This window comes from Diadema antillarum, unplaced genomic scaffold (assembly GCF_040938485.1).
Source record: "Diadema antillarum isolate AM-2024a unplaced genomic scaffold, OU_Dant_1.0 seq00001533_RagTag, whole genome shotgun sequence".
In the NCBI taxonomy this organism is placed as follows: domain Eukaryota; kingdom Metazoa; phylum Echinodermata; class Echinoidea; order Diadematoida; family Diadematidae; genus Diadema; species Diadema antillarum.
The window spans coordinates 114914-187002 of NW_027272265.1; the positions used below are offsets into that span (position 1 = coordinate 114914).

Genomic DNA, 72089 nt, shown 5'->3' on the forward strand with positions numbered 1-72089 from the left:
TTCCTGAGCACTTCAAAAGGTCTCACATATTGCCCCTTTTGAAGAAACCAAGTTTAGACCATAATGATTTGAACAATTTCCGCCCCATTGCTAATTTGTCTTTTATTGGTAAAGTTCTTGAGAAAGTGGTGGCTCGCCAACTCAGAGATCACCTCGATGAACACCAGTTGTTTCCTGCTAGTCAGTCTGCCTATAGGCACTTTCATTCCACAGAAACCGCCTTATTGAAGGTACTCAATGACCTCCTCTTAGCAGTAGACAAAGGCCACGAAGCTGCTCTCCTGCTTTTAGATTATTCTGCTGCGTTTGACACTATCAATCATGTGATTCTTCTGAACAGATTAGAGTCCAACTTTGGTCTTACGGGAACAGTCTTGAGATGGATTTCATCTTACTTACATGACCGCCACCAGATGGTAAACGTTAACGGCGCACTTTCTCAGTCATTCCCTCACAGACATGGTGTCCCCCAGGGGTCTGTGGTTGGTCCTTTACTATTTATTCTATACACAGCCCCTCTGTCTTCTGTAATCAACTCTCATGAAGATATTCTACATGTTATGTATGCCGACGATACTCAAATTTATATAATCATACAACCAAATACTCAAGTCGAAGCACTCTGCAAACTCAGTAGATGTGTTGAGGATATTAAGCAATGGTCATGTGATAATTATTTGAAATTGAATTGTGTTAAATCAGAATTTTTATATGTTCATTCTCAGTTTAGGCGAGGTGGTTCTCTCACAGAATTTTCCCTCGAAGACAGTACTATACCCACCTCTCAGTCCGTCAGAGATCTCGGAGTTATTGTAGATAAGCACCTGAATTTTCAACAACACATTAAGAACTCATGTCGTTCTGCTGCTTGGGGTATCTGTAAAATTGGTAAAATCCGTAAGTTATTGGATCAGTCTTCCACTGAACGTCTCATCCACGCATTTGTTTCTTCCCACCTTGACTACTGCAATTCCCTGCTTGTTGGTCTCCCTGCTTCTAGTATTGCACCACTTCAAAGAATTCAAAACACAGCTGCTAGGCTTGTAACCCTTACAAAAAGATCTGACCACATTACTCCTGTTCTCCAATCCCTCCACTGGCTCCCCATACATCAACGTATCACCTTCAAAATCCTCCTTATCGTTTACAAGATATGTAATAATCTTGCTCCATCTTACCTCAAAGACTTAATTTCTTTCCGCTCCTCCACTTCAACCCGTTCTCTTCGTTCTTCCTCCACTCTCCAACTATCACATGGTCCCCGTACCTGCACCCGCTATGGTGATAGGGCTTTTTCTGTTATTTCCCCGTCTCTCTGGAATAAACTTCCTCTCCATATTCGTAATGCTGATAACGTTGATAAGTTCAAGTCATCGTTGAAAACTTATCTGTTTACTCAACTTTAATTATGTTGTTTTGCTGTTGCATGCTATATCATAATTTGTATATTTACATAATGCTGTATTTTATTTTAATGTCATACTTCTTTTTTTTTTTTTTCCGGATGAATGCGCTTAGAAACATCAGTATTAAGCGCTATATAAATGTTATTCATTATCATTATCATTATCATTCATATTGACCGCTCAAGAAGTGTTTTGTAAAAATTAGGGAAACCTCACAATGTTCATATCTTTTCTAATCTTTACACAATTTTGATCAAATATTCACTGTTGTGGCAATAAAATTTTTACTCTTTCTCACCAGACTTAATTTTAACTTGTCCAGAATTCCACTTTAATGGAGCAAGAAGAAAGAAAGAGAAAGGAAAGGAAAGAGAGAGAGAGAGAGAGATGAAGAGTGGTGTGAAGCAACTTGCTTTATATTTCAGGCTCTGAATAACAGTGTGACTCCTTATTTGCATAGAAATATAGACAGAAATATAGAAATAACCCAAAACATGCAACATGTGCACACTAGGGGCCACTTATCGCGTGGGTATACATTTGTGGCACTGATCACGAGGAAGCTGGCGACTAGATTAAACAATATACTGTGAAGGGCACACTTGTATTTAACAGAAATGATCTAGAATATGATCTTACAAGAGTCTTCATATCTATTCAATAGATTAAATGGTATATGATGACTAAAAGGTCTACACTTCTTACCCGTAAACAACCTCTTTCTAAATTCCATCTCGAGCATACACGCTGGTTGCTTCAAGCAAGCCTCAAAACTTCCCAACAGTACTTGATGAATATAAAGCTGCTTTAATGATTAATGAATATCATGATTTTGTACATGCTGATGCTTCTGATTGCCGATAATAGGTGTACCAACTGAGAACCGCAAGGGCGCTCAACACGCTGTTCAAAGTTACAGAGTTAACGTCTTTCTGCCTCTCACATCTAAGATGCCATATGTAAAATGGGATGATCTGCTCCACAGAAAACTTGGCGAGAGCAGAACAAAAATCACACATTGGTGGAACAGGATACAGTGACATCACAAAGTTTATTCAACACACACTTCAACGTTCTTCAATTGTTTCGACAAGCTGAAGAGAAGAGTTTTTAGGGGCACTTGCCACAAATATTCTAATTAGACGCATAATGCATCAACTGTGTCCGTTATGCGATGTTGACATACCTGTATAGAGAGTACCTGCTACTCAATATTTTCTGCCTAAAAAGTTACTGCATCATTTGAATTTAAGCTCCACTGACACCCAAAATTACATTCACACTTTCTGCCCTGTTCCGAAACAGGAATACCTACTACATACTATCTGCTCTGTATACATCAACTTCTCAAAATACAGAAAATCATTCACACTCATGTAATTATCAAACATTCACTATTATTCTTTTGTTTGTTTGTTTTTGTTTTTTGTCTTTAGAGAGCAGCTAAATTTAACAAACAGCTGGCTGTTCCAGATACAAAATGCCAGGCACATCTTTGAGACAGTCTCATCTACGATGAGAAGAGATCTGCGGAGAAAAAAACACTTTTGGCGGGAAAGACACCAGTAAAGCAGTACAATGCTCCACGCTCTGCAAATTGGCAGCTCCACGCTCTGCAAATTGGCAGCTCACACAGCATCGAGGCTTTTTTTTCCCCCTTGCAGCTCAAATTTGGCTGATTTGGGCTCTACAACACAGTACTTCACTGCTACCAAGCATATACTTTGTTTGTTAACTCTCCCCTTTGATTTTTTCTTTTCCACTTACAATACTCAAGATCTGCTTGTGATTAAAATACTTATACAGCAATAACAGTATTACATATAAAGTAATGAATAAATATTTTTTTTTCTTTTGTTCTTATCTAACATTCTCACAATTATTCTTGATCTAAGAGAGCCAGGAGTTTAAGTTTTATGTTAAATAGCACATAGTGATTTTCACAGGTACCTGACTAGAATGGCTGGAAAATGTCACTTCAATTCAGACAAGCAAAAAAAAAAATGTGTCCTTATAAAATTACAGTAAATGACACCAGTCCTCTCTCAGGAAGTTGTACAGACTGGCTTGCTATGGTCTACGAACAGGTTTCAACCCTCACATACTATCACATCTTATTCAGAATTTCTTGTTGGAAACTTGACCTGAGTATTAGATAAAATGTGAGGTCAACCCATACAAGGGGGTGTGCATCTACGTCAAAGTAGCCTTCATGCTCAAAGGTTGTAAATGTCATATTTGTTCATGAAAACAAGTCCATGTTGACTACTCTCTTACAAGCAATTGTGATTTAAGCCAGCATATGGAACAAGACCTTTCGTGCCATGATTTCTTGTGCAGAATGACTGTATGATCAGAGGATGAGCAACACTTCAGTCCCATATGTGCAAGCTGCTGTAGTGTCTCAAAACGTGAAATAAGTACAAGATGATAAGTATCTTCACAGCAAATGAATAAGCTCTGCGAGTGTTTCCCACACCCAAGCAATGTGTGCTTAACTTGGCAGGCTCTAAATTCTTCCCAGCTTTAAGCATTTTCCATCTATTTTCAGAAAATAAATGAACATGCAAACAAAGAGAAAGGTGGGGGGGGGGGGGGGAGAATGGACCTTCCATAACCCCTACGATAAAAAAAATCACCTTAACTCCTTGTCTACAAGGATAACAGGGAAGATTTGATCCACACAGATGCTAAACTATCATGTGAGAATGCAGGGACACCATCTTTTGTAGATGGAGTTTTGACGAGACATGGCAAATTTACCAACCCCAGAGAATGAATTTCGCTCCTGCTCGCATTCAGTCTCGGGCCACGTGTACCGCGACTTCTTCACATCTGCATTTTATCGGCAAGTCTATTCTGTGACCTATAACCCCAACAACTCTCTATCCCGTCCATGTTGAATACAGGAAAACATGGTTGGTACACACAGACTAGCTGCGGATTCAGCAGCGTTGCTACACAGCGTCATCTCCAAAGGGTTTACGGAGACACCGACACAGCATTGCAAGCATACTAGACGCCTCCGCTCATTCTGGTGAATACAAAACTGCCACTTTCTCATAGATTTAGACTTTCTGGAAACAGCACATGAAGAATTTGAGAAGTTTCTATAAATAGACAGACTGTTTTTTTTTTCTTTTTTTTTTTGTAAACAAAGCACGTAGTACAGTAGACACAGTCAGTTTTGCAAACAATTTGCACTCGCACAGATGTACCAATCATGGTCGAATGTCCAAATTTTGAGGATGTCCAGGAATAACGTCCACAACGTACAAATGACCAAACCACTGGGAATCAAAGTCAAGCAGTTTAGAAAGAAGAGTAGACTGACAAGGACAACGGCACACGCAATCCGTTTACGACTGACTCCAACGCTCACATCAGATGGTTTTCATGACGACAGAAGACACACAGTATCCTGACTGCCCACGCAATTGCTTGTATTCTTCCTTCTTTATTCAAAAAAAAAAAAATCTAATCTGCTTCTTGATATGGATGCCCTGTGATCTCACAGCTCACAGCAAAATAGTCCTGGTGATTCCTTGCACCCAAAGAACACAGAGGGCGGCCTCACGCTAGCACGATGCCTACGCTGCCTAGGACATGGCGCTCGGCGTCGTTGAGGTGGGCGGCGAACTCTCGATGACACTGATGCTTGGACAGCTCCACCAGGAAATCTGTGAGGTACGACTGGGGGAGGGGTGGGGGTGGGGACAATGAGAAATCGAGATAGCACATTTCAGTCTAGTCTTAATTCTCCCCTCTTACAAATGAAATCATTGTGACAAATCAACAACATTCTCATACAAATCTAAAATAAAAAGTACTGAAAGGAAAAGATACATTTGCGTGTACACATGAACATACAATATATTGTATCTTAACTCTTTATGTGCCACATTCCCACGCCCGACTCAGTCGACGGCGTGTCAAGTTCGCATATTCTGCTCAAACGCACAAACCCGCCCAAACAGATGGATAAATCATCACATGCCAAGGTACATTGACAGCAATTTCTTGTGATTCAAATCTTGTTACATGTAGCTTGCATTTTATGTGTGGACTAAATGTCAGGCAGTATTCCCTAGTGGATTGGCTGGTAAATTCTATGAAAGTTTCTTTCACTGTTTTGTGTGCAAAAGTCATGGCTCTACAATAATATAGTTACTGGTCATTTGAAAGAAAAACGATCACAGATTTGTCACACAATCTATATCTAAGCCAAGCTTGGCAGTTTCTCTACGACTTCACTCGTTACATGTCAAAAGTAACAAAAATCTATGAAAGTTACATAGATTTGCAAAATAGAATGTTTTCACAAAGTATGACTATGTTGCTGTCTCGGAATAATGTGGCACACAGGAGGTTTACAGCATGTACATAAAGAGTCAAGGTACAGGTGGAGGAGACCGTCATCAGTAGGTAGTTTGTTTGACTGGGATAATGGCATGGGGAAACTTTGAGAAGACAGTCCAAAAAGAAATCCTGATTATTTGTGAAGATGATAATTCCATAGACCTCTTATCAAGCCACAGTAGAAGCTTGTCTGAAAGGTCTGTAAAGTGAGACTAGATTTTACACAGAATAATATTCTGTGTAAAATCTAGTCATATTATGACTCATTAGCATCAAAGCATCTCAAGCCAAAGTTTACTTCCAGTATGAAGACATGCTGTTTGTGTAAGGTCAAATGGAACAGCATATCTCTGCCAGGTTTTGCTTTTAAGAAAAAAAAAAAGAGACAGGCTTAATAGACAACTTGTCTCAGTGGTAACACATTGAAGATCAACTTCATCTATCCCCAAGCAAATGAACCATAGGCATGCCTCACCAATGATAGTCCATGGGCCAAGACCCGAAAAATGGGTTATTGGTACCACCTGAGGTCGCAAAACCTTTTTGGTGTCATTTTGTTTGTCGGACATAGATATGCTTATCAAGCTATGATAGCATTTCCAAATGAGTAGCTTAGTCATAATAAATGATTTTTTAACCAATTTGGTCTCGTTTTTTTAATCCCTATACTTCTGAATTGAAACTAACCGCTATACAAAGAAGAGCACTGTCTTCTGTACGTCCACAGGTGTTCTGTTGTAAACGCGGTGCGCTTAGTCTTTATTCAAGGCAGCGAAGGGAATATCCAAAGGGTTATGATGTCAACAGCTGCCACGCGGTGCGCTTAGTCTTTATCTAGAACAATGTACCGTTATCATATCTAAAGTTCCTAATAAAAGGGATTATCTATACTGTTTTTATACTACCCTCTCAACAAATACATCAGTTTTAAACAAAAATCACTCTGTTCATTTACAACATTATTTATTATGATGTATTGTAGTGTACCGGTACATTGTTTTTGCATTATCTTTCATTGTTGGATGGAAATAAGCGACATTGGTGTGGTATTAGCGTTTTCACCATAGCGTTTTCACCGGAAAATGATAAATAATTGAAAAATACGGTAAAATTCATGAGGAATTGCTTTTTTTGTTGTTGTTGTTTTTAGATAAAGGGATATACACTGTATTATAAGCTTTGGATATTCCCTGCGCTGTCTTGAATATTAGACTAAGCGCTGTGGACATCATAACCTTTGGATATTCCTTTCGCTGCCTTGAATAAAGACTAAGCGCACCGCGTTTACAACAGAACACCTGTGAACATACAGAAGACAGTGCTCTTCTTTGTATAGCGGTTAGTCTCGATTCAGAAGTATAGGGATAAAACAACGAGACCAACTTGGTTTAAAATTCATTTATTATGACTAAGCTACTCATTTGGAAATGCTATCATAGCTTGATAAGCATATCTATGCCCGACAAACAAAATGACACCAAAAAGGTTTTGCCACCTCAGGTGGTACCAATATCTGGCCTGGCCCATGGACTATGAAGGTTTGAAGCTCAACATTTGTCACAGTTGTTGTTATTTCAATTTTTAAGGCTCATGTCAGTCAGTTGTGAATATTTACGCCTAATACATACTTAAAATTTGTATACTAGTATCTTGTTTTCATTTAAAAAAAAAACAAATCAAAATCAATGAGGGAGAGAAAAAAAAAAACTATGCTGCATCATTGTCGCAATTTGGGAGATTCTGAACACACTGTCATCACCTGCCATGGACTGTCTTTTACATATTTTCTGGCCAGCCTGGTTCGGTATCAGCAACGAGCCTTGGTTAGTCTCGTTCCAGCCTGACTCACCTGTAGGTCCACTTGATAGAGAGGGTCCTGAAGAGCATCGGGATCGTCTTCCTCATCGGGATCGTCGTCATCAAAGCAGTCGTAACCTGGACAAAAAAAAAAAAAAAAACAAACATTGACAGAGAGAACAATATGATTTGTCTCAGGACTTGAAACATTCCTTCATTTGAATTTTACCAGTTGGTTTTGATACAGAGAGGTGACATGGAGTTTAGTGGAACTATTTGACAAAAATGGGAGGGGAAAATGGTGACTCAGCATGGTTGTCATTGTACTAAAATAAAAACATGATGCTACACAGATAGATAGATGGATAGATAGAAAGAAAGACAGATAGAGATAAATAGATACATACATACATACATACATACATACATACATAGACTTTAATGACAATAAAGGATCGCATTTGTCTAAGCAACTCTTATTTTTCTCCATAGAAATTTAGAAAAAAAAACTAAACAAACAAACAAACATCAAGAATCAACATAGACAAAGACATCACATCACTTAACAGACGTTGCATTTTGCAGTCATCGCAACCCAATATCTCCTCACGCAGGAGAAAATGGTACCTGGATAAGCATCTGCAAAGTCTGTCAGTTGTCCTGTCAGCCCGTGTTCGTTGACCATGACGTCCTCATCGTCGTCATCGTCCTCTTCATCCTCCCAACCGTCATCCTAGAAGAGAATGCAATCAGATAAGAATCAATGGGAGCACAATCTCTGTGAAAACCGATGATGATCTGCAGGAAGTGTGCCTGCACAGAGCTGGCACTAAATTTCATGAGCCATTAGCCGTGGTCACTCTACGCAAAACTACACATAGTTTGCTTTCTGATAACTTCCAGAAGTTTGAGCACACGGTCACACTACCCACAAGACTACGCACAGTTTCAGTGATGCAAACTACCTGTAGTTTTGGCATCTCACATGCATCATGCTCCACATGGGCATAAACCGCATGTCCTCCTTGATAGTAAAAAAAAAATGCCAATGCTCAACAGCGTGCAAACGAATGGATAATGTTCATAAACAACACGATACATCAACCACTCATTTTTTCGCGAGGAGCGAGAAACTTCTCAAGTGCACGCAGGAAGTTTCGTGGGAAGTTTTGCTGGTAACTTTTCGAGAAGTTTGCGGTCATACTGCTGAAATTAGCAGTATACTTGGTAGTGTAATCACACGTAGTTCCACCTAGTTCCAAATAGTGGGAGTGCTGCTATTGCAACATGATGATTTGACGTCCAGTAAAATGGCATACACAGACAGCAGAAGAGGAAAGATCATTCATAGATCATTCATGGGTTTAACAGAAATCAAAGCCAAATATATTTGGTCACTGTTAGTGACACATACATGTAGCAGTGCCCACACACAAAAGAAATGAAGGAAAGGCATGATTTACACTAAAACGGTGTTGCCATCTGCTCCCTTGCCCAAGTATCCACACTTTGTTTTTCCCAACTGCAGATAACAGTGCAATTTATACAATGCCGTCTATTAAACCACAGTAACATGGGGAGTGTATCAAAAAAATCTTTATATGAATTCATATTTCTCCAGCAAACCCTTTACAAATGACTGATAAAGCCTTAATGTCGAGTGACAAAGAGAGTAAACCCTGAAATGAGGAACTAATTTATAAAGCGCTTGATGTCATGCCGCAGATTCTTTCTCAAAATCATACCAGAGATACCTTTTTGTATGATTAACTCCCACAGACCACACTTTTCTATCACAAAGCATGCACATGTTGGCCTGCCCCACTTGCTACAAGGCACCACGCTGGGTGCTGCATCCATGGAACCCAAGGACGGATTCTTTTTTTGCACCATACCTCCAAGTCTTCCCCTCCCGCCGATGCCTGCCGGGACGTTGTCGTCTCCATGGCGTTAGATAACTCATTGATGAGGAGCTTGTAGATCTTGATGTGGATCGGGATGGATGTCCACTGCTCCGGCACTGACAAGGAAAAATAGATTGACATCCAAGGACAAACGCGCAAAAAAATAATTACTTTAGGGTAATTTGCCCCAAATGTACACATGGAATCAGTGAATTGCAAAAATGCTATCAGAAACTATCACTGAAGTTTGGGGAAAATTGGATAATTTGTTCAACAGATATGGACTGGATTCTATGAAGACATTGGTGGATAGGAAATCTACAGGTACGACAGTGAGTGATAGTGCAGTATAAAGAAAATATAAAGAGAATTCAACATATTCCTACTTTTCTAGCCTAATGAAAGGCTGGGGAAATATTTGTATATGTTGCTAATATCATGCCACTATAGTGACATAACAAACTCTTGTATCATTCTTATCTAGCAATGATGGCATATCGATTTAACCATAACTTTGAACAAATTCACTGTACAATTTTCCTCAAACTTCCTCAGGGATATAGTCCTACTAATATTTCTCCATTGACTGGCTCAATATAAATTCCACTGTAACTATCATTTTTCATTTTTCTCTCATTTTTAGAGACAAAAAATAAGTTATGATGGTTGGCTTCAAAGACTATGGACATAAAAGAACTAAACTGACATGAATCGCCTGCAATATGGCTGCACTAATGCTAGTACAAAATGGAGATGTTTGCAAAGGAGTATGCAACAAAACTCCATTCTATTTCTTTCCTACATTTTCTTATGGTCCTGCTTTGCTTGAAGAAAAAAAAAAATCTACTTACTGAAAGAATAAACAAAATACAAGTGCAAATACACTGGGTAAACAGGTAAAAAAAAAAAAAAAAACCATGTCAAATATTACTGCTGTAGGACTGTGATGTGCATGTCTGAAATATCTCTCATACATCTTGCAGAGTATCCCTGACAGATTCAAAATGAATTTTGCAGAAAAGCAGCGACCATCTTACTTTGTGCAGCCTTTGATCTTGTCCTGATGCCCTCCCCCGGTGTGAAGACCTGGTCTCCCTTGACAACGATGCCATGTAGTCTGCTGTCGTTAGTCGTGATGGCGTACTCCAACAATTTGGCCAGTGCCATAATGCTGTTACATTAACAAATTTGTTTGTTTGATTGTTTTTTTTTTAAGATAGGATGATAAATATGGAAGGAGAGTAAAGCTACATTTAGGACTAAAAGTACCTAAAATATTGTAGTGAAGATTGAAAATTGATAGAAAACTTGATTGATTGAAAAAAAGATTGATAGAAAAATTGTAAAAATTACTTCAGGGGCCCGTTTCATAAAACTTGTCATTAAGTGACAAGTTGTCACAGATGTGACAAGCTACTGAAATCCTTGCATCTGATTGGCTGAAAGCAAATTTGTCACAGAAATGTGGCACTTGTCACTGATAACAAGTTTTATGAAACGGGCCCCAGGAGTAGAAATGTACACTGTATGCATATAATTCAACATGGAATTCCCAGTGTCTATGGTCGCTGAAAGGTAGTGAATGTCAATGGTTACATTTGGTCACATGTTCAATATACATGTGTATTTCTTCCTTCAGCACGTTGAATTTTATTCACAATCTTCATTATGTATGAACATTAGGTAAAAAAAACTTGTCACTCCTAGCAAATGTCTTGTCCTAATAGTGGTACAACACAATGTTGTGAATATTCTGTCCCATCAAAGCAGTGGTCTCCATTTAACCAAGTCACGCTGGAGTGGCGGAAGCTGTACGTGCGACAAACGCCTTTTCAACTCACCTGACTTTGCTGTCATAGGCTCCGTAGAACATGTTCTGCCTGGCGACCCAGTCTGTCATGACGTAGTGCAGGGCAGACTTACCCGTGGGCCCCGGAACATTGACGAGGAACTCGAGGACGTCCTCTAACCGTGTGTGCATTAGGTGAGCAAACACCATAATGAGAGACTGTGTGGTTTGCGAGGAACAGGGGAAAAAAAAGGGGGGAAAACAGCACAAGATAAACAAACATATTGAAGAGCTTCCAAAGCACATCTCAAAACCACAGGGGAACCTTGTTATCAAAGAGGTCATGCTCTTATAACGATGATTTTGGAGGTCCTAACTCTGTATGCTTCTTCATTTTTGTTCAATGATACAGTGAGAAACCTGATAAAGCAAGATAATTGTCACGGTTTCTATGCACTTGTTATAATAAGGTTCCCTTGCATTCTTCAAATTCATACATTGTAACATTGAATACTGACATTTAACAAATGACATAGACTAAAAAGAACACAATGAAGTGCAAATTCACAATCAGCATTTGAATGAAACATCGTTTGCAAATTTGTTTTTGAGATCAAGACTGACTTTTCGTAAATCGTAGAAATGAAAAGACATGGTTACATTGATTTTTTTTTTTAAACATGAAGGGTAAAATCCACAGGAAACAAACTGAAGATATGTATTCACAGCAATTAAGTACAGTAGGTGTGTAGAATTAGGGCTGAAGATTTATATTGATGAAAAATTTCACAACACATGGTGTCTGGTCTGAATATCAAAGCATCTGAAATAAGTTATCATCTAGTACATCAGGGCTGCACACTAACCCATTTCTTCTACTGGTCCGACCTGTCTGTCAGACCAGTAGGTACCCAGTTTTTCCATTTTTTACTAGTAAATTCCAGAACAAGTTATTGGTACGACAGTGATTTTTACTGGTCAGGGACAGTCGGACCAGTGCCAGTGTGCAGCGTTGAGTACATGTATGACATCACGCAACACTAGGATAAAAAAAGCAAGCTAATTTGAGAGTTGACGGCACATTGGGAGAATACAACACAGAACTAAACATTGTTGGCTAACAACCAGATGAGCTCTATCCCAATTTTGGGGGCTTTTGAGTTATTGGTATTATGTTGTAGAGCTCGATCTCCTCTACATTATGGCATCAATTTTGAATTATTTTCATTTTCAGTAAAATGTTAAAAAATAAAACCATGGGGGTGCTATTCTACCCTACATTTGGAACAATGCTTTATAAATCTACACACTTTTGGTTCAATAAACCTTTTATTTCATGAAAATTGATTGTTTTGTTTGTATTTACACTCAAATCTTAGAACATGATAGCAGCCCTCTGGTTAATTCAGAACTGACGACATGCTATATAGAAATGCCTCACTCATGAATGTCTGCTGAAACTTCAGCCCACCTGTGTGACGCTCAGCGTCTCCGCAATCTGCATCTTGCTGAGGACGGCGCGGAGTATGAGGTCCTGGTCGGCGCCCAGCGAGTTGCCCGCCTTGGAGATCAGCACGGCCACGAGCCGACCCACAAACGAGGCCGTGTACTCCGACGTCTGCGGGCTGAGCAGCCGCGAAATGACCTGGCAGGTGTAGTACATGCCCGTGTTGCCGGCGTCGTCCCGCCATGCCTCAACCTGGTCCAAGGCTACTGAGATGTAACCCCGTAAGCACTCACCACCGCTCTGAGAGATACAAAGGGGACCAGAGACAAGGGGAACAAATTGATTTGATTGGAATTCATTTGTTTTATCTGACTGATTAGAAAGCAATATACAGGTCTGCCAACATTCCCACATCCAAATCAGGGAGATATCTGTGTGTTACATGCATTTCAATAGGCGAAAATAATTCCCAAATGAGGGAGATTTTAATATTCTCTTATTCAGACATGAACACATTTTGACATTTTCAGGGAGGCTCCCACAGAATCAGGGAGACTTGGCAGCTTTGAATATAGGCATATAAACAAGAAAACATAAGATTGATGGCTTTCAATAGGTCCTCACCTAAGGACTACGCAATGAGGATAAACAGCCTTTTAATCTAGGGGCACAATAGAAGCGCTCAGGGAACTTGAACCAGCCAGAGAACTCATAATCAATTGTCTGTGGTCCTATCAACTGGGCTAAAGCAGTGGTTCAATTATCCTCATGGTTTTTGATTGATTGATGGATTGAATGGTTTACTGATCATCAAACTTCGCTGCCCAATGGCTGAATTTTGGCTGATTACAGGGATAAAAGTACAGTAAGATAAAATAAATTACCTACACAAAATACGAACAAAATCATTGCAACAACAAAAACAAAAATCATTCGTACTAGTGGCAACACATAAACATACTTCGTCACTGGGGTGACAAGGCCTTGTATCTGCAATTTTGGTGAAAATGACTTTTTTTGATTAATGGTCATTTAATCAGTTAAGTGATGTCCTGTCCAAATCCTACTTGTCTAACCCCCAAAATGAAGCCACCACAGCATGTCAAAGGAATGTCTATCTAATTGGATACAGTGCTTTGGCTGCCATGTTTTCTTGCTCTCCTGAACATTTGACATTTTGTAGATACGAGGTCTTGTCGCCCCGCGACGATATATAAATCATATTACAACAAAGGCAGAGATTAGTGAAAAAAATCAAACCCAGTTTACATATATGCACCTTATATCCTCCATTACTGACATGCCACACAACCCTTTCCAGCTAATAAAAAGGGGTTTGGGCTTGAAGACAAAAGAGAACTGCTGGAATAAAGTCTTGGGGTAACCCAGCTTGATGGAAGTCTCTGACTTACTCTTTGAGAGAGCTTTACATGAACAAGGGACTGTTATAATGGATACATCATGAAAGGAACCTAATCAAACTTTATTCAATCATTTGTTAGAGCAGAGTTTTGTGGGTGATGTACACAGCACATTCACTTCTATTCACTCCTCCACAGACACATGAATATATCAAAATTTCATCGACTTATCACACTTTTCACGGGATGCCGATCCAAGTGGAAACAGGCCCTACACAAATTATCTTAGATGGTTTGTCCCAATTTAAAATTTTGATTTAACACCGTACCTTCAGCACTTGGGCAACTATAGAGTATACCAGTGATGATGTTACAAACTTTTGTTATAGTTTGGGTTAGAACCAGGTGTGAGCATAAGCACTGAAGCAGGGTGAGGTTGTTCAGAACTAGTTTCCATGGCAATGAATGGTTATGACATGACACTAGGGTACTCCATTCCCGCTTAATATCTTTTGTGATGCCCTCTCAACAAACCTGCATGACTGAGCTGTCGTCTGACCTCAGCGTACAGTGCGCCACCGCTGGGAAGGCCTGCTTCATTAGGAGGTCAGTGAGGGGAAGAGGGCTGTTTCGGACTATCGTACACAGGATGTCAATGGCTGCCTGGTATGAGAGAGAGAGAGATGGGAATAGGAGGTACTTTCACACTGCAAAGTTTTTCACAGTTTGGTTTGGTTTGGTTTATTGGTGTGTTCATTTGTTTTGTTTTTTGCATATTTCAAACACAAACAATACTATACATAAAATGATACTTAAATACTATGAGATCCATTAAATCCAAAACAACATAGAAGTTACAGTAAGACATAAAATATAATTTAATGAAATTATAAATTTACATATCATTTCTTACTAATGATACTATTAAATTTTCAAGTCAACATGTCATAAATTTCTTGAAAATGATGATTGAAAGGTACAGGAGATCACCATCATGCATGTATTAAGCAGTTGCTTGAATTCCATGGCAGTCCCAAGAAAACAAACTACATGGGCTTGGGAAAAATAACAACAAAAAAATTCATAAAATATCACATGGATTTAATTGAATATGAGTCAGCACAGAGTTACTCAAATATCTGTCTAGCGTGGAACATTTCTTCATGTTTTCCCCAACTGAGAGCTTAGTTGCATAAACATATTGCAAATGATAAAACATAAGAAGAACAATGCCTCAGTGCAAACAATATAAAATTGTCATCGCGTATGCAATGTTGAGAGCTGAGTGACAGCTAACTTGGAATGAAGATGGAAAAAATGAAAAAACTGAAGAAAATGATGAATTGACAATGTTTTCATTAATGTAAATATGTTCATTTTATACAGATATCAATCATTGTAAATGCTTGTTTGTAAACACATGTTTTCGTTAATATAAATATGTTCATTTCATACACATATCAATCATTGTAAATGATTCATTTATATGCTCTTATTCACTGTTGAAAATATATTCTTGTTGAGACTCTCATACTCCTGATCGGGGGTCGATAGAGTTTAATAAAATCTTACATTTTACATGGAAATGTGATTTTAGTAAATCGGGTATGAACTGCACATCTGAGAGGTGCTAAAGCTACATTCTCTGAGAAATCAGGAGAAAATGATGGGAGATGGTGCAGAAACTTACCGACTGGATGCCCATGGGGACCTTGTCTGAGGCAGCGTTGAAGATGCTGAGGAGGGTGGGGATGAGGCGCTCCTGGAGGGGGAGGGTGCAAGCCTCGTTGGAGCACAGTTCCTTGTAGATGTCTTGCACTAACGAGATGAGCAGGGGATCTGAGGAGGGCAAGCAAGAACCCCCAGGGTCAGATAGGGATGTAGGTTCCAAGTAGAGTTAAGGGGGGGGGGGGAAGAACTATTCTCAGATATCATGATCCTACTAGCAATGTCAAAATGAGTTCAAAGAATTTAAATGATTACTGTAAATCTAGAAGTATTTGCATTGTGTAACTTTCACAAACTTTGCAAAAAGATTTGCAAAAGTAAAATGCACACGAAAGTCTTTGTCTACACAATGCAATGAATGCCAGTACAATGCCGTACAATCACTGTGGTCAGCAATTTGTGAAAGTTTTGTGCCACAGAAGTTTCTTATTTTGCACTACTACACAACAAATATTGGATTACTCCAAAATTACTCTCTGAAATCACAGGATAAATAGGAAGGGCATTCTCTGGAAGCAAGAACAAACATGTCCTTTGATCTGGGAAAAAAGTGATACAAGGCTGAATATTTTGTAACTCTCCTTAACATTGCACCATGTTACACATGCCCCTGTCATGAAGTCCTCAATAAAACCATCACTGGGGATACGTTCATGGGATTACACATTACTGCATGGTTAGTGTACAAAATTTACATAGACTGAAAACTTGATGAAAATGGTCATGAAAATGGTTTGGTGAAAACACCTTTATATGACATAGTTTTCAACAACAGCGTGTCAATTGATCATTCTATCCGGGGTCTTCATGAAAATGTCAGCTAATCAAACATATCATGAAAAAACAACAACAACAACGGAATAAACTTTATAATCAAAACAACAAGAATGGAACAAACTTTATAATCATTGTTCTTTAAAGGAAACCTCCGGATGATTTTTAGACTTTTACATTTGAACAACTATAAATTAGTTATACCGAGGACAGAGTTTCAGAATTTATAGTGGTTGGGTTAAGGAATAAGAATGTTTTCAAAATTTACAACAAATTGCCATGAACAAGGATGATGACATGGCAGCCTCAGCATAAGAATACATGAGTTGGGGCTCAAGCAAGCAGAACAAAAGAAGATGGCATGCCTACATTCTACACAGGTGAACTTGTTCAGCAAGTGGTATTGTAATGGAATTACACTGCTACATTTCTGAAATATGTGAGGCTCCTATGTCATCAACACTGTTCAGTGTAATTTGTTTGAGATTTTTCAGAGTATTGTTTCTCGGCTCAAGGACCACAATAATTTCCATAAATCTATACATGGAGCTTTATCGATTTATTTACTACATGATGTGGAAATTATGAAAATTGTCTGGAATGCCCCTTTAATGTGTGTTTTTTTTTCTCTCACCTTGACTGTACTTGAGGAAGACTGCATTAGCAAGAGGGGTAACTCTACTTTCACACTGTGCTGTAAACGACTCATCAACCTGTTACAAAGCAATACGAAGAAAGTCCATTCATTTGCAACATTCAAGGTCTATTTTTTTTTGTGTGCTCATAAAGCACTGTTACTTGCACATGCTAAAACTTGCTGTGTGCAATTAACACATGCACCCGAGCAACAGTACTCATAATCTAATTTTTCCCTTATCTAATTCCTGTAAAAATGAAATTGTGACAAGAGCAGAGTCAAATGGGGTCGAGATTACTACAAGCAAATTCTGTCTATTTTTCAGGAGGCTCTGTGCAAGCAGACATGGTTATCAGGGACCTGCTTTCCTGTCTCTAGACCTGTCCTGGTTTTGCTTCCACTCCTCCCATCCCTCCCTAGAACAAAGAAAGACAGATAGACAAACAAACAAACAAACAAACAAACACACGCAAACATACAAACATAAAAGCTACCAAAGCAAGTTCACAAACAAGCAAACACACAATGTGACTACACCATCAAACTTCTTTTTGGAATGCATGAATTGCAATGAAAAATTCACTGGGTGCATTTAGTATCCCTTCTCAATTATGGTATTTATCACAACCAGCAAAAAAAGACCATCTGCTTTTGTTCAAAACAACATCCCTTCACAAGCACTATAATACATACTCACAGTAGCACTCGGTCCACACTGCCAGATGAAGGCTACCAAATCTTGCAGCCAAAACATGATCTTCTCATTTACCCTGCCTTGCAAGACAACTGACTGACTTGACCTTCTTTCAATGCTTTCCAATCTTACGCACCATGCCTCTGAAATCAACTTCCATCAAACACCCACACTGCAACTCTCACTTGCAACTTTAAGGGTACTGCTGAAGACTTAAACACCAGTCAGATTTTCCTGCATTTCCTCTTTGCTAACTGCTGCTGAACCAATTTGTGCGAGAGCGCAGTATAAATTACCGCATTATAATAAATACACAAACACATCGAAAAGCAAACAACCAAACGCTAGAAAAGAAGCTACTGAGACCAAGCTGACCGTTAGGACTATGCTGACGGTCTCCAGGACCAGGGACAGGATGTCCGAGCCAAACTGCGAGAAGGTGGCCAGCTGCACCAGCCCCTCCATGATGGGCGAAAGGAACGGGTGGAGGATCGCCGTGCTGTTGGCGCTCTTCAGGTGCTCGCAGAAGCCGTAGATGGCGCGCACCGCCGATATCCGCACCGAGGGCGGGTGGGGCTCGTGGAGTCCCGTGACAGTGAATTGTAAGAAACTGGCGAAAGAACCAGGACGAGATCGAGAGAAAGCAAAGCATACAGCACATTATCTCTCAAAACGGTAGGATAAGATCTTAAGTGAAGGAGTGTACAATGACTGGACACTAGAAACAAGCAAAACATCAAATACAGCTATCTACACATCAAGACCCCCTTTAATACGGAAAATACACATACCTCCACATCTCTATGTAAAGTGCTGTTAAACCACTTTATTCAAGAGTGCTTTATCAATAAGTATAGAATTACTACATAATCATCATTATCAATATACAAGTGTATACATGCACACAGATATATATTCATTAATTTAATTCGAACCCCTACCTCCCCCCCCCCCCCAACATACACCAAAAAAAAGAAAAAAAGAAGATGAAGAAGAGGGGAATAATGGGTAAAAAAAGAAAAAATATGCTGCATGAGTTCATATCATTACTGTACCTTTGCACTAATTCTGGAGTCATGACTTGTGAATATCTACTGGCCATCCAGAGAGCTCTCCCTAGTAAAAATGGTGAAACTGCAGATGAAAGGAACACACAAAAAAGGAAACAAGCAAACCCAAAAAGAAAAGTGTAAAAAATAACTGCAGAGAATCCATTAACAACATTGCTTCAACAAAAACAGATATCACATAGCAACATCGCATTTTGATGTCATCTTTTACTGTTTGAATAGAGAACATTGACAATGACCTTTTCCTCTCCACTTTGGTAACATCTCTCGTTTTCCATACATTCCAGTCACAAACATAAACAAGTGATCGAGGGAGAAATGGTCAGATACTTTGAGAGCGACGCGAAGACATCCCCTCCAACAATCATCACCATCGGCCACCATTAACGAGAGAGACGACATCCCGATTTCCCAACTCACCAGTTTGCTGCAGATCTTCTAGGACTATGGTCGTGAGAAACCTGGTGAGATTGAACGACAGCTTGCCCTTGGCCACCTTGTCAATGATTAGCGACTTGATGGAGCCTAGACCTAGTAAACATGATTCGTGGACCTTCCACCTGGCAAAGGAAGGAGAGATACAAAGGCCTTAAATTTCAGTTTCGATTTATTTTCATATTTTTCGATAAAAAATACATCAAAATTTACACAAAATTAAATAATACATGATATCCAGCTAGGAAGCATAAATAGAATATTGCAAACATATGAAACGTAGTGGTCGATCTATGAAAGTTGGAATCTGAGAATGAATGCTACAGAAACATGATGGAACCTACTTAGAAGCAAGCTCATCGAGCGTAGGTCCCACTTAAAATCGAGCGCAAGGATTGAGATGAGGAGCACGGGTACAACAAATGACCCAAAAATAGAGAAAAACTAGAAATGTCGCTAAGGCAACTGGTATGCCTCCGCCATAATGCATGATTCTCCTAATAGGTCTATAGTTCAAGAAGACAATGTGTGATTACATTGTCACAAAATTGGCAAAATATTAAAATGACAAGTTTGTCACAAATATGTTGAATATTCACCTTCCTTGACCTATATTTGTAGGTTTAATTGGATGAATAGGAGAGCATGTATTTGGGGATTTAAGGACTTTAACATGACTTTGACCCATTCATAAGTCTATAATGCATTGAGTAATTTTCAAGGCATGGAGAAAAAGTGCAATTTCTGTATTGCAAATTTCATTGTTATCATTTTCATCTGGTCTTTGACCCTAAAATTCATAGGATAATCACTGTCAGGCACAACATGCATAAATATGTAGTAAGTTTCAAGATAACTTGAGCCACTTCTGAGATATGGAGGAAAAAGTTAGTTCAGCACTTTCCCTTGATCTTTGACCTTTTGACCTTTGAGGCAAACAAAAAAAAAAGAAGAAAAAAGAAAGTTTCCAGAGAATCTCTATTAGGGATTACATGCATACACCAAGTGTAAAAAAAAAAATGATAATCCTGCTGGCATTGCATAAATATGAGGGAAATACAGTGTAGTAAGATTTCGAAGTGTTGCCCTTGACCTTTGACCCCTGACCTTTGACCCATGAACCCTAAATTCTCTAGATAATCACTGCCAGTCAGTACATGTATATATACTATGTTCCATGAAGATACCTTGAACAATTTTCCAAGATACGGAGAAAAAAGTGAAGTTTTAATATTTTTACTTGACCTTTTGACCTTTGACCTCATGACCCCAAACTTTCACAAGAGAATCTTAATTGGGTAATACATGTATACACTAAGTTTCAAGAAAATATCTTCAAGCATTGCATAGTTATGGTGGAAATAGTGAAATTTTACGTATTTGACCTTGACCTTTTGACCTTTGCCCTTGAGCATGTGCACCCAAAAGTTGATAGGCACAACTTCACCCCCTAATACACATACATGCCAAGTTTCATTAGGATACCTCAAAAGGTTTTTTAGTTGCGCTGTCCACAAAATTCATTACGGACGGAAGGACGGAAAGACAGACGGACGGACGGACGGAAGGACGCTACGACGGACGGACGGACGGACGGACGGACAACCCGAAAACATAATGCCTCCGGCACCACTTCGTGGCGGAGGCATAAAAATACATAAGAAAATACAAATATTCAGGGATATAGTAAATTCTTCTCTAATGCAGGTCTGGGAGTCGGATAAGCCACATGCTGCAAGCGGATGAGTAAATAGCAGAGATTTTGTTGCTGATTTCCACGTCTAGCCTAATATGTCACAGTCTACGTCTAGCCTAATTTGTCACACCTTGCCTAATATGTCACAGTACTGCACCTTCACATCTACAGGAAAAGATTTACTTCATAAAATTTCTTTCATCTTTCACCTATTAAAATATGTTAGCTATATTTTATCTCTTTTTTTCCTTTTTAAAAATTGCATATCATACCGAATAATCAACCACACGATGAAGACACACACAATGGATCAAGCGGACCTCAAAAAAATCTATCCAAATGAGTTTGTTGAAGTTTTTTTTTTTTTTAAAGAATATATTCTTTCATACGGTCTTGGCCCTTGACAAGTTCTAAGTTCAAAGGTGACAGTCACTACACAAAAAATTACAGGAACTATATGAACCACAATGCTTACAGTGAACAAAACATTACATGTAAGAATTTAGTTTGAAAACTCTCCACTGAACACTGCAATGCAGAGCAAGAACATGAAATTATAAGAGGCAGGGTAACAGCAACACGATCACTAGATATCAATCACTAATCGGGGAAGGAAGACTCATTGGGAAGACAGAGTCTTGATTTTAAAACTGATAATTCAGAATGGGTGGGGGGGGGGCACATTTCAGCATCTTGGAGAAACTAACATGGAGCCCTGTCAGAGCTTTTAATAGTGTATTTTGGTTTAACAATAGGGCATTTTACAAGAGACAAAAATCAAACAACTGGAAAGCTCCTGAACAAGAATATAGGTAATAAATTGCTTGGATTCAGGGATTAAATCATTTCTGACTAATGACACAACAATAAACATGAGATAAGGAGGAGAAATACATTGCATGTGGGATTTGGAAAGAGCTTGAAAATGTCTCACATAATACACACGAATATGCAAAAAAGTAAAAGCACTACAAAACGTATGACATATAAAGTACAATCTGCTGCATAAATAAAACTCTTCCCAGTAGACCAGACTCACCAGTAATTGTGACCCTGACTCTTGGCCTGCTGAGCCTCTTGTAAATGCCTGTCTAGTGCCGCCATGAGACCACTGGACGTCTCCTGGGGGAATTCACTACCTAGGGACTGAGAGATAGAAAAACAGATACATCGATAGATAGATAGAAAGATAAAGAGATGAATAAATAAATAAATAAATAGATAGAAAGGCATAGATGGGTAAAGATGAATAGATAGATAGAAAGATAGATAGATAGATAGATTGATAGATTGATTGATTGATCGATTGATCGATTGATCGATAGATAGATAGATAGATGGAGAGCAGAAAGAAGGATGGATAGAGTGGGAGATAGAAAGAGAGATAGAGAGACAGGAATGGATAGAGAGATGGACAGAGATAGAATGAGATAAAGAAAGAAAGACAGAGAAAGAAAGAGAGAGAGAGAGAGAGAGAGTGAAAAATAGAGAGAAAAAACAAAGAGATAGCGAGAGAGAGAGAGAGATGCAGTGATGGAAATGACTGATGAATAGGGTGATGTCTATAAAACGTAAAATGTTGGCTATTACTGGGACTGCAAATAGGCAGTTGAGCACTACTTCAAATAATATTGTACAGTCTTACATCCCTTCTGATACCCAGCTGATGTTGAAAATAATCACATTCAGTAAATTATATCCTTCGGAGAAGATATTCAAGTAATCTAGTCCCATGGCAGTTTGTTTGTATGTGTTTTGGTCCTGGGGCAATTACCTCCCCCCCCCCCCCCCCCCTTCCCCTGCCCCTACCCTTGATCCTAATCCTGAACCTACTCCTGACCCTAACCCAAATCCAAATCCCAACCTTAACCCTTATTACCCTTTAAGTGTTTTACTCTAACCTTATCACTATTAACCAGTATTGAGTGTGTGTGTGTGTGTGGGGGGGGGGGGGGGGGGGGAGGATTGTTCTGATGCAGTAAATTTACATACTTCTTGGCCATGTTTGATAAGTCCAAACACAAAGGTAGTGTTAATGGTAGAAATCAATGCTCAGTCTCCTAAGCACAAATGATTTCTGTCAATAGAATACAATTCCTGGTGAATGAAAACTAAATTCTCCCTACCATAAAGCTCAATCAATGAAGCAATTTACTATGACGATGAAACCAAATACCGATCCATATCCATATCCAATATATCAAAGCACACCAGTGAGTAGACACTTAAATGAATTTGACGTTGTTTGAGTCACGGGTATCAACGAGCACTTACCAATAGTAAATCTTGTGCTGAAATTCGTACACTGTAGGAGAAGGTATCGTCGTCCTCATCTTCCACAAACTGATTAGGGTCTGCAGTCCATTGATACACCTGTGCACAAAGAGATACCACAATTTGGCTGTTTTGCTTTTTCTTATTGATGAATTGTTGCATATATCTAAAAATAGATGCGCTGAAGTCTTTGTCATAATATATAAATATATATATAAAATTAACCATTTATACTAAAATTGGTGTTTGCAGGGGTGTCTGAGGCAATCATCTCCATCTCTCAGTTTCAAATGTGGAGGCTACCTCCATTTTAGAAAGTTTGACCAAAAAAAAATCTGCATATAAAACACTGCATCTATTTTTTTTTCTAATATTGTTATGGACCCAAAGACAACATGGAAGCACAGTGCTTCCATGAGCATAACATAGCAGAAGTCTTACCAAAACAGGGACAGAGAATATTAAACAAGGAAGGAAACTCTAACACTACAATTTCTAGCAGTATCATACAAAATCTTCCCACAATGTTTAGAGTTCTGTCACACTAGAACTATAAGCATGACATTCTACAATTTAGTCAGTGTCTCATTAATCAATGCACAATCTGTCCAAAAAGACCATAAGTAATCTATTAATGCCAGCTAGTATGTACCTGCTAACACTTTCATGTATCATTCTCATTGCTAAGCAACTCCAAAACACTGGACTCATATACCAAGCATTGGACAATGCTTGAAGGTAATGATCAGTAGTGGCAGCAGAATGAAAAGTGGCATGAAACGGATCAAAAATCATCTTGTATTATCAAGCTTGCACAAAAAGATACATGGGTGAGATCTGCTGGTATTCTATTTGTGATTTCATGTGATTTTCAGTAAAATAATTCAAATAGCCACATATCAGCCACTACCTTTTACCCTCGCTATGGAACATCTACCCCAACACTCCCTGCACTCGGCTCTCGGGCAGACTGGCATTTATCGAAATCTCATTGGTTACATGTGCGTGAATTCGTGCGATGCTCACATACAAAACTGGATGTGTATTCCATTGATACTTAAGCCATTTTTTAACCACTTTTTCTCAAACAAACATCACCTATGTAGACTATCAATCATTCTACATCAGTATCCAAAGTGATTTTTATTCCTCCTGCCAAAGTAGTCAAATATCAAAAGCGCCATCTTGACTTTTCCACTACTGCTCTTCTGCTTAAAACATTTTGTCTCGTTCTGTACCAATGAAGGGGTTCGCTTTACGTGAGACGTATAACACACCTGTTCCTCTGTAATCTGCATATAGAGTAGAACATAGTAAAGAAGCTGATCGCACAGCTTCCGCACAGTCCCCCTGAACTTTGGCGTGTCGATCATCGCAGACACAAAGTCGAATATGCTGAACACCAAGTTCTCAAAGCCGAGAACCTCACCTGTTAGAGGGAAATTCAAATTCAATAGATGATAAAGCCATGATGTCACGTGTGATAAACAAGGGAGACTGCCATTCAACCTTCACCCGTTCTGCTAGACTTGGGGGTGATTACTGATTACACAAACAAATGCACTTGCCTTTGTGCTTGATTCTGATAGGTCACTTGAGCATAAAACTGATTGCCATGACTACGTGAGGGTAGAATAATAGTGTCTTGATGGGTTCGTTTGAGCGCTCTCCTACATAAAGAAAACCGTACTGTACCGAACCCTCGCCAGAGGAGCTCTCAAACATTTCGAAAGCGTACCATACGGAACTGAACCGAGCCAAAAGTGGACCACTTCCCAATGTGCTCCACAAGGGTACCAAAAGTTTGCATGCGAAGAACACGTAACATGCACATACCTCATCATGCAAGGAGTTCATTCTCTCTGTTCGAGGCATCTGTAAGTAGTTAAAGCACAACGGGGTGCATGATCCTCTAGCTACAAAATGCGTGACCCCCCTCTACAAATAACTCACGAGGTATGCTTTCTCCACAGGGCGCTTGACACTCCATGTCTGACACAGTTCAGCATGGTTTCCTTTGGTTTGATTTTGAGCGCTCGAACGCATGCTCATTTTTGTCATGGTTGAGTTTTATTCTTTTTTTTTTCATTTCCTCTTTCCCTTCATTTCTCGAGACAACTGACATGTGCTTCAAGAGATTAATTATCACATCCATTTTTCAAGTCCTGATCCGAATCCAGCACATAACCAAGTGTGAATAAACAACCTCTGATCTCTCTAATGCCTTCATCAGAACCATTTATTCATGATTTATACAATACAACACAAGACACAGCACTCCCTACTTACCATCAGAGTCCACAGGATCATCTGCTTCCTCCGTGTCGTTGATGACCGTCCGCACGTAGATGTCTGCGCTGTCGGTCAACGTCTTCCACGTGGCCTGAAGGACAGCTGGCATGGCCTTGGCTATTTGGCTTGGAAAGCACTTCACAATGACCGTCAAGGCCTGATACACAGCAGTGACAAGAGGAATGCGAATGCATAATAAATTGTAGCTCACTACACACTCCAGGCACTGAAGCAACTGAAAATATTCTCCTTTGATGTCTGGCAGAAGTGCAACTTCAAACCTAGAAGATAACATCATCCCTGGGGTGACAGGACCTTTAATGTTGTTCTCAAAATAACAAATTTTAAAGACAGCAATTTTTTTCTAAGTAAGCTTTGGTTGTCCTTTTTAAATGGCCAAAATTGAACAGTCAATAATAGTAGGATTCCAACTCCCATAGTTACACAAGCACAAATTCCTGCACTTTCCTTCTATCAAAAAAAAAACAAACAAAAAAGAAAACAACTTGATGTAATTTGGCAGAAAAGACACATTTGCAGGAGCATTGTATCTTTTACAGGTGAAGAGGTTACTGCATTCATGAAGGCAGCCCCAAATAAACGAAATTTCTTGTTTGAGAAACGCTTGTCATCCGATTGGGTGAACTCACTTTGATGATTTCTTTCTTCAGGCCACTGTCTGATGTTGCACCATCTGGTACTGTAAGGGCCTTGACAAACTCATCCATGAAAACACTCAGGACTGGATACAAGAGCTTCTTAGCTGCACCCTAAAACAGAAAATAAACAAAACAAAAGTGGACAGTAAGTATCAACATTCAGAAGTGATGAAAATACATATAGCTTAGCTTCATTTTTTTTTTTTTTTTTTTTTTTTGGGGGGGGCGGCAAAGACCGTTTTACATGTAACTTAATTGATTGAAAATCAGAACACTGACAAAGCACAAATAAACATGAAGTGCCTTAATACTTCTGATGGCCCAAAAGTTCCTCTTACTCATTGTGGGTCAATATGATAATAAAGTCAGTTTGGATCAACGTACGCATTAATCAATTTCTTCCTTACTTGCATTTATGCATAGTAGAAGTCCTGAAAATTGATACTATACACATTTCGTTTTCCTCCATTTGCTTTGTAAATAAAAAAACTACCATTCTACCACAACTTTCTAAATAGACCATATTACGACTGAAGCAAAAGCAAAAGACAAATACAAAACTGGGCTGACAAGCTGTGCATGTGAAGGGGTACTAAAAGACAGGAGTTCACCTTGGAAATGGAGGCGATGTTGTAGATGAGAGTCGCACATGTGTTGAAAATCTCAACGGCACGGCCGCGGGTCCTGATTGTGTACGTGTCGCTCTGGACGAAGATGCGATGCATCTCCGGGAGAATGACGGGGGCGACGTGTTCCATTTGAACGTCTGACACTTCTCTCGTAAACTCTGGAAAATAATAGATCACACGAGGTGAGAATTTCATTCTGCTTCAACTCCTTACATGTACATCTATCCATTTACCAGGTGAATATTGCAAAGGAAATGATCATCAGGTCATCATCAAATTGGCAGCTCTGAAATTCACAACATACCACAGTATCTTTAATATACCAGAGAAACATTAGATGGGACTGGTTGTAGTCATAAAATGAGCATGAATTAGAAAGAAATGAAAAAAAAAAACACACACACAAAAGTTGCCAATTTGAAAGAGAAGCAGACACTTTACCCTTCTAAAATGCATTGCCAATTTAAAAATCAATTGAAGCTTTGCAAAAGCTCTGGCAAAAGAGCTTTTGCCATGAAGCTTTGAAAGTTATGCACTTGAACAAAAAAAAAAAAAAAAAAAAAAAATATATATATATATATATATATATATAGAGAGAGAGAGAGAGAGAGAGAGAGAGAGAGAGAGAACACAGTGAGTATTCTTACATGAAAAAAAGTGCTACTTTATCTCATGAAGCACTATCAATGAATAGTAAATTCAAAGCACAAAACCACAGTTGTAGTTACTATGTATCTATGACTCTGGCAGAGGAATTAAAAGATTTGAATTGTTCTCAGCATCATAGAAGTCAAAGTAGAAAAGTTCCCTGTTTAATAGTCTTTCTCCGGCTCTCTCGCTATTTCTGTTTTCAACACCACACGAATTCTATCCCTCACTTCCCGTGACCTTTATCTTTCCATAGCAGAACATTACCAGAATCAAACTTGAAATCAGAAAGGTAATTGTCCTCTCATAGTTTGTGTAGTTGATTCTTGTATAAGCCTTGCCCACTGCAGGCCTCGAATTACCCGGGAGGCAAAAGGCAATTTGCCGCAATGCCCTATCTACTTGCCGCAATGCCTCTCTCAAAATTACCATGCTTACTGCAACTTTTCCTTGCTGCCCTTCAAAAATTTTGAGAGAGTTCGAGTGCCCCTAAAACCAAAAATTGCCTGTCCCTAAAACTGGCAAAATTCAAGGCCTGCCACTGACAACTACAAACTAGCCCGACACTTCACACAGACTACTATGTATATCCAATGCCTTGTATCATAACAAATGCCAAAGTTTAAGGATATTGGGGCAGGTTTTGGACAATAGCACCGCTACCTAGAATTATAGGAAGTGATGTCACCATGCCATTACATACAGAAGACCATTGACTTTTCTAATAGATGCGTTGTTTAATATTGTGGCGGCTCTATTTCAGAAGCTGTAACTTTGCTGACCACGTTTATGATGATGTTCAAATGCAAAGGAAAAACACTCCAGCAGACACATTAAATAAATTAGGCTTTCACTGTCAAGAGATATACAACCAAATATCACAATGCTCATAAACTGTTTACAGAATGGTTTATTCTGACACTATCGTGTACTGGAAATATAGAGAATGGTATTAAAATCGGATTACTCCCAGATATCCACTCTTACGAAAGCAGTCATCTTTTATTATCAACTCTTCATACCTATGCAATATTATAGACTCCAGTAGTACATAGGAACACACATCTCTTATTTGCAAACTGGATCATATATGTACTATATGTTCATATATAAACTTTACTCCTCCTGTACTCATTTCACATACCCGTGAGTACTCTCATGGCTCCGTGAACCTCGTTGCTGTTGCCGTTGGTGATCATCATCATGAGGAGGCCAAACAGGTCCGGCCAGGCATCCGGCCAGTCCCAGTGGGCAATGGCTGAGATGGCATAGGCCACACTGGACCTTACCTTGCTGATGGACTCGCCGAGACCAGCGGGCAGCATGCTGCGAATATGGGCCTTGGCCTGGACATTTAAAAGCAAAAGCATAATCTAACATACACGTATAAAGAGAGGAGGGATAGCACGAGGGTATGCAATCACAAAGGCCGACATGCCTACATGCTGTATTTACCATTTTTTTATAGTGACCAGTCATTCTAATCAATGTGGGGGCTAGTGTGACGGAGAGTATTGGCATGCTTACCTGATAGAAAGAACTAATCCTATGTAGTTTCCATTCCCTGGACATGATACTAATAGCATGTTTATCCAAGAATCTATGTATCAACACTGCTCTCTCTACCCAGCGGTACAAATGACTATCCAGACAGACAACATTGAAGAGTTGTGATGCAGAATGGAAAGTCAACAATAGCAAATGAGTAAAAGAAATTGAAATGATTCCACAGGGCACCACTCATAACAGCCTGCTGCCAGTACACCCAGAGAGTTAAGAGTGAGTTTCACTCGAAGAGAGCAATAAAGATGGCTGAAATCCAATGCTACACCAATGTGCTACATTTATCAAATACCAAATGCCATTTCATTTATTTTTTTTAATGAAATCGTCTTTACATCACAATGTTCACGTTAAAATGATACTGGCTGTCCAACACTTCATGTAAAAGAGACAAACACTACTGGTATAAAATATAGATACAACATCAATGAATTGGGAGTATTTTCCAATGCAGCGGTGCTCTGACAATGACCCTATGAGCATCCCCTAATAAAACAACAAAAAAGTACTTTACAAACATTCACATTGTTTTTTCATTTTACTTTTCAACACTCACTGCATCAGTTGCCACAGGCGGCCTGAATTTCTCTGAATTCTGAGACCAGTGCGCCTCCACATATTGCTTGAGGATGAGTGATGACAGCTGTACAAGAATGAATAAAAGAGCATTACTGATGACCATGACAAGAAAATGCACCACAGTATCATGAGTATGGTGAATGCATCACAATTCTCAGGTATTCATTTACCGGTATGTTCCAGAACAGAATTTAGAGCTCTCAGAGAATTCGCTTGTTCAATCTTGAGGGAATAGCAAATAGGAAACTGTTGGTTAAATATTCACCTCTTCAGAAATAGATAACACTCATGCATGTGACTGCATCCCCGAGGGTTTTGTACTACTTTGCCACAAATGGGGCATTTGATGAAATTACAATGTGTAGGAAATTCAAATGATTCCAACAACACCAAATTTGATTTACTGCTGTGTACAACTGTAGTGGTGTTGCTACTTGGGATTGGTATAATTGTTGTTTGATATAGAGGTACCAAGTCCGGATGAGCCAGGATAAGAAAGAAAGGGCAGTTGACGAGTATTCTTTCATCCTAATACTGTATGATGTAAACAGTTACCCAATGATAAGTTACAAATGCCACATCCAAGTTCTGTCTGACATCATTGAAAAGCAGCATTCCTGTCAGTTACTTGGTGTCATTTCAGGCAATTCTTAAATTATACCACAAAATAAGAATATGGGTCACCATACAGCTTAACTGCCCATGGTTTAATGAGAAAACATGCAATAACATAGAAATGTGAATTAGAAAGAATTAGGTTTTTTAATGGTCAATGTTTAATGGCATCCTTCATTCAGTCACTTCCTTATTCCAATCAGCAGGATCTCTGATGCTCTGCTTTTTTAGTAAATTTCTGATTTCCCACAAACTATACTTTCCACATGAAACACTACCTGTTAGTTCAAGATGTGACATAAATTGTTACAACTATATTGATTGGAAAGGTACAGGTTAATTTGTAAATTTGCAGTATTTTGTGTGCAGCTTAAAGCATCCTCGTAGATACTGCTTCAAAAGTACTATCGAGAATCACATGCAGCAATTTTGAATACCAAACACTCACAAACACACACACACACACACACACACACACACACACAACAACAACAACAACAACAACAACATCAACAACAACTTGCAGGAATTAGAAGAAAAATAGGAAAGAGAGGTTTCAGGAAAGATATTGGGTTATTTTTATTACCTGTCTGATAGCAAGGGCTCCATTTTTATCAAGGGTGAGTTCTGCAAGGTAAACTCCAAATTCTGCAAAACGAAATTTATGCATGAATATAGTTAAGAAAAATACTTAGTACAACCAAAATTACAGATATGTTTTGATATTTCTTTGCGAGTTTGTTCTGGATATGAAGCATGGATTCAATTACAGCTGTACAGCTGTATGTGCATTCTCAGAGATGAGCGATACATATCTGAAGAATTAAATTGTGGTGTCCGATGTCTTTGCTTCTACTTCTGTTTTTTGTTGGGAGCACACAAACATATATACACATGAACTATGCAGAAAAAAAGCAAGTTCTGTGGATAAGGCATGTGGAGATACATTATAGGCCTACATCATGTGTACTTGGCAGACAGTAAAGACAGCTCTAGAGTCTATAAAAATTACTGCAATCAAATTGATAATATCATTTCGTCCATTAAAATCTATTTACCTGGCCTTAATGACTTACGAGGTGAGGGAGACCTCAAAATGTAAGTAAAGTGAAACTAAACAACTTAAAGCAAGTCGCCCATAATTCAAACATAACACCATCCAAGACCTGACCGCCAGCTACTGTAGAAACCAAGATTCCCAATAGAATCTATTGGGTACCAAACGGTATTATGCTTTAGCGCGCAGCCGAATTTGGCATGGGAGGCCAGAGATTGAATCTTGGTGCAGGTTTTTTACATGTCTAAACATTTCTTAAAGCTATGTTCACACCGACGCCGAATGTCGCGCTTTAAATCGGCGATCAATTTTGCGTCATTTTTGTTTACTTTTCAAAAAATCTCACGATCTCCTCAGATATGTTATGCTCTGATAAGCTCTGATACGCTCTGATACGACGTTCGTTCCCACTTTGGGCAACAAGTTATTTCCCGAATCGCTACAGCTTCTCACGCTTTGATGCCGACTGATCAGGATTTGTTACGCTTTAAATCACGCTTTGATATGCTTTAATACTCTTTGATAAGCTTTGATGCGCTTATCACGCTTTAAATAATGCTCTGATACAATTATCAAGCTCTCTTGTGCATTGATAGGCTCTGTTAAGCTATGTTACGCAATGGAAAATTTCGAGATCCCGATTGCATCCCGCCTCTGATCCAGAGCATATATAAAGATGCAGCAGATACACGAAATCATTGCATCTTTGGCAGAAGAACAAGATATGGAAGTTCAAGATGTACCAGAGTATGAACCATCCTATGAAGTAGACATGACCTTTGTCTCCCTGCTCTATAACTACATCCTAGCCCTCGAGGCGGAGGAGAGAGAGGAAGAACAGCAAAGACAAGAGGAGGTTGAACTACCAGCAGGAGGGAGAAGACCATTCATCAGGAGCTGCTGGACCAGGCCATAGCTCACTGAAGCAAGAAGACAGCAAGCAGTACGGCCAGTACATAAGCCTCCTGGACACACAACTGAGATTAGAGGACCCTGTTGCCTTCAGAAACTTCACCAGAGTGACCCCTGAGGTGTTCGATGAGATCCTGGAGAAAGTGGCACCAGTCATCCAGAAGCAAGAGACTAACTACACGCACCCTTTGTCAGCTGGCCTCAAACTGGCAATCACCGTGAGACATCTGGCCACTGGGGACAACTACAGATCATTGGCATATGGTTTCAGATGTGGTATCTCAACCACATCAGAGATGATTCCAGAAGTGTGCAGGGCCATTGTAGAGGCGTATTTAAGATGAGGTCTTCAACATACACTTGTACATAATGTACCTACCACCCCTGAAGCATGGAGCACCCTTGCCCAGCAGTTTGAACAGAGATGGAATGTCCCCCATGCATTTGGTGCCTTGGATGGAAAGCACATAGCCATTAAGAAGCCAGCAAACACAGGCAGTCTCTACCACAACTACAAGGGGTTCTTCTCCATACCACTGCTGGCATTGGTAGATGCAGAGTACAAGTTCATCTAGATTGAGCTGGGAGTAAAGGACACATGTCTGACTCCCAGATATTCACAGACTCTGAGCTCTTCGAATGCCTAGAAGATGGGTCCATAGGGCTGCCCCCACCATGCCCTCTCCCTGGAGAAAATCAGCCTGATATTCCCTACTTCATCCTGGGTGACGATGCTTTTGCCCTGAAGAGCTAGTGTACATGATGCAGAAGCCATACAGTAGAAGAGGGATGACAGAATGAGATGAACAGAGGATCTGCAACTACAGGATCTCAAGGGGGAGAATGCCTTTGGCATCTTGGCCAACAGGTTCCGGTGCCTGTTGGGAACACTGGAACAGAAGGTAGATAACGTCAGAGATTTGGTGGAGACTGCTGTGGTGCTCCACAACCTGCTGAGGAAGAGGGTGGCGCTGGCAGCCAATGAGGTGGACCACGAAGATGAAGAGCAAAACTTCGTACCAGGGGCCTGGAGAGATATGGACCTCACTGGGAAGATGTTCCGCAACCACCTGCAAGGGGGAACCTTGCCACTGTGGATGCCAGATATCAGAGAGATCATCTCAGAAAATACTTCGTCTCTCCAGTGGGTGCTGTTGACTGGCAACAAAGAATGGCTGGGGTGGTACTTCCTGATTGAGTTAAGAAAGGAGTGGCTCAGATATCGTCAGAAGCAGATGATGAAGACAAAGACTTGTGTGTCTGGAAATAAGAACATTCTCCCATATGCACACTTTGTTTATCTTTAATATAAGTTTGAAATAATTTTTGTATTTTGTGTACTGGTGAAGATGTTACTATTATTATTGATATTATTGCTGTTATGTATTTCATCTGCTTGTAAATAATATAAATATAGACTTTATTGATTTTTTCACCATGAAAAATCAGATAATACTACTATTGTAAATCAGGAGTGAAAATTTAAAGAAATCAAGTTGTGGAATTTGAAATTTAGATATGTGCGATAAAAGATCTGACTTTAAAATACGCAATTTTGTGTTAAATTGATTATTACAAATTATTATTACAAATTGATTTTCTTACTAATTAAAAAAATTAGTAAGGAAATCAATTCTATATGTGAGATAAATAAACCTTATTGTAACAAAGAAAATAAAACAAAGGAAATAAAATATAAAACATTATAAAATTAAAAAATGAAATATAATAAAAAATAAATAGAAAAAAACTTTGTGAAAAACTCAGAATACTAAGTTTTCCACAGAGTTTTTCTATTTTTTTTTTATTCTATTGCCTTTTCTATTTTATTATTTTTTATACAGGGTGTCCCTGTTAAGCTTTCCTATGCTTTGGGCAAAACTGATAAGCTTTGTGATGCTTTGATAAGCTTTAACACGCTCTCCCCGCTTTACGCAATTCGTGACAGATCGCCTCAAATTTTTAAACAGTTTAAAATTTTTTGGCGCTCTTGCTGAATGTCCCGAATTGCTCAAAGCTTTCTCACGCTCTATTATGGTCTTTACGCTTTAATTAAGCTTTGTTACGCTTTGCCGCCGCTTTGCTTGCTGTTTTAATTCGCCATCAATTCGGCGTCGGTGTGAACTAGGTATAAGACAAAATTTAAAATTTTAATATTATGGCACATTTAGATGAAAAGTCAACAACAAGAGGGTTAGACACCATATCCTTGAATATTTTCATCATAAATAAACTGGTCTAGACTAGGATGTAAATTCATGTTCTCATTAACGAGATTAATTAATTAATTAGATCTGGATAGTGGATATCTGTAGCTGTAAGTATTAAAAAAATTAGTCTCAATTCTAACTTCATTGTCTAAGCCTCAGTTTAATACAGAGCTTAATTTACACCTTTCTAATTCTATTGTCACGTTGTATAGTAATCGGCATTTTCCAATTCTGTAAACTTTCAAGTTTAAATAGGACTATTTTCTAATTATCATTTTAATTGCACGGCTGGAAATTCTCAGTAACGTTAGAATTCTAATCTCATAACTGTCAGCACTGTAGCCTAGTATCAGTAGGGGTGCTGGTCCGAGAATGCGGATCGTCCGCACAAACGAGGGTATCTTCGTAAACGCGGACAAATCGCGTCCGCGAAAATCGGGATCGGTAGCTTTTTCGCGGACGATCTTTTTCCTCGGGGCTTTGCGGGCTTAGGGGTACCGAACCGCACGTTGTAGATGCGATAAACGGATTCCTCGTGTACAAATACCCCTAGTTCACCGTCTACTTTTCTGGGTTGTCCGTCTTCCCGTGGATTTATCGCGCGAAATGTGAAAGTCGCTGTGCTGTCAATGGCAATACATGTAACAGTTACACGCATCATGGAGCAACTTAACACACCTACGAAGTCACCAATGCACTTTGCAGTGGAATTACGGCAAATTTGAACGGTATGAATATTTCTTATGAATAAAATATTAATTCTAATTATTGTTAATTAATATTCCGATTTCCGATTGTCAGGTTTGGCGACTGTATGCCGGTACCTACAAATCCCGTTGTGAACACATCGTTGTGTTGAAAACTACTTACTAGTAATGTGTTGTATGTCCGACTGCACGTGCGCAGCTACCGACGCTAGTTTCCCATGTATAATGTATGCATGCACATGGGCATTTAAATGATCAAAAACAAAACGGGAAGTGTTTTAATATTCAAGGAACGGTTGAATAAAACTAACAACAAAACTCTATAAACAAAACAAAACAAAACAAATGAAAAAAAAATAATTGTGAAACAGTGGAAACGAAATTATCAAAGATACTTCTTTCGATCGCATCTAAATGATATTCCCATTTTTAAAATCCTTATGATCAAATGATTTATAAAATAAACTTGAAAATGGCTCCCGTAAGCGAGTACTGCAGCAATTTTAAAGACTGGTCGCACTACAGTTATAGAGTATGCAGTGCTGATAGTTTAACAGACTGTGTTTGATTTTATGAATCATTGTATCTATGAGGGTGAGCTCTCACCTGTAGGTCCGGCGGTAGCACGCCCGTCATCGTGGAGTGAAGTGAGGGGAGAGGCCAGTGCTATGGTAAGAAAAGTTACCAGAACTTCTCACATGATGGCCCACACGCATGCTTCATTAATTGGTCGGTGAATGATGATATCACATTTGTTTTATTGGTTATTGCATTACTATAAGCGCATCATAAGCAGAAACAAATTACATGCGTACTTCTTTAGAAGTGTTACACGTGTGCCACATCAATTCTGTTTGAATCTAGATGCAAGTATACTAACCAAACTACATCTGTTAATTTCATAAAGATGACCTCCAAGAACTGATGGATGTTCACATTCAGGAAATGAAGGAGTTGCGTAATGAAGGCCAAAACGAACAAGGTAAGCAACGTTACACATAAAAGTAACATTGATATATTGCTACCAATCTGATTCAGTATTAATATCACACTGCATATTTGTATTTCTCTCTGTGAAACTGGAACATTTCTTAACAGTTTTTGATATATTTTCTTTCCTTGTCTTATGGCACAGATCCCAACAGCACAATCGAAGTTGAGCAAGGTAAGATCGTACGATGTGTAGGATAATGGCAGCCCTGAAATAGGCTCTCCACTCTTCCCTGAATCATTATTAATGCTCAACAATGATTCCGCATGTTGCGTTGGCAAGAGGAGCTGATATGGTGCACTTGCGTTACCACGAACGACATATTGTTACAACGTCGAAGCACATGCAAAAATTAAGATCTAAAAATAAACGTCATTGAGTCGCTCAAAAGTAAAACGTTTATAGCCAAATTTTCGATTGAACGAAGTAATTTCCGGGCGACATTGAAAAAGAAAAATGAACGAAATTTATTCTATAAGGCCCTATAACGAAATGCGGGACGCTTACGATATACAGTATGACTTCAGCATAAGAAAAATTTAGCGAGCGTCTCTTTGTTGAAGAACGCATCACATTTTTGTGGGTTTAACTAGAAATCGCTCTGCGTTTCAGGGAACTTGCATTAGGCCATATTATAAGATAATCCGAAATGAAATAACGATCGTTTTTTCCGAAGGTTCGTAATTCCAAAACACACAAATTCTGTTTGCAGTGTACCTAGATCAAGATGTTCGTTGCAAATCCGAAATAAACTACTGTCCGTCATTGCGACATAGTTTGTATGGCATATGACGTTACTGCGAAGATTCATTTTTCCTTGCGTTCAGTAATCCGAAAATGAAATAAGGTTCGCTATTACGAATGTTCCTTAACCTAAAAATGTTTGGAATCTTTGTGTTTCAAGGTTCGTTAATCGGAAATGAAAATCGTTTGTTAATCCGAAAATGAAGAGGTGATTATAGGACTGCTAACAAAAACATACATCGTTTTTAGATCAACAAGTCTTCAGATAATGAACCGTTTTCATTTAAGGATGAACGATCTTTTTTATGAACAATGAACCTTATTTCCATTTTATGATAAACGAAATGAAATAACTAACATTTTCTCATTGACGGATGAACAAACCTTCGGAAAAAACGAATGATACCGGTACTTCATTTCGGATTAATGGACTTTCATCATAGCAAACCTTAAATTTCCTTTTCATATAAAAAGAACCTTTCATTGAAGATGAACGAACCTTCGGAAAAATCAAATGATACATGTACTGGGCAAGTCCAAGATAACGCGCACGTTACGTATGGGACAATCAGAGACTTTTATGACCTGAAAAATAGTGTTAATGGCCTTTGATCATATTGAACTTCATCATGGTGATTGATATCTAGAAGAAGTATAATCATGTAAAAAATTGAGAAAAATGACCTTGACAATTATATTCTAGAAGAGAAAATATGTGCCGTTACGTATGGGACCAGAAAAATTTTGTTTTTCTGAACATTTTTTTCAACCTCAAAACTCTCTGAAAGTATATCATTCTACAACTTGTAACTCACTGTGATGAAAGTCACAACACTCAAGATTATCACAGGTAAGTTTCATGTCATTAGGCAAAAAGCTCTAATTACAGGTTCTAATTAAAGACAGACATGACATGTTACGTATGGGACAGTTTCGTATGGGACAGTTTGTCCCCCATTCATTTAGTGTGTGAAGAACCATGTTTATGGGTATTTTGCATAATTATTGAAGTAGAATCAGTTGAAACTACTCAAATACTGATTCAGATTGTCAAGGAAACAATATTCCCCAAATATTCACCATCATAATCATATTCAATCATATTTTTATATTTTTATGACCAACCTGGGTATGCATGCCCTTTGTCCCCCATTCGTTTAGTGTGTGGAGAAGCATGTTTATGGGTATTTTGCAAAATAATTTTGCAAAATACCCATCCATACAAATTTTTGCATAATTATTGAGGTGGAATCGGTTGAAATTACTCAAATACTGATCCAGATTGACAAGGGAACAATATTCCCCAGATATTTACCGTCATAATCACATTCAATCATATTCTATATTTTTTATGACCAACCTGAGTATGTATGTCCTATTTTTATCAGGATAGTTACTACTGAAAAATTGAATACCTGGTAGTTTAAAGTGTTTACTTCCATTGATGAAGGGCAGTTTGCCATTTAGTTTCAATAAAACACTTGACACAAGAAATATTAAGTTTAATAAATAAGCAATACCTGCTGCGTGGAACCCCAGTGATCGAGTAGATATATGACGTCTGTCTAGCAGTCAGGTCATTGATTCGAGTCACACCTCAGTATGTATACCCATGAATTTTGTTGTGGCTACTACTGAAAACTGAATAAGGACAATTTGTGTATCACTTGCAATAAAAAAAAAATCATTTTACTTTTTTTATATATATATATCACAACCATATGGATCTCCATCACATTAACTTTGAATTCCTCTAGTCTTAGGATTTTATGCTCTTAAGTAATTCATATAATTGGTTTCCAATCATCTCTTTAAATGTTGAAAACTGAATCCCCATTTCTACAAAAAACATACCATCCCTTTAATGCTGATTTTTCATTGTGTATTTTGCCATTTTCCCCTCCCCCTTTCTGAAAATTGTTCAGTCAAGTTCATGTATTGTTTCAAGTGTCTATAACTCAAAAAGTATCTACAATGTTGGCATGCTTTCTTCAGGATGATTGACCATTTGTGTACTGAGAGACCTTCCCAGCTAGCTACATGCATTCACATGCAATATGTATGAGGATGTCCCATACGTAACGCATTTGTCCCATACGTAACATTATTTCAATGCCTAATAAAAATTATTTCTTTTACTTTTTTTTCTTTTTTCCCTGGTATTTAATTTCTCTAAACAATAAATTAGAACTTTCCAAAAGGGCATTAAAATAACCTTAGCAATTTCAGAAAAAACCTAAAAAAATGACCTCATTTTGTTACGTATGGGACATCTCATGATAGGACACGAGCTAATTTGCATAATCATTTGCATAATCCCTAAATTTTCATACCAAGTTAAACTATGTGATGAACTTCTTATGTCCACATATTAATCAAATATTATTTGCTTTCCTTTGAATTAATATGAATTTTTATAAATGTCCCATACGTAACGCTGTGTTTCACATATATGCAAATGAAGCCCTTGAAATTTGCATAAATTTACATAATATCATTTTTTCCTCCATGGAAATCAAAACTTCAACTCATAAGCTTCAAAATGATACCAAACATGTCAATATTGAGCAAAGATGAAATTTTGCCTTCTGAGGGGACCTTATCTTGGACTTGCCCTACTTCATTTCGGATTAATGGACTTTCAGAATAACAAACCATAAATTTCCTTTTCATTTAAAAAAGAACCTTTTGAACAACTGTTACGAACCTTGGGAATAGCGAGCCGTAAAACCGACGACCCGTCGAAACGGCAAACCTTTTATAGTACAACGGACATTAGGAACAACGAACCTTTAGAATAGTACTCGAATCCTCAACTACTTTGATGTGATTTCATACTAAGCATGAAGTACAAACAACTTTCTCTATTAAATGTACAATATCGATGAAATTAAAGTGATAGCATTGCATTTAATATTGCTTTTTAGCGTATTATGAGCAGTCGATAATCACATATTTGAGTGGTTTTTTTTTTTGTGTGTGTGTTGTTGTACACAAAATTTTGATACAACGAAACAAAACTGCCGATCCCAAAGACTTTGTTCTAACGTCAGTACACTGTACTTCGGCAAGATACCTTTTAGTGTGCAGATGTGTTTATTTCATGTATAATTCTGCCCACTACTGTACATGCTAAACTGCCGAGTTACTTCTGTTGTACACATTAATTATAGTATTAATCTGTTCTTCTCTTTGATTTAGGGAATGATCTTGGTGGACAGAACACGACAGCAGTTCTAGAAATTGATGTTGAAGGGCACATGTTCATGCAAGTTGGGCTACTCTCAATTCATGTTCGCATGTTCGGCTTGCTCCTCACGAATGTCGGCTTTCCCGGCGGCTCTCAGTACCAGTGTCACGGCGTCATGAAGCATAGCTTGCACTTGTTGTCATGCAATTAACATCCAGAATTACTGCTCAATGACTTTCCTTCAGCTTGTTCTTGATGGGAATGATGCTGTAACCTTAACTTCTCATGAATTAATTCTGTAGAAAAAGAAAATGACACTTTTATTTCGAAACGGGGAAAACTTGTGTGATATCAAAGTAAGATCATAAAGTGTACGCATAATGTTAAAATATTGTGTACTTGACCAACGGTGTTGTTTATAATGTTAAGGGACATTCCTTCCTGATATGTTGCTGTGTATGAACAGCTATGTGCTTAGCATCTGCCCATTCTGTTTGTAACTGAAAAAAAAGTCACCAAACTAAACTATCTTTTTCCGAGGACAAAAGATTAAAAGTCTTGACATCAGCTCCTATAATAAAGTCATACTTTTGTTTGTGCCCTCCTCGGCAACTCCAAGGCCAAGCTCTGTCTGTGCCAAACCGTTTGGTAACTGTTTAATAACAATTAAAGTGCCATTTCACGTTCAATACTCTAAAATCTTTTACAATTTACTAAGTTTATTATTATGTCTGTTATACTTAAATTGTCACTGATCTATTTGTTTCTCTTCTTTTTTCTTTTTTTTTTTTTTGCTTTCCAGTACGTTATCTTTCTGCTGAATGTTTCATTATTCTAGGCGTACAATGTAATTAGGCTTTTAGTCTTTTTTTTTTTTTGTATTATAATTCTAGTCTATAGCATTATTGTCAGCACAGAAAGGATACATTCATGTATCGTGTACTGTGATACCTGTGCCTATTTTTGTTTAAAAGCTGATTTTTTTTTTTTTTTGTGTCTATAGAATTGGCAATAAAATGTGAAGATTTGTGTGTGTGTGCGTTTGTGATTAATTGGTACCGGTACCTGATTTCTTGGCGCTTGTTTTGTTTGTTTGTTTGTTCTTGATGTATGATAACAATTTCCTGGCATTTGGGTATCTCAAACACCCCCAGTTACACATGCATACCCACACAAGACTTCTAATACATGCAGGTTTCGTCAGCGCTATAACATTGAATGGAAAATACTAAATGCGTGTCGTTTTCAATTAAAAATTGTAGTACGGTAATTAAATGATAAACGTAAACTGACGTGAAACTCATCTGCCTTTCACATACAAGTCAACATGCTACAATAGGCCGCTTGCAAGAATTATTCACAATTTACAGTATATCCTGAAACGTCCATGAATCCAAGCTCATCTAGATCTAGAGATCTTCTAAATTTTACATAGATCTACAATTGTAGGTACAATGTTATGCTTGTAGCTGTATAAACATCACAATGATAGTAGGACATCGATACTCACATTTAGGTTGAAGAGCATTTCACAAATAACACTCGATCCATATTGGTCGTAGAAACGCAAAATTTGCTCGACTTGTTGATGTCGCAATGCGCAGCATGCAGCGGTACAAGGTACGTTTGTACAGTGTATTACTGTAAAGAGATAGCCCTATATCATACATGTATTACATGTATGTCAGCTTCAACTTACAACAAAACATATGCATGGGCACACAGAAAACGGGGAAAGCAGTGATCTCTGTTTATTGCACATCGTCCTTATTTACGAGGGTCAAAGCAAGAAGCAGTCAACAGTCGCGCTTTTGCGTCCTTACTTTTGGGGACAATCATAGTTTTCTAAGCTTATATCGGTTTTAAGGACGCGTCCTCATTTATCGGGACGCCGTTCGCCGAGAAGTCGGCAGCTTGCGACGTCGTCACCGTATACGAAGACGACCCTCATATACAAATACGATCCCCATTCTCGGACCAGCACCCCTACTGAGTATAGTGTAAATTTATTAAACATTCACAACGTTAACACTACAGATTTGGTTTTACCATTCATTCATTCATTCATTCATTCTCCTATAATCTACTAGATTATCTAGCAGTGTCTAGTTAAATTAGTTTCCTACCTTGACTAGTCAGTCCTCAAATAGGATCTAACGGTTAGAGTCTAACGTTTTTAGACGTCTTGAGAAAGCTTATCGTGCCAGCAAAAAATACCAACACGAGTTTGAACACATGGGACCGAGCATCAGCCGTGTCCACAGGGTGCATTTTCAGTGCTTAATAATCGCTGTGGAAGATTACAGATGAGCATGATTTCAAAATTTACCTTCTGTCACCTCAAGCAACTTCAGCTGTTCTTCTCCTTGCTGTCTTATTTCCTGCTGAGGAGATAAGATGGCCGTGAGGCTCTCCAGTAAGGCGTTTTTGACTGTGTTACTCGCATCGGCATTGCTGACTGCCATGATGGTTTTGGCGCAGTTGGTAGGTGTTGTGGTGTGTGCATGTGGGAAGGTGTATTACACCGGGCGGTGTGCATGTATGATCCATGTGGAAAACGAGGCGCGCCGGAACACAAGATGGTGCAGATTGTGTGCAGATGAGTGGTTGGGGGGTGTGGGGGGGGGGGGGGGGGGGGGGGGGGAGGGGTGCTCAGGGCCCCGTCTTATAAAGACTTGTGATTGATTCAAATCAGTCACAACTTAACGATTGAATGCAAATCCATCTTATTAAAAAAGTTATGATTGAAATTAAGACGGAGAACTGCAATCAATCAATCACAGGTTGCGATTGATAGCAGCTTTCAAGAGATTTGTGATTGATTGATTTCTATCACAAGTTTTATAAGACAGGGCCCAGGGATCAGGATGACAAGTGGGGTACAAAAATGACAGGATCAAAAAAAAAAATATATATATATATATATGGAACAACCATACTGATCAAGTTATATATCAAACGACTTTTAAACGAGTTGAAGCGACATAAAGTGATTTTAATACACTTTAATTTAGGTGAGTCATTACGAGGGTCAGAGTTATAAAGGTTACTACAGTTTTATTCAACTGATGATTGGTTGTTGTTGTTTTAAAGACAGAAGAAAGAGAGAAAAATTGAGGCCCTATACAAGTTAACAATTTGCCCCATGATCACTGGAATTCTAACATATCCTTTTTTGATAACAAAACATTCTGCCGGGCTCACCCTTTATCGGTGCTGCGTAACCGCCAATTTGGATGCATGGCTAGCTGTCACAAAACCCATCTGCTACCCACAAAAACAAACATCTAAGGCATTTCTATAACGTGCTGTTACACATATTATGATACAGTAAACGTAAGAGTTATTATTTCAAATGAAAGCAATTTAGTTTGCACTCATTTCAAACGAGATGAGAATATTACATGCATTCAAAAGTTTTTCGTACTTTTTTTGATAAAAAAGAATAAAGACAGTGTGCACCAGATCACTTCAGGTCTGAAAATGCACAAATCTCCCTCGTGTATAGGAGAGAGGATATCCCCCCCCCCAAATCGTGAAAACGGATCGACGCCCCTCATGATGACTATGATTATGATGAATACATGGTCGAAACGAAGCTTAACCGCGCCATCCCAATGGTAGTGGGATATTGAAACATATATACTTGCTTAGTTTAGATCTAAGTTCAGGGAACTATTTTGTGACTACCTGCCATATTTGTCAACACTTTCGTTGCAATGGTTTTACTGGTGTCAGCATTACGAGGAAATGATAATGATAACGATGAAAAACAAAAGCCCCTCCTTTGAGATCCCATTTATATGCAAATGGAATCATATTCCTCGGGACGTTGTGATCGAAAGCTCATCGTAATCTCTTTAAATCAAAACGAAGTAATGAATGAAGAATTTTTAGGGTTAAATATTTATTTAGAGCAACATCAATTTTTAGTGAGCACATACCAGTGAAGCCTTGCGACACTACGCTGAAAAAACAACAACCCAAATTGGCACTTTTCACACATTCCAAGGATACATTAAGCATGAGAACAAATTAATGACACGGACTTTGAGGTTGTGCACCTACAGGCCTATATGTTACTATTCAAACATGGCGAGGAGGATACTTATACATAACTATAGAGGAACTAATTTGATTCAGATTATCCCAGATTATCCATGCTGTACAGTAGTAGTAGTTGTAGTATCCGTAGTAGTAGTAGTAGTAGTAGTAGTAGTAGTAGTAGTAGTAGTAATCCTAGTAGCAGTAGTAGTATAGTAGTAGTGGTAGTAGTAGTAGTAGTAGTAGTAGTAGTAGCAGTATATTAGTAGTAGTATAGTCAAGGTAGTAGTAGTAGTAGTAGTAGTAGTAGTTGTTGTTGTTGTATAAGTAGTAGTACACTGTAGTAGTAGTAGTAGTAGTAGTAGTAGTAGTAGTAGTAGTAGTATAGAGGTATAGTAGTAGTAGTAGTAGTAGTAGTAATAGTAGTAGTAGTAGTAGTAGTAGTAGTAGTAGTAGTACTAGTAGTAGTAGTAGTATAGCAGTAGTAGTAGTAGTAGTAGTAATAGTAGTACTCTAGCGACAGTAGTGGTGGTGGTGGTGATGCCTGGTGGTAGGTGGTGGTGGTGGTGGTAGTAAGTCATAAATATAAATAATAGTATAATAGCAGTATATACCAGCAGCAGAAGCAGTAGTAGTGAGTAGTACTAGCGTTCACATTTTTGTTTGTTTGTTTTGTTTGCTAAGGGCTTGTGCACTTCTGTTTTCGTTTCCTTATTTTTCAAAGCATTTTCTGCTACCTTGGAGGCAATACATTGTCTCAGCGCAGGTATACATTTATTTTGTAGAGCACGATTGAAGATTTTGTAGCAATGGCTATTGCTCTGTCAAATCTGGAACACAATTCATGTATAATGAAGAATCTCTAAATTTTTCTTGGCAAGAGTGAAGGAAGAAAAAGAATACACATTCGTGATCTCTCCTTTTAACGCTGAGGAAAACCATCAAATTGAAGACGAACCTCCTTTTTGTATTCGAATTTGAGTCTGACTTTTCTTCATGTATATAATTTATTTAAAAAAAAACCAAACATACAATAGCAGATAAATTCTATAAAAAGTCAAAATCATTAAAATGCAATTAAAGGCATAGAAATTTCTTACAAAAGTAGTTGTAATGATTCAAGGGAACTAACTTATGGCTTACTTTTCAATAGTGAACTTAACAAAAGTTTAAAGTCCCGTAATGAGAGAATCTGAAATAAGACCCCACGCAAACAAAAGCACTGTTGTGAATTTTTGTTAGTTCCTCCGACGGAGTGTATCAAGGTAACTATTCTTGACACATAATAATGCATAAAGATAATATCTTATTCATTCAATTTCTGTTATCTTAAAATCTTGAAATCATATACGCGAATATAAACAGTGATGTATGCAAATTTATATATGAATAATACGGATGATGTTCTTATTCCCAGGGTTTCTTATTGAACAAAATGAGGTTTGTTATTCCAAAGGTTGGTTGCTAAGAAACGCTGTCATTGTACTATATTCCCTATACATACCAGTTGCTTTTTAATCCGAAAATGAAAAGGGCTTATATACGAACATAATTTGCGTTATTCGGAAGGCTTCCGAAGGAAAATGACATAAGATTTGTTATTTCGACGATTGGTTAATCCACTGTTGAATGAAATAAGGTTCGTTTATCGGATATTCTGATTAACGAACCTTTTTGATTATGGTTTTAACGAACCGTTGAGATAACGAGCTATCGAAAAATTAAATCTTTGGAAGAACAAACCTTTTGAACAATTCGGGGTAAAGAACCATATCATTTTCGGATCAACAAACTTTCCGAAGCACGAACCTTATTTCATTTTGGGATTAGCAAACCTTCGAGATAACAAACGTTCAGAATAGCGAAGTGTAAACCATAGATACATGAACTCCGCCGCTTTTGTACATGTAGTTTTTATGATTGAGTATAGTTCCAGTTTGTATATTATTATATCATCATCTCTTTTTTTTTGGTGTGTGTACATATGGTTTTCTAAGATTTTTTTCGCAGGAAATGTTTTTAAGTGTAACTGTTTTTAAGTTTGTGAATTTATTTTAACATGTTTGTATGATTTTGTTTGTTTAAACGCATTGATAATAGCGCCATAGTTTACTAACAATGAATATATCGTTGATTTTACATTGTATGGTGATTGATTTCCTTTATCCTTTTTGTTACAGTACTATACTAGGCATGATATATTGTATTGTGTTACTTAACATTAGTTTTGGCGTTACCGCTTTGCAAACGGCCTTTGGCTGGCATAAATGACCTTCGCGAAAGAAAATAAACTGAAAATCAAACTCTATGTGTATGTCTTATTGCTTTTATTTTGATTCGTTTTGAAAGTACCAATCTTTATTGCTATACCTGGATGATTATTGTGAAAATGTCAGGCTTCGCTTACGGATTCCTTGCGTCCTTATGAATAATATGTTGAATATACATGTATATATAAATCATATTAATATATATACACACACACAAACACACACACACACACACACACACACACATATATATATATATATATATATATATATATATATATATATATATATATATATCACTATTATCATTTTCTGCTCAGTTTCCCCTCTTTTTGTTTCAATATATATATATATATATATATATATATATATATATATATATATGAAATTAGGAAAAATTAAAAAACAAACACAGGCGCGCGCACACACACACACACACACACACGCACAAACAAACAAACAAACAAACAAAAACCCGGAAAAAACCACAACACCCAATGATCCGAAGATTCCGTCCTTACATTATTCCGGTGTATTAGTGGGAGGTGCTATGGGGTGTTACCATCCACCCGCAGCCACCCCTTTAAAACGTCCCACGACACCTGTTGATATAATGCTTTTGTTCTATATAAATGCTGGCCTTATTTCATCGTGTTGACTTCTTGTGTGAGTTCTAGGACACAATGATATTTCTTTTGTTGATTATCTTGCAGTAATGCCCATAATGACTATAATAGTATCATGTATAGTCATTATGATTTTATGATCATTCTAAGATTACACCGAACCAAAAATCACAAATGAATAGGCCTAAGTTCATTCGAGTGCTTCTCCAAAACGGCACGTGAATGAGTGATTCCCTTTGCATAACATATATAAATAGACAAATTTACTGGTTTGTATGTCTGTTTGTTTGTTGGGGGGGGGGGGAGTGGCACTCCCATTATTTTCATTCTTTTAAATGTGTATACCTTTTGTCTTAACTATCATCTCGTGACAACCGGAATGTGTCATTCATCACGGAAAACTTCATTTCAAAATCTCATACTTTCCTTTTTATCATCTATATACTAGGTGTTACAAAAAAAAAAAAACATTTCCCACTGTTGATCCTTAATAGTTCAAAAACTATATATCAGATAACACAGATATTGATATGAGCAATAGCCGAATAATGTACAATTTTGTTGGCGGTAATTTAAAAATGATAGCATACATCAGTTTCATCAAGAATGTTCTAGAGAATGGAGTCACAACCATCTTATTTCCTTTGCTAGTGTGTTCGAAGCCGCCGCTCAAAAATATTTGAAGCATGTGCCAAACAGGATCTGCCGCGCAGATACAGTGTCTCATTGCATAATCACCAGCCACTTTCAAAGGAAGATGTATGTCTTTGTGATGGTAATTACTTTTCGCTATCCCTTCTTATAAAAGGTAGGTGGTACAGACACGAGAATGTGCGAATAGAAATTGAGCAAAAATGCTGAAATAAAGATGGAAATTACTCGACTGGGCATACCCGGGCACTAATCTGATATATCTATCAATAAAGAATTATACTTGGAGATTATTCCATATTAGTTTCATTTGTGGAAATTAAGCGGAAAAGTGATAAAACAAGCTTTCCAGGATGGTACAGTTTTAAACATTTTCACTGATTTACACTTTCTTTGCGCAAATTTCTGGACGGAATTGATTTTTGTTTTACATGCTTTATCATTAAGTGAAATTTCATTTCATTTAATAAATAAATATGCAAAATATGGCCAACATTATGACAACGTTCAAAATGAATCTTCAGATTGCTCAGCAAGACGGCGGGGTCGAACATCGATCATCAAAGGCCTATAGTGCATCTGTGGAATTCTTTTGTGCATTAATAGAAATTTGACAGCTGTTTGAATAATCGCAGCCAGTTCGATCTCCATGTATACAACCTCATTGGTTTCATTAAATTCAAGATTAATTTCTAAGCTGGGTTTCAGATTTTGCTCTGTTTTCAACCCTCTGTACAAAGTTGTAATTTTGCACAGAGGTCAATTGGTGTGTACGGGAGTGTGTGGTAAACACCCTGACAATGGTCTTGAACAATGGCCAGGATTGGAATGCTCTATTACGTATTCAATAGAAATTCCACTATCACAGCTAGTCTTTTTTCATCCTGAAATGTAGTGCATGCAAGCACATGAAAACATGTGCTTATGTGTTTTTTTTTTTCATGTGCATGCATTTTACCCTTAACCATGAATTCAGACTAGCTGTGCCCAACCCAGCACTACGATTGATTAAAAAAGCATTCATTCACATACCCCTCATTGGTTCTTGTGTAAAGTTCAATTTTATACAGGGTTCAAAGTTGAGCAAAATCTAGAAGTTGTCCTTGAAATCAATAATGGATTTAACGAAACTAATTCATGTCCTAATATTCAAATCACCTCCAAGTAAATTGTACTCTATTCAGCTATTAGTAATATTAATGACAGTGTTATCTGATGTATCATTTTCGAACTATAAAGGATCAAAAGTGGGAAATGTTTTTTTTAACACCTGTAGAAAGGACTACAGAACGTATCAGAGAAAGATGAATACTGGCTTTTCTCACGGCAAAAGCAAAGTATCGTTTGACTGCACACGGAAACCTAAAATTCGCTCTCGTAAGAAATGACAGTTAATTCCACATTTTGGCAAACATTGAGGGTTTGCAGACTGGCAGATATGGCCATGAATATATATATATATATATATATATATATACGAAGTTTTATTGCAAAATGAGCTAACCTTTCCAGTGATACCTCAATTGTGACATAACAAGGAATATTCTAGAAGTTATGATTAAGAATATCCTGTTCTTTCTTAGTGATTTCTTGTTTAATTTTTCTTTTTAACTTAATTTTTTTTTTTAGCAGCTTTGATCACAAATATCTTAACTTAACACGAATGGAGTTACTTGTATTTCGCACTAAAACTCTTCAACATATATATATATATATATATATATATATATATATATATATATATATTATATAAGAAAGAGTCTCAAGTGGGGCAATACGCCATGGATCCAACCAGAAGTTTTTTTATTACAAAATTTTCGGTCTGCCTCAGACCTTCGTCAGTGCAAAGACAAAAAAAGTCTCGTTGGATCCATGGCGTACTTGAGACTCTTTCTTCTAATAATTACAACATTCGAAGTCCAACATGTGGAAAGTTCCAAGATGTATATATTATATATATATATATATATATATATATATATATATATATATATAATCATAATTTTATATTATATACGTTGAGACGGATAAGAAGAAAAATTCAAAATGACAGGCCTAAGTGTAAAAATGTAATTCTTTTCTTTATTGCTATAAACAATTAAAATGACCAGCAAAAATGTCGGGTTGTCTAGATATCTGCATCACACTACATTATCAATTTATGATATTCAGCATGACATAAAGAAATAGTTTGTTCCTAGTGAATAATCATATGACTGAGTAAAAATCACTTTTGAATGTATGTAATTCTAGTACTGTGATATTGGGACAAAATATCTAGAAAACATTGCCTATTTTTTTTTAAAGGGGAATTCCAGGCCAGTTACAAGTTACTCTGTGTAAAAATGTTACAAGCACAACAGTGAAAATTTTGTCAAAATCAGATTAAATTAATAAGTAATGACATTCAAAAGATTTGCTAATATTTGACAAACAGTTCACGAACTGCTGAATACATTATGCAAAATAATGACTGAGCTGGTAACGTCATTACCCTACAATCTCCCATTGATTGAATATGATGAGGGTGTAAAATAAATGATATCAATGGCTGAATAACTTCAAATTAATGACCAGTAAGATATACTAGGATTTAGAAAAGAAAAGAGAGAGAAATTTCAAGGTTTCATGTACCAAACTACAAGGTAAGTTGTGAGGCAATGACATCATAAACTCACTTATTTGCATATTCATTTATGAAAACAAGTGACACTTCACAATGTCATAACTTTCTTGTAGTTCGTCCTTCGATTTTGATATCTTCACTGTTGTGCTTGTAAAATTTTACATTTTCTTTTCAAACAAACTTTTCACCTTTAAATTCTATCATCAACACAACGACATTAACACACTATTTGTGTACAAGTTTACATGTCACACATGCCCATGCATAAGTACTCTTTTATGTTTTCCACAAATCTAGATGAAATTCCTTTTTTTTACTTCTCCATTCAACATGCTGACTGAAATGACTTATCACACTAAGTAATAACATGTCTCCCATAATCTCATTAAGTACCCCAGAAGCGCGCAGAACCATTGGTGTTCCAATTAAATCAATTTTCATTCACTGCCCAGCATGATACATTTGAAAACAACTTATAGTGCCCATCAGTGAATGTGTGCGTCAAATCCTACACTCAAATGTAACAGTTCACTCCAAGACAAGATTCTTCCGGTGTACATGCGTGTGTGCTTACGTATAGATCAGTGATAAAGTTTTACACAGTTATAGTTTAATACAGGGATTCAACCTTCCCACTCGATTGTATCCACATGCCACTGGGTCTTTAAAGTATGACAGCAAACCTAATAAATATTACAGCTTTTTCCTCCTTTCTTCAACATGTTCAAATAAGATGTCTCTTATAATATGTACGTTTAATATCATACTCTAATAGTCTGACAACAAATCTAGAAAGCATGTTTGTGTTTTCCTTCAACACACTACTTTTGCAGCTGATGATTTTACACTCCAAATAGGTGCATGCATGGCCACAGGTCTATCAGGAAGACTCAGATACATGTACAGTACTCAATATTTTTACAGTCCAAGAATTTTCAGCTGATAAAGACAGGCTCATTGTGCTGATACAGCTTCCCCCAGACTACTGCATGGTCAATCAAGCGAGGGACTACAAAAGCGCCCTCTGCTGTTGAGCTTAAGACAGGTAAATAGTTTGCCCTGTCACACACTGTATCAACAAGATTTGTGTACAAACAACGACATGTATGTTCACACTGCTCATTCATTTTTTTTTTCCTAGGTACATTAACTGCTTAAATGACAAAACAGAATTGGGGTTAATGTACTTTGTTAATGTTTTGCTACAACAATTTTAAATCAGATATCATACTCTTGTGGGCATTTCACATATCTGAATGCTTAGAGTTGGGCCAACAAAGGGAATCAAGTGTACCAAAATCTGAACTCACCATTTTATCAAGCTTTCTTCTTGACAAGACATATCATATTTGATTAAATCACAATTTTGGAATTGCTCCATTTAAGAAGTGAGGCCAAAGAAAGTGAGTACATTACTTGATAAGAAAAAAAAAGCACACAAAAGTAATGTGACATGTTTTCAAAATGCCGTCAGCACGAAAAAGACTCCAATGCAGTAAGTCCAATTGCCATCTGTGAAGATGAAAAAGTTCTCTTTCTCTTTAGATATCACAGACTGTGTTTTGGATGCTGCATAGATGTCATTACACCAGAGAGATTATACCACAAGAGGGTATAGTCCAGTGGGGAGGCAGCCGCGCGAGGGAGCTGCCATTTCGCGTTGTGGGAGCCGCCATTGCACGGATCCTGTACAGTTATTAATCAGGAGATGGCAGCGCACTGTTTAATACGCTCGACTTGAATATTCGGCGCAGTGACCTTGCGTTGTTTTATTGTGACGTCACAATGGTCATGTTTAAGCGTCATAATGGTGCTGATGTTGTTTGATTTTATGGCGTGAGTGGGAATGTACGCGAAACAAACGTCATAATGCCCAAGTACTGTCCAATCTACACCCAAGTTCCCACTGTTTATTTTGCGAACAACAAAAAGGTCTGGACTCTACCAAATGGTTCAAATGATATGATATCATCGTAGAAACTAATATTTAAACAATTAACCACATTGTGATTCTGAAAATGAAAATGTGTAATGAAGAATAACATATAATTCCAGATATGATATGAGAAGATATGACTTGAACACAGACTTCGATCCAGTGCCAGGAGCTGAGTGTGCGCTCCCTCTTCAATTTTGGACGCACTATTTGTACGCACGCGTATGGCGACTACTTACTCTATAGGTATAATCTCTTTGCATTACACATAATCACATATCATATTTCGCTCCTTTTCCAAATTTTGAGACAATCAGCTGACTTGAACAGAATTACTACATTGCCACATCTCGTTTTCTTCTATATTGTTCTTGGCAGAGTGGAATCAACTCTACACAGAATCACTATCAATATACACAACTAATTTCAATGAGTCACCAGGTGATCAAATCCACGACTTAATGAGAAATACTGGCTGTGACATGAATAAGAATATTCTTCATACCGTGAAAATATGCTACTGAACTTTTATCCACTAAAATACTCTATGGGAGCAGAATGATTTATGTGCATTGCTGACAAAATATTGACAGAAATACAGGGAATCTCAGACATAATATAACAAGGTTGGCATCACCACTGCATTTATATTGTTACAGCAAGAACCTACTTGTAAATATACTACGTAAGAGATCAGCTGCATACATTTCTGATAAAAATTGGGACCACATAATTCACCTTGCAAAAAGCAGTAGCTCATTGTAAACCAGCTTGTAATAGTAAGATTTCCCTGTACTAATATGCCAACGTGTTTTCTTCTCTTTCAAAGGCTGCAGTTTTCGTTTCACAGATTAATACCAATCACTTTAAATCTGTGGTGGTTCAACTACAAACCTTGGACATAAACAGAATTCATACCAATTGGTCCTGTAAGGCAGGAAATCACACAATCACACTCTAACACAACATGAAATTGCTCTTAAATAGACTTTCATGATTACCATACGAAAAAAAAAAATAGCACACTATGACATGAGATCAGATCATTTTATGTTTGGTTAGCCCTTCGTGCCTGAAGATTTACACCATAATCCTAATTAAACACATGAGAAGACATAAACAGATCTCTTTTGATTACATTTTTGAGTGGCATCAATAAACTCTAAAATGATGGGTTAAACGTGGCTATTCAGTGCTCAAAAAATAAAAAGCCCATTGCACAAATGGATTGCATTCTTTTACATGTCCACAATTATCTACAGAAACCGTAATGTGAGTCAACATGTCCATTTGATGAGAGAAAAAGCTTAATCGAAAATTGATTCCCGCAATGGTCAACTCTTGTTGGACAAAAAAAGCATGTGTGACTATTTTTCATGCCATATGTTCCAGTAGTAATGTCCTGATTCTGCAGAATCAATAACAAGTGAAATTCATCTTACCCGACCAAGCACGAAAAATTACTCGCCCGAAAAGATCCACTTTCACAGTATCATGCATACCAAGCTACTGTTGTAGGCAAATACTAGTGACTGACCATAGAAAATAAGATATGAAGCACTACTAGCTTTCAGCTATTTGGAAGTCAATTCATTCAGAGAAAACATTATGCATTTGCCTACTGGCTGGCAATATCTACGCAGAAGATGATGTCACGGTGCACACAGAAATTCATGGAAGGCCTGTGGAAGGGGGTGGGTTGTCGTAACAACTTCTGATCACATTATAGGCACATCTTATTCAGTCGGGTGACGACATCTGAATGAAGAGAGGCAAAATTGAAAGACATGGAAAATAATAATAACTTTATAAAGACGGGGAAAAGAATAACAACTTTGTTCTTATAAGCCATCATGTCTCAGACACAATATTTACTATTTTATTCTTTATCGTTATTTGTACTATTAACTGCTAGTGTTTCTATGTGGTAGAGTAAAACTTCTCTTCCATCTGATTCCTTTGTTTTTAGTATAAGAATGCTTTGGTCGCAGAACTTTGAGATGCATCATGGTTTCCAAAAGTATACAGCTGTAGATCTCAAATAAACAAAAAATTGCACAAAATTAAAGTTTTCTCTCTGTTGTGTTGCGTGTTGTAGCAAAATCAGTCCGTCCTCAGTGGGTTTACAGATCATACATCCCTTTAGCAAACATCACAAAATTTTGCATGGTTGAAGAGTTATGTATCTAATTAGCATGTATGAAATCTTATGGCAATACACTACTACATTTTAATTGGAAGGAAATGAAAAAACAACCCCATGTCATTCGAGCATACATTCCCCTTTGTACCAAAAATAAAGGTTGGAATTGTTTTGGGGTCCAAATGAATTTACTGGAGATCTACACTTGTACAATATTGTGTCCCCTCCACCAACAAGAAGTGATACTCTATCCATCTATCTGATCTGCATCGTAAAATTTTCTCTTGAAACATGACAAAATAACCAATCTATGACATAGTGGTCATTTTGCCTCTGACGAAGATTCTGCTAGGATTGAAAACTCAGGCCCTCTTTTGACTCCATTTTACTCTATTGGCTCACTACTATTGAATAAGCAGTTTTCAGAAGCTTTTTTTTTGTTGGCTACACTTTTATTACCATACTCCAAGGAAAGGTGCTACGGGATATGCAATTTTCAAGCTGCTGTGACCTGAAAGTTGAGGTTGCACTATGGAGAGGGGAGAATACTAGACAGGGACAGTTGAAAGGAAGAACAGAGTGAGAATCAAGTTTGGAAGTCAGTGGGAGGAGAAAGATGAACCACAAAGGAGGGAGAAGAGGAGGGGAGAAGAAGGTTGGCATATCATAGAGATAAGAGAGAGAAGTGATGAAGATGTGAAATTCCAAATGATGTTTCGAGAAATGAGTAGAATAAACAAGGCAATCGCCAAATTGTGTCTCGCCCATTCGCGTACAAGGAATTAATATTTTTTATAACTCCCAAAAGTTAATTGACCTGCTTATGACCTTTGACCTTGTGGTGACCTTAAAGACCCTAAGGGACATTTACCATCCAAGTTTGGTCACAAACGGACAAAAGGATCAAAAGTAATGAGCCGTAATCGAAACGTGCCATAAAAACATAACATTGGGCCCTAAAAATTTGTTGACCCCTTTCTGTGACCTTTGACCTTATGATGACCTTTAACTCCCCAAGGGACATCTACTGTCCAAGTTTGGTCACGAACGGACATAGGGATCAAAAGTTATGAGCCACAATCAAAACGTGCCCTAAAAACATAACATTGGGCCCTAAAAGTTTGTTGACCCCTGTCTGTGACCTTTGACCTTGTGACGACCTTTAACTCCCCAAGGGACATCTACTGTCCAAGTTTGGTCGCAAACGGACATAGGGATCAAAAGTTATGAGCCACAATAACAACGTGCCCTAAAAACATAACATTGGGCCCTAAAAGTTTGTTGACCCCTGTCTGTGACCTTTGACCTTGTGGTTACCTTCAACTTCCCAAGAGACATCTACCATCACCCAAGTTTGATTGCCATTGTAGCAACATGTGCTAAGTTACGTGTGATAAGAGAGTCTTGCAAGTAAACTTTAACGTATGACCTCAAATGACCTTTGACCTTATCATGTGACCTCTTATGGCACCATAACATGAAGGTACCCCCAGTACATCCATCACCTAAGTTTGATTGCCATTGTAGCAACATGTGGAGAGTTACATGTGATAAGAGAGTCTTGCAAGTAAACTTTAATGTATGACCTCAAATGACCTTTGACCTTATCCTGTGACCTCCAACGGCACCATAACATGAAGGTACCCCCAGTGCATCTATGACCCGAGTTAGGTTGTAATCCAAGCAACTTATGTGAAGTTATTTGTCAAAAGAGAGTCTTGCAGGTAAACTTTACCGTAGAAAAGAGAGTCTTGCACATACTCTTTAATATATGACCTCAAATGACCTTTGACATCATCACATGACCTCTGATAACACCATAACATGAAGATACCCCTAGTGCTTCTATCACCCAAGTGTGGCTGCCATTGCTGTAACAGTTGCCAAGTTATGCATCATAAGAGAGTCTTGCAAGTAAACTTTAACATTTGTGACGGACGACGGACGGACGCCATTTGGATCCCTTAGTCTTGCCTTCACCTCCGGTGGGCGAGACAAAAAGAGAGCGGGTAATTCTGGCTTCCATTTCCGACTCACCTCCTGTGTCTGGCCTGTCTCCTGGACGTGTTGCACGGCAGATCTCAATGAGCTCGCGGAAATCCTCGGGAATGTCAGTGGGTGGTTTCTCTGTCTTACCACTCTTGATGAATTGGCGCTTTTCTGCGACGTCTAGCGTCTTTCCCTTCTCTGAGCAACAGGGAAACATCAGAAGGAGAAATGACTTTTAATTCACTGGCCCACAATAGAACTCATCCGCCTGTGCAGACTTATGGCAACAGATATGAATGTTTAGAACAGACTTCTGTAATATGTATGCTGTATTGTTGACTGTGCAGTCTATACTGTAAAACAAGGAATGTTCGCGTGCATTTTAATTTCGCGAAGTTTGCGAGAGCCAAGATTCGCGAAATTGAAATGCACACGAAAGTTCTTGTCTACTATATATACATTGAATGTTAAAGGCGACTCACGAAAATGTCATGCTGTGTAAAAGGCCGTTGGCTTCATTTCGTGAAAATTTCATGCCACCAAAAGATTGTGTTTTACAGTATAAAGTACATGCATGGTGATAGAACGCAGCTTTACATACAATATATTACAAGATTGTAGACTACTGTGTAGTAGATGCCATTAATTTTGAAAGCATGATATTGCTTGTATCTGGGACTTACTATAACACGCATTTCCCCTAGACCCGTGCCCAAGTATACTTGGGACACGTCCTCAATGGGTTAACTGACAGGTGGAATTCCCAATCAAAAACCACAATGATGGACTACAAAGAGAAATAAATATCGTGTTTCAAGAGAAAAATTTCCCCATTGCAAATGACAACTAAAAATGTTGCTATGGCAACTGGTATGCCTCTGCCATAATGCATGGTTCTCCTCATAGGTCTATAGTACCATGTCTTGACAATGTATGATGACAGTTTCACATAATCGGTAAAACATCAAAATGACAGGTTTGTCACAAATATGTTGAATATTCACTTTCCTTGAACTAGGTTTAATTGGATATATGGCTATATTGTTTAAGATAAGAGTGCTCGTACAATGTAATTGGGGATTTGAGGATTTTTTAATTGACTTTTGACCCTTTCATAAGTTTATATGCATTGAGCAATTTCCAAGGTAAGGTGAAAAAAGTATAATTTCAGTATAAATGTTTTTTTTTTTTTTTTGCATTTTAACCCGGCCTTTGACCTTTGACCCTAAAATTCCCAAGAGAATCACTGTCAGGTAGAACATGCATATATGTACTAAGTTTCAGCTCTCCTGAGCTCCTGGGAGGTTCCACCTCTCAGTACTTGGCTACTACTGAAGCTCTCCCAGTGTTCCATATTACTCCACAGAGTGAACAGTTCATCTTGTACAATTAAACTCCACTGTTTCATATAAACTCTGTAATATAAATCAACTATTATGTACAGATGAATCATTGCTTACAAAACAATAATCTACAAACTTATGAACACACAACCAAAGAACTTAGTTTTTGTGATGTATGAACATTTATGTGCACACTTGAATGACTACCCTGGGAGTCATGCATATTCATGAGGATGATGAATATTCATGCATTTCATATTATCACACAAATTCAGTAGTCATCTGATATAGGTGTAGAAATGAAGAGCACACTATGCTTCCACTAACATGAATACAACTCACAATTATATCTTCCCCAGGTTATAACCAACATTTCTCCTTAATGAGAGATAAAACAAATATGTCATTCTGTTATTTATACTCCTGGATGGCAAAATCGATCAACCATTCATAAAATTGTCTTGTTAAGATTTGTGAAAATCATTCACATTACCACACTATCCCTCTAGGAATGCTACAATGTACCTGCCAAGTTTGATGAAAATCGGTCATGGGGTTCTCAAGAAGAAGATGAAAATGTAAAAATAATGTAATAATAAATGCAAGATACTTTACCTTCTTCCGTAGCCTGGAATGGCCTTTTCCTTGAGGCAATCTCATAAAACACAACTCCCAACCTGGAAAGAGATAGCATACAAAATAGAAGGATAAATTTCATTTTGATGCTTTACAGGAAGGGGGGGGGGGGGAAGGGGAGTAAGTGCTTCTTAAATGTGATCTGTGATACAAGTACCCCACCACACTCAACATGAAAGATGCAATCCCTGTGTAATATACATTATACAACATCTTGAAAGAATGTAGCTATCCGATTGGTCGATTGCCCATCACGTGACATTTAGTTAAAAGTTCCATCGCATGCTGTGGCTGTCAGCTGTGCAATTTTGTTTGAGCAAAAATCGATAGCGCATGGCTAACATCACCCATTTCCATCGACTTCCGTGTTATACACTCCGATTGCCTTGAAGTTTTGTTCCATCGCACGGCTCTGATGTCACATGAAACAAATACTTGCCGTGCACGTTCAACAATTACAAGTGAGCTTACAAGCGCATACTTTTGTCACCCATTTTGGTAAACAACTTCAACCGATCTGCTTCGTGCACATACGTACAAGGTGTCTGTGACTCTGCGGCTACTCATTCATCTTTCATGGAAAATGGTTGCCATTTCTGTGCTAAATTCAAGAATCTGTGTGGACCACATCTCTTGATGTTTGAGGTGTTGCATAAATCAACTAGTGTATGGTCTTTACTCGTGCAATGGAACAAGATTTTGCACTAAGTGAAAGATGAGGCACACTATTCAACTCAGCTTGTCGCCTTTGTGCGAAATCTTGTACCATCGCACTTGTGACCATTCACTATTTATACACTATATTTTTAATAGTAGCATGTTAATGAGTGGTTTCTTGCTTCTAATTCTGATCAACAATGCTGCTGTCTGTTCTCATGATACTGTAGCTGTTCCTGAGCAAATTCACTCCATCCTCCTTCTTTTGATTGGAAGACAGCATCAAATTTGGAAAGGCATCGTCATGAGGAAGTTTTACTAAAGCACATATTTCGACTCCAACAGAATACTCAGTGAGAGTGTGTGGACAATTGGACAATCCTTTAAAAGGTCATAAATTATCTATACTTTGATTTAATTCCAAGTTCTGCTCTCTCCGACTGGGATACAGTGGCCTCCCATTATAACAAAGTCCTTGGGATCAGCAGTTTTCTTTCTTTATATCGAAATTTTGTTATAACCGAAATAAACAAATAAACAATAAAACCAAAATAAACAAATAAACAATAAAACCAAAATAAACAAATAATCAATACAAGGCAAGTGCCATAATGTGTCTCGCCCATTCGTGTACAAGAAATTGTACGCGAATGGGATATAACAGATTTAAAAAAAAGAGATATAACAGATAAAAAGAGATAGAAAAGGGTAAAAATTTATGGCAAAAAAGAAACGTGCCATAAAAACTTAACATTGGGCTCTAAAAGTTTGTTGACCCCTGCTTGTGACCTTTGACCTTGTGGTGACCATCCACTCCCCAAGGGACATCTACCATCCAAGCGTGGTCACAAATGGACCTATGGATCAAAAGTTATGACCCATAATAGAAACCCGCCATAAAAACTTAACATTGGGCTCTAAAAGTTTGTTGAGCCATGCTTGTGACCATTGACCTTGTGATGACCATCCACTCCCCAAGGGACATCTACCATCCAAGTTTAGTCAGAAATGGAGTTATGGATCAAAAGTTATGACCCATAATAGAAACGCGCCATAAAAACTTAACATTGGGCTCTAAAAGTTTGTTGACCCCTGCTTATGACCATTGACCTTGTGGTGGCCATCCACTCCCCACGGGACATCTACCATCCAAGTTTAGTCACAAATGGAGTTATGAATCAAAAGTTATGACCCATAATAGAAACGCGCCATAAAAACTTAACATTGGCTATTAAAGTTCGTTGACCCATGCTTGTGATCATTGACCTTGTGGTGACCATCCACTCCCCAAGGGACATCTACCATCCAAGTTTAGTCAGAAATGGAGTTATGGATCAAAAGTTTTGACCCATAATAGAAACGCGCCATAAAAACTTAACATTGGGCCCTAAAGTTCATTGACCCCTGCCTGTGAGCTTTGATCTTGAGGTGACCTTCCATATATGGTAAAATGTGAAACTTTGTATGACCCCTCCTCCCTCGAAGTTTGATTGCAATTGAAGGCCAGAGTAAAGAGTTATTGAAGTTTTTGTAGCGTTACGGACAGACGACGGACGGACGGACGACGGACGGATGGACGGACGGACGACGGATGGATAGACGCCGCAGGCGATTCCTTAGAAATGTCGCTACAGCGACTGGTTATACCCCCGCCAAACAACATTTCATAAGCTTTGGTCAAAAAACTGAGGAAGTAGTTAAATCCGCAAGATCTTTCCTTGATCTTCTGCCATTAATATGCCGTTACCATGGCAACGTACTTTCGGGTACTGTCGAAAAATGCGTCTTGCACATCTACAACCAAAGGCACACATCTGTACCAAGTTTCATGGAAATTGGGCAAAAACTGAGGAAGTAGTTTGCAACACAAAATTTTCCATCATTTTGGCTCATAATATGTGAGCTGTTACCATGGCAACATACTTTTTGTCACTGTCAAGAAATGTGTCATGCTGACCTATATCCTAAGACAAACATTCAATATGAATTCCATGAGAATTGGAAGAACACTGATGAAGCAGTTTTGCCATGAAGCATTTTGCCCTACATTTTACCAATAACATGCCGTTACCATGGCAACGCACTTTTTGCCACTGCGGAAATATGTGTCTTGCACATTAACAAATTCAGATGAACATCTGTACCTAATTTCATAAAAATTGATCAAAAACTGTGGGAGGAGTTCGCGACGCAAGATTTGTACCCATTTTTGCCCATAATATGCCATTACCATGGCAACGTACTTTTGGGTACTGTCAATAAATACGTCTTGCACATCTACAACCCAAGGCACACATCTGTGCCAAGTTTTATGGGAATCGGTTGAAAACTGAGGAAGTAGTTCGCGACGCAAGATTTGCAACGGACCGACCGCCCGACCGTCCGCTGATTCCTATATACCCCTTCAAACTTCGTTTGGCGGGGGTATAACAAATAAGCAATTAAAAAAAACATACAGAGGATAACGTTATAGTCTGAATTTTTACTTCGTTTTAAACAGAATTTCGTTATAACTGTGTTCGTTATAATGGGTGGGCACTGTATCTAGAACAATTTGAGACATCCAGGTGATCAGATTAGAAGCCAACAAAATGAGACTTAAAAAAAACAGAAAAATTACAAATACCCATCTTTGACTTGATACTGATAGATGGTATCAAAACACATATATCATTCTCCATGCCCTCTGGAGAAAGATTGAGTGTTTTTTAAATTCTTTCCATTTTCAAGAAAATGCATCTCTATGGAATTCCTTACATATTTTCTTTATAATGTTCTAATCCAATGTCATCATGCATTGATGTCCAGTTGTAAGAAGAAAAGCCCTCAAGTTGAAAATGCTGTTTTAACATTACCAGCACAGACACCTTTCCACAGAATCAAAGAAATGGGGCAATTGATAGACAATGTGGCAAGTAAAAATTGGTCGGATTATGGCAGCAGTCTGCTGTGATTTTTCTCCTAATGCCAGCAGAGGAATAAATTAAAGTTGTGCATATCACCTGCTATTTGGTGACTCATTTGACATTCATTTCTTGCTGCAAACATATGAGTGGATTAAATTAATGCAGAAATATTAGTAGAACACATCAGCAAAAGTTTCACAAAAAAAGTGGACAATCTGTTCAAGAGTTAAACATTTTTCATGCTCCTGTTCAGTCATCACTAGATGAGAAGACTACTACAGTTTGTGACATCATGTTTGTTCGACGATATAAAGAAAATAAAAACAGAATTTGAAATATTTTCATAAAAGAAAGAGTACTTGACTTACCTCTTTCAGAAAGCTGGGAGAACAATATTACTCTAAATATGTGTCAATGACTAATGTAAATGCAGAAATTTTCATGATACATTGATTTTAGCATATTTTGTGCTACTTCTGGCTAGCATGAATTCTAATACCCGAGAATATGTTTTTGAACCACTCAGCATGAGAAGTTAATCACACAACAATATCAACATTTCTAGTAGCTGAGGGAGTAAGTGCATTTCATCAAAAATGAAATCTTGTGGAATTCTCTAAAGATTTTATTTTGCTGTACATACGTGCAATCACAAACTGTAGTAGTCTTCTTATCCCCAATGCCTGCACAGAAATACAAACATGTAATTTGTGAATGGAATGTCTGATTTTCCTCAAAAATTCACTGGTGTGTTCTACTAATATTGCTGAATTTACTAACATATATTTGGGTGAAGTTTTCCTTGAAGGAACCACGCTGAATGAAAGCACAATGATATTTCAGAGAAAAAGAAAAAACTTACTTGTAGATCTCGGTCTTAATGCTGATCTTGCCATTAATGCTGGCCTCCTCAGGGGCAAGATACAACATCTCATCTTTCTCCACATCACCTTGGACCTTGTCTTTACGCTGACTAATCTTTGACAGCGACTTTGTCATACCATTGTCCGAAATCTGCAAAAGCCACATGAGCAAAGAGCATCCAGAAAACTTAAATTATGTCTAGGTAAGAATAACAAAATATATGAAATTAAGTATAGGATGGTCTATCATGGGTCCAATCCTGCTACAAGTCAATTTAACCGGTTCCACATGGGAACCTGGTGGCCTGCGTATCAAGTCTATGGGGATTTCAGAATTTAGTATAGAGCAGAGGCTTTGCATTCAGTGACTGCCAAGAACAAAACCCAAACTGATTTAACTCTTAATGTGCCAGACCCGAAACCCCTAAAATGCCAGACGTTTTTACCCAACGCCAGAAAGTTTGCGAACTAGATTGACAATGTAATTTCAAACTGTCATATCTTTGAAACTATTGACTGTTCTGAATTGAGTTCTACACAACAAATATCAAGAAATAATTGGTCTTTCGTGTCATGTAGTCACTTTGCTGTAATATCTATCTGAACCTGAAATATTGCAAAAATAATCGATATCATTAAAAAGTTAATATAAATTTTTGTGTAGTATGTAAAGAAAGAGTCAGTCAGGATTTTTCTTCAATAGAACGCTGCCTTGACTCTGTGAGAAAGTTTTAGAGCTACATTTCCTCTTTAAAATGATAACAGATTTGTCTTCTAGAGTTGTATAATTCCAAAGATATTGGCAGTTCAATTTGTCTTTTTAATTTCTTTTTCTGCCTCGGTAATTCATTCCCAAATCTGAGTCCTGTAGTCCCAGATCTTGTATTTGAAACTAAAGTAAATCCCGGGTCCTGGAATAGTGTCTTTTGTCCACTTGAGAAGGAAGCACCTACTAATCCTTCTTTTGTCTATGCAGACTGCAGGCGGGCGCACTCTATTGAAATCGGCATGCTTTGTTTACAGGTCTACTTTCCGTCCACTGTACATGTGCATAGACATGAACAAAAGCGTGTTCTTCCTTTGTATAGGTGCTAGCGTGGGGACGATTAGTGAAGTTCGCCAAGACAAAAGGATGAAAGACTTGCCCGATGAACGAAAGCTTGACCCTCTTTGAGGGACAAAATGAAAGTCGCTCCCGCAGGAGAGCACCCAAGCAGAACAATGCGAGTGGAAATGCATAGACAACACACGCAAATTCAGTAGCATACACACGCGTGGTTTATCAATGAGAATTTTGATCTATACACAGCTCGCAGAGGGTGCGCTCTCTGCGGATTTTCCCGACGCGAAAAAATACATCTTGCTGAAAAAACACGTATTTACTCAAAATTTTCCTATGCAAGTATACTCATATTTTTAGTGCAAACGATGGCTATGCTAATCAGCTACCAGTAAATATCAGTGGCAGTTTCTTGGTGTAACGTATTATGGTACCACAAGAACTTAAATGACCAATGTTTTTCGCGCTCTTCTTAGTCGCCGATCGGCGACCATGGCACGTCAGGACTAAGGTCGCCGTTCGGCGACCATGGCACGTTAAGAGTTAAGCTCCAGCAGTTTTATCAACACAGCTTTACACATGATGCTGACTATTCAATAAGGCACGTATACAAAGAATCATACAAAAAATTTACTAGAACAAGATACAGATAATAGGTACGGTACTGGAGTTTGAGGACAAGGAAAGGAACCGGAATGTAATAAGCACAGATTATTAGACGAAGTGCTTAAATACAACAGAGGATGGAAGAAGAACATAAAAGGATTAAAAGCCTACTAGGTCACGTAGCTGCCTGTATGGCAGAAGGACCCTACAAAGGCTTGTGTGCCTAAAAAATCACAATAAAGGAATGGTTACATCATAAGAAAGAGCTTTCAAAACTCTGTTGAATCATGTCACAAACCTGAATTCGATTTTAAAATTTAAATATCACGGTATGGCCCAGGCTTACAGTAACTTTCCTGTATAGTCTTCACTGGCATTAAATCATCCTTGGCTCTCTCTCTTCATGACTTGATAGTGAGATTTTATAAAATCAGGTACAGTAGATTGCAGAATATAACTTTGCCCATTTTGAACAGAAAGTAGGAAATTATTAAAGTGCACTAGTACCGGTACACATTAGTAGGCCTACACATGCTCACTGTAAAGTGTGATGTTTGCAGTGGATAAAGCAGATTTGCTGACACTATAAAGCCCCACCTTGACTGCGTAGTACTCGTTCACAAAGAAGCGGGTGGTGGTGATGGCACGGTGCAGCATCGGCTTAGACTGACCGTAATGGATGGCATAGACGCCTTGGGCACAGTCCCGCGCCATCCGCAGTCGTATCTTGTTGGGCTCCCAGGGTAAGGGGTGGGCTGTTGGATCCTCCAGCACACAGCGCAGAGAACCGTGCTTCATGTATTCAACCACAAAGCACAGCCTTGCTGCAAAAGCAGAGCCATATCAGAGGAACAACATAAAAACAGGGCTGTGGGACTAAGTAAGGTATTCTGATCAGAGTGCTGCCCATTCATCGGCTGATATCAACATCCATACGTTAATCTACCTCTTTCTCATACTTTTGCATTGCATCTTTGGTTGTGATTCGCCAATATGTTAGAATCAATACTCAGTTCAAGTTGTGTTTTCAATATCCGGTATGCGTGGGCGAGTGAATACAAAAATGTTTCATTAAAAAATCAGGCAAAAATGAGAAGTTTGCAACAAAATGATACTGGTCAAAGCTATGTTTGCAAACAAGACAGCATGGTGACAGCATTGCTCCACAACTGTATCAATGGTCTGTTTTGTAAAATACTGGTACTGGTAATCCTTTTGTTAATCAGCAACTTTAGCCCCTTACTCTCCTTCTTGCAAAGTCTCGCATTGTCACATGCCAAAACTCCAAAAAAAAAAAAATTAACCAGAATTCTTAATTCCTGTAAACCAAAACAAAACAAGTAAAAATCAGTGAAGCCCTGTGGGCAGGCGATTGGAAGTCATGGGATACAAAATTGTTACATCAACTTAAAATCATATCACTGTAACACATATATCCCTAATCTGTAAAAATATCCAAGACTTCAAATATCACAGCTTCCTCATTTTTTGCTTGATTTACTACTACTACTACTCTAATTGAATTAACATAATAATAATAATAATAATAATAATAATAATAATGATAACAAAAATAATCATGATAATAAACAACATACATAGAGCACTACATACAGGCATTTAAAAGAACATCGAGACGGAACAGAAAGTTGAATTAAAATAAAGAATGTAATTATGAACATTGAGATTTGTACATAGCAAAGGAAAGGAGGGAAAATATTACAATTGATTGAATAAGTGAGTTTTGAACATTGATTTAAACTGTCTGCTCTTTGAACATTTTGAATGGGAAAGGGAAGTTTTTTCCAAAGAAATGGAACCAAGACAGAAAATACCCTATCACTCATTGTAGGCCTTATAACTGTAGGTCCAAGTATGAGGAAACTATATGGTACCGGTATAAACTCTTTTCAATGTGCCATGGTAGAAACCCCTTGTTTGCCACATCATTCTGAGTCATGCCTTGGAAAAACATTATATTTTTCCAATCTATGTAACTTTTATGAATTTCTACTAAGTTGGACAAAGCTGTAAAGAAAATGGCAAGCTTTGCTTTGATGTATTAATTGTATGACAAATCTATGATATTTTTTTTCTTTCAAATGAACAGTAGCTACATAATTGTAAAGCATGACGTTCGTACACCAAACAGTGACAGAAACTTAGAATTTACACATAAATCCAGTGCCGTGAGTGGGGAACATCGCTTGCTGGTCAATCACCAAACAAAATGTAAGTTATGTGTGAGAGGAACGGAATCGCAAGAAATGCTTTCAACGAACTGTAGCATTTGGTGATTTATCAACCGCTTTGGGCGGGTTTGTGCGTTTGAGCAGAATGTGCGAAGTTGGCATGCCATCGACTGAGTCGGGCGTGCGAACTTGGCACGTAGAGAGTTAAAGTGCAGAGTAAAGAACAGAGAGATTGGGTCAAGTAAAGGAGTGATGTAAGATCAATGGGACAACATCATTACATATCTTATGAACTATAGAAGAACTTGAAAAGTGATACATTGATGTATGGGTAGCCAATTTTGGAGGGACTGGAGAATTGGAGTACTGACACTTTTACCAGTGTGTGTTTGGTTTTAATCTATCTATAGATGTCAGCCCGAAAGAGACAAAGACACTAGTTAGCACAAGTGAAGACATGCAGTCACATTTAAAGGGAAATATGAATGAGACTTCCACAGACTTTTCTCACCTTCTGCATCCACTACATAGCCATACAGCTGGACGATGAATTGTGAAAAACGCAAACACTTCCATTTATCCGCCTCCTGTAGCAGCTCCTTCTGGGTTAATTTCGATTCACTGGCATTAAAAAAGAAAGAAAAAAGAAAGGAAAACTTCAAAAAGTGAGACTGCATAATGTAATAGGGCATGAGATTTCAAATGGCTACACCAAGTGAAAGCACCACACTGACTATTGTATAGCTCTGCTTTCATTGTGTTGGATATAGTGCAAAAAAATCTTCCTGAAAATTTCAAGACAATCAGAAATTCAAATTCACTACAGCTCATATAAAACACATCATTTTTGAAGGAAATGCTTGCTTGCATTATTGTTGACCCTACAATGTACATTGCAGCTACAACATTTTGATGTGCTTGACCTTCACAGCACTTTGCAGTTTTGACATGCTTTGTACACTGAGCAACTCCTTATGTAATGAAACTAATTAACTACAACATAGGCGTGTACCTAAGATTGTGCAAATGCTCCTACTTGCTATTGTATCTTGTAGTGTAACATGGTCTATAAGCGGGACCTTCACAGTATTGCACCCGAGTGGGGTTCTCTACCTTGCACTACGGTGAACTGAGTGGGTTGGGATAAGGGTAAGGAATTTACAAAATATGAGTTGAATATGTTTTTCTATTCAAGAGCCTTGAAAGGAATGACACAGTTTTAGTTCTGAATGGGCTTCAGGTTTCCAATGTTTTTTTGTTTTTTTTTTTGCTTGTTTTTTGATGATTTTTTTTTTAAACTTTATAATTATGACATACAAAAAAAACCACATAATTCTAACAGAATTCAAAGCTTATTTGATGGAAATCGGTTTTGCATCAATGACGCAGTCATACCTGTCAGTAATCTCCTTAACAATCAGCAATTTGTTTTCATGCTTGTGGTTCACCCTGTAGATCGGTCCAAAAGTGCCCTCATGCAGGATCGTCTCACCATCGAAGTCTTCATGACTCATTCGCATAGCTTTGTGGACAGAAAAAAAAAGAAAGAAAAGAAAAGAAAATGACAAGAGTTGGAAAATGAAGATGTGTTTGTTTCTGAAAAGAGGATCATTTTCTGCACATAGCCAAGGTTCTTGCAAACTGCACTGTCTTATGAGTTTGAGTTAAAACTTGTCTTCCTTTTCTTGACACTGCCTTCATTTCTCAGAAGTACGTAATTGATAGTTCTCACAGAATATTCAATAATTTTCAACAGAATTGAATGTTAAATTTTGAATGTTAAATTAATAACTGGCAAACAGTTGTGAATACAGCAAGCTAAGTCTTCAAATTGGCAAATCCTTGTGTATCTCCTTTGGAAGCTTGATAGGTGTAGACCTAAAGGCAAAACATATTTTTGATATAAAATTGGCGGCTCACATAAAGCCAGTCCCAGGTTCAGGAAAAAAATCTAATCACTAAACACTGACAGTGGTATCAAAAGCTAAGTTTGCTTTGGAGGCAGGATCAAAATTTGCATATAAAAGCCGGATATCGTCAGTCTTGCAGTCTTCTGGCTGCACCTACTGTCCAGGTTCTGGTTAAACTTCAGGTTAGCTTCCAGGTCTGCAATTTGCTGCTTGAGCTCTTCCACCATCTCCTGTGTCTCCAGTCCTAGTTCAACTGCAATGATTGAAAGGGGAGTAGAAGAAGCAGCGCAATGATAGTGACATGTTGAATACTGATAATACTTTTCACGATAACCAAAAATAGCAATGAATGTACTCATAGTATGAAGTAAAAGAAAAAGACAATAACAAGCAAGCACCAAAAACCCCAAAACAAAACAAGAAGTACGCGAATCTGTTTTGGTGTAGTGTGCATGAATATTTATTTTATGGTATTCTTTTTTTATGAGTGACTCCTGTTGTGACATAAATCTAACGCCACTAGCTTAAATTTTAAATACAAGGGAATCTCTTGTAACAAGATCTTTACATGTAGGTCCAGCTAGTTTACCTTGTTATCGAGAGAGGTTATTCAATGGTAGGTTGTTTTTTGTACGCAATCAATGGAAAATTGTGAGGTTATGACACGTTAGCTCACTCATTTGAATATTCATATCCAATGTACAAAACTTCAAAATGTCATACCGGTAACTTCCTTATTTTTTTTATCCGATTTCAGTCAAATTTCAACCCTTAAACTCTTGGGATTTTACTCTTTGTTATCATCTGGACTAACTTTAATATATTTGGACTGGATTATGGGTTCCATTCCGACCCCTCACTCCCTATCCCCACCCCCCCCCCCCCCACACACACACATTGGGAGACATTCCACCTATTAAATGAACTTTCTTCCACTGGAGATAGAGGATCAAGTAAGCACCTCAAGGGAATAAAAGGCTAAAGAGAATATAGCTCCAAAGTTCACTATTCAGGGTACAGCTTGAAATCAGAAATGTTCATGCACATGAAACTTTTGCCAATTTTGTGAGGAGCCATCAGGATTCCAAACGAAAGTAAAATGCATGCAAAAGCGTTTGCCAGTGGCAATTCCAGCTCCTATTCGTGAAGGTTTCATGCCTTGAATACTTCTGATTTTACAGTATTCACAGCATACTTTGATATGTGCCCTGAATATCCGACAGGCGGCAGACTTACGTAACTCAGCGAGATCATTCCTCGTGTCCTCCAAATCTGTCTTCAGAATCTTGTGCAGCTCAAATGTTTCTGACATTTGATCTTTCATTGCTGTAGTAAATTGACTTTTAAGTTTGGCCTGTTGTGTTTTAAAAGAGAAAACTGACATTAGTGACAATGAAGACAACAATGATGATTAAAACAGTAATATACATGTAATAATTATGACGATAGGGAAACAATTATTCATTTGTCTCGCGAAGAAGATCGTAGAAAGGTGTACGACGTTTCGCTCGCTACTGCTGAGCTTCGTCAGGTACAATAAGACACGTTGGTGCGTGCACGCAAGTTATAGCGTGTATGCGGACGTGGTAGTGGGCCCGCGGCCGCCGGAGCCGGGTCGGGCAGTGCGCCACACTGTGTCCGCTGTATGCTGCGTTCATGCGGACCTAGTTGGCAGCACGTTTCCTCCCCCAGCGGGGCGGGCAGTGCGCCATCCTGTGGCCGCTGTTTACAGCGTCTATGCGGACCTACCAGTTGGCAGCACGTCGCCCCCCGGGGCGGGCCGGGTAGTGAGTCCTCCTGCGTCCGTTGACTGCCGTCATGATTCGGTGGCTTTGGTTTGTGCATAGTGTGGTGGTGTATGCGAATGCAACGCATCCATGACTCGGGTAACTCTATGCCGACGTCCATATACGACTCAGTAAGGACAACCTCAACAGGGACGTCGGCATAGAGTTACCTGAGTCATGGATGCGTTGCATTCGCATACACCACCACACTATGCACAAACCAAAGCCACCGAATCGTGACGGCAGTCAACGGACGCAGGAGGACTCACTACCCGGCCCGCCCCGGGGGGCGACGTGCTGCCAACTAGGTCCGCATAGACGCTGTAAACAGCGGCCACAGGATGGCGCACTGCCCGCCCCGCTGGGGGAGGAAACGTGCTGCCAACTAGGTCCGCATGAACGCAGCATACAGCGGACACAGTGTGGCGCACTGCCCGACCCGGCTCCGGCGGCCGCGGGCCCACTACCACGTCCGCATACACGCTATAACTTGCGTGCACGCACCAACGTGTCTTATTGTACCTGACGAAGCTCAGCAGTAGCGAGCGAAACGTCGTACACCTTTCTACGATCTTCTTCGCGAGACAAATGAATAATTGTTTCCCTATCGTCATAGTATTCACCGCGATGGTCAACATCTTCACAAGAATGTAATAATTACTACAACAGCCTAAATTTAAATCATACCAATGATGATGATGATAATAATAATAACAATAATAATAATAATAATAATAATAATAATAATAATAATAATAATAATGATAATAACAATAACAACAGTAGCTAGAAAAGCACTCGGAGAGTGCAGACCTCCACCAAATTCGCGAAAATTAAACCCTCGCGAATAAGCTTATGCAGTATACAAACTTCAAATACGCACTGCTGAAACTCTAAATTCATTGACCCCGTTTACAAAAAAGATTTTACCTTCAAAAATCTCCAGAAATTCCCATATCACCAGTCTACCACAAGTTTATCATCTGTTTCTTGTGTCATTATCAACTTTTTCCTGCAAGTTCATTCAAATCTGATCACAGCTTCTTGAGTTATTTTGAAAACATCAGACAAGCAAACAAACCAACCAATGCCGATGAAAACATAACCGCCTTCCTTGGTGGAGGTAATAATAAAAATAACAATAATCATAATAACAACAACAGAACAGAGATCAACAAGAATAGCAACAATGAGCAATGCTATTTTTGACTAGTTCTTTTCAAGTTCTTGAATTTTTCAAGAGAATTCTCATGAAAACAGCAAGAACATGTGTGCCGAAACGTCAGGAGTGGGTAGTGCCCTTGTAACAAATCAATAAGAGGGGTAGTGAGGTTGCAACATTGCTATACATAGTATAAGATTGAAGTTAGATGTTAAATTCCTCTGATACTAACAATTGTATAGTAAGGTTAGATTTGCTTTCTGCTGACACTAGCAATGGTGTGGTATACATACATGTACAAATAAGCTGTTATTTTCACGAATGAGGTCTAAGACATTTTTTGCGAGATGTTGTTTTTGCAAATTGACCAGGGGATATTGTAATTGCACTATTACCCCAGCACATTTGACATTTTGATGTGTTGATAAATTTGCGGTCCAACAGTGATTCACGAAATTCACAAAAATGAAACCCTCAAGAAAATAACAGCTTATACAGTATAGGCCTGTCACCAT

The 72089-nt window shown here is 38.2% G+C and overlaps 2 protein-coding genes across 2 annotated transcripts in view; both read right to left on the reverse strand.

Moving 5' to 3' along the window:
- Positions 1-4843: 4843 nt before the first annotated feature.
- LOC139710451 (importin-9-like) lies at positions 4844-42632 on the reverse strand. The gene is made up of 23 exons (XM_071622368.1): positions 42497-42632; positions 30943-31004; positions 29719-29805; positions 28744-28945; positions 26934-27109; positions 26314-26433; positions 25661-25820; positions 24649-24800; positions 23372-23470; positions 22137-22243; positions 19387-19526; positions 18952-19030; positions 18272-18506; positions 17200-17278; positions 15754-15902; positions 14598-14726; positions 12727-13002; positions 11308-11474; positions 10504-10637; positions 9458-9582; positions 8190-8295; positions 7615-7700; positions 4844-5099 (listed from the first exon to the last, which is right to left on the reverse strand). Exons 1-23 carry the CDS (start codon positions 42630-42632, stop codon positions 4980-4982), a joined length of 3126 nt encoding a protein of 1041 aa, XP_071478469.1. The 3' UTR covers positions 4844-4979.
- A 13752-nt stretch (positions 42633-56384) lies between these two features.
- Positions 56385-72089, reverse strand: part of LOC139710435 (mixed lineage kinase domain-like protein) — a 21088-nt gene continuing 5383 nt past the window's right edge. Inside the window, exons 3-10 of the mRNA XM_071622349.1 lie at positions 69862-69979; positions 68783-68878; positions 68111-68237; positions 67227-67336; positions 65121-65347; positions 62857-63008; positions 58411-58472; positions 56385-56650 (exon numbers count right to left, since the gene is read on the reverse strand). Coding sequence (XP_071478450.1) covers positions 56385-56650; positions 58411-58472; positions 62857-63008; positions 65121-65347; positions 67227-67336; positions 68111-68237; positions 68783-68878; positions 69862-69979 — 1158 coding nt within the window. The remainder of the gene's footprint in view (positions 56651-58410; positions 58473-62856; positions 63009-65120; positions 65348-67226; positions 67337-68110; positions 68238-68782; positions 68879-69861; positions 69980-72089) is intronic.

Bases quoted from the DNA above. Each gene is read 5' to 3' on its own strand.
- LOC139710451 (XM_071622368.1), bottom strand. From the start codon at position 42,632: ATGGCAGTCAGCAATGCCGATGCGAGTAACACAGTCAAAAACGCCTTA. The intron at 18,507-18,951 runs GTACAGTAATGA...TTCTTTCGCCAG, and splicing joins ACTCCAGAATTAGTGCAAAG to TTTCTTACAATTCACTGTCA. The intron at 14,727-15,753 runs GTAAGTTTCTGC...CTCTCATACCAG, and splicing joins TCCCCATGGGCATCCAGTCG to GCAGCCATTGACATCCTGTG.